Below are 72,089 nucleotides of genomic sequence, written 5' to 3' on the forward strand. Positions count from 1 at the left end.
AATAATGTTGTTGATGCCCAAGAACAGCAATCCCGTTGTCAAGACTTCAACAGTAGTGCATGCAAGGAACAAGGCAAAGATCAAGAAAAGCAGAAAGATGGTGGTGAGATGGTTGAGAAGGAGAAGAAGAAAGTTGTTGGCTGCTATCAGATTCTCATGGCCCCAAAATTGAAAAGGAATAAAGTTGGATTGAGGAATGGGGCTGCAAAAATTCATCTCAGTCCATCTGACAGTAACATCTGTGCCAAGGAAGATCAAGATCCTGCTCTGGCTTACAACAAAGCAATAGCAATTTATGCATAGTGTTATCATCAATAATATTATTGTGCAAGAATACGTTGGTTTTCTGTTATTATATTCTTTGTGCAAGTGCCTTCAATTCCTAGTTGATTCGTGAAGTGCTTATTATGGCATACATAAATATTTTGAAAATCACGAGCCACTGTGGATGAAACACTGGTTTATGTAAAAGTTTGAATAGATATATGAATCTGAAAAGGGCAAGTTCAGTGCCTTCAGTCTGCTACTTCGATATATATTCTTAGCCTATGTGGATGAAACATTGGTTTGTGTAAAAGTTTGAATAGATATGAGTCTGAATTTTGCAATGGGCATGTTCAGTGCCTTCAGTCTGCTACTTTGATAGATACTCTTAGCCACTGTGGATCACACATTGGTTTGTTTAAAAATTTGAATAGATATATAAGTCTCAAATGGGCAAGTTCAGTGCCTTCAGTCTGCTACTTTGATATATACTCTTAGCCACTGTGGATGAAATATTGGTTTGTGTAGAAATTTGAGTAGATATATGAGTGAATTGGGTAATTTCAGTGCCTTCAGTCTTTGATATATACTACTCTTAGCCACTATGGATGAAATATTGGTTTATGTAAACAATTGAATAGATATATCATATATGAGTCTGAAATGGGCAAATTCAGTGCCTTCAGTCTGTTGCTTTGATATATATAGAGTATATATATTTGTTTACAGGATGATCACTGCATTTTTAACTTATGTCCTTCATTAATCAAATCGATCTTTCAAAGACACAGTAGGCTTTCCTAATCTTGCAGAAAATGGTCCGTCCATATTAAGCCATAAGGATGAAAACCAAGCGAGATAATAATCATCTGATGCAAGTGACTATTGTTGAAAAATATTTCTAACTCTCGTTTTACTTTGACATTATTTTATAATCAAGAAAATGTGGGAAAGAAGGCTATATTACAAGCCCATTAGATGAAGTTGGGGTAGATTTTATGGTTTGAAACTAACTCAACCAAAATTTTCTACATTGTTTTTATCAATATGAAAGCCTGAGAAGATAGGTGCAAGTGAAGCAATGGAGTTTTGAAATCAATGAAGGAGATATTGCATTTTCTAGGAAAAATGCCATCATCCACAACCGATTAACCAATTCTTTCTTCCTATGTAGCATCCTTGCTTTGACATAAGTTGGACAGAGATGAGGACTTACACCGACATTCCATATTCAACAGCTCTACTTAGACATTGACATAACTCATATAGACATCTCTATGATTGGGACTCAACAACAGACAAACTCTGCTGTCAACTCAGCTGCTTATGAAATGGCCAGAGTCTTCTTAAAAATTTCAATATTTCTACAGTTGAGGATTGTAGCAAAGCTCAGGGATCAAACTTAACTCCATGCTTATGAGGCATCCGCGTTCTCACAGTTACTTGCAGCTCATTCTCAGTTTTAATGGGAAGGTGATATATGGTGTATTATTGTTGCAGTGGCAGGGGATGGATTTTAATTGCTGGTTGGACCAAAAGAAATTGATGCAAATCAATATTAACTAGTTATTGATAATTTTGCCCACTGAGTTCCCTGAGGTCGAGTATAATGCTTTCCTTGCTTATCAAAGAATATTGCTTATCAAAGAGTATTGATTCCTTTTCAATAGGAGTAGCATGTGAGTGTCAGTTTTATAAAGAAGATTCTTTTTATTATTAATAAAAATATAGATAGTTAGTTTCATTTTAAAGGGTTATAAATATGAGTTATAAATACAAGACTTAAAAGGTTGTAAATATTTCAAGGGTTGTAAATATGAGTTATTAATTGTTTTTACTCAAAACATGATAAATAGCCATTTACAATTTCTTTTTAATTGAGTGACTCAAATTCATGTTTCTTTAGGTTGACCGTAAACCCCCTAAAGTGGAAAAAATTGTGATTCCAATAATTAGAGGGATTGTCATCATGGGGTGATAAGAAATTTAATATTCCAAGAAGAGGAGGTAGTAGTAGATTCTAAATAAATTAGCAATGCAACAACATAAATGTTTGCAACAAATTTAGAGAGATCCACCTTGTTGAATAATGCACACACTACATGGATAATGGATTTCCGCGCTTTATGCCTTACGCCTTACGAAGTTTTCTTTGCAACATCTGGTGCAAATGCTAGTCTAATTCCCACCAAAACACAAAGGCCAGAACAATAGTTAGGCACGGCAATATCGATCTCCAATCTTCGCTGGAAATATATGGAAACAGGGACAGGTTAGGTCACTGGATCGATATTTAGGATATGTAGATCATTCTTGTTTTTCAAATCGACTGAATGCCTTAGCTACAGATTGTTCTACCTTTTCACACATATTTGTTTTAAGTTTTCACAGGGAATGCAGCAGTGATTCAAGGGAAGTTAGGGTTTTAGGGTTAAATTTCGATATGTTGAGGGATCTAGCGATGGAGGAGGATCTCTTCAATAGCTCACCCCACAAAACATCGATTTATTCCCACATTCATTCGCTTGTTTCCCACTGTTCCTCCCTTTACAGGGATGGAAGGGAGATGCGATGCGGTGGATGTCCTCATTCAAGGGATGGAGGAAAGGGTTTTCATCTGGTTTTCGCGTTTTGCTTGTGGTTCTCTCCAGGAAATTCTACTAGCATTTGCACCTTATGTTGCAAAGGAAACGCCGTAAGGCATAGAGTGGGGAAGAATAGCATAGAGTGGGGAAGAATAGAGACATGTATAGAGTGGGGAAGAATAGGGACATGTGAATGGACATTGTTGAAAGCAAGGGTGGATGATAATGAGTTACAATTGCAATAATTAGTTATGTGTATTCTGAAAATGAATATTTTGTAAATAATAATAGGTTGTGGAAGCATTTATAAAAAGTATGCCTTCAACTACACAATTGATATCTACAGAAATAGAAGGCTAGAAAACAAGAATTTTAATTTATAAGATCCAATTTACATGGTTGGTCAACATGTAGAAACCCTTTGTGTCATCGCTCTGTCCAAGTGGGGAATAATAATATGACAATGGAATCACTATTGTGAATATGCAGAGACATAATACTATGGCATGCTTATAGATCGTTGTTGGATGAATGACTTGCAATTGGCTTTCAAGCTTCTGGTTCACCATAAGTTGGATCTACAAAATATTAGTTGGATCTGAAGAACAAATAAAGGTAGGATAAAATGTCCAAATTTATGAAATTATTAGTTTCTTCCTTCCCCACCTTTCCATTGTTGTTATTATTATTATAATACTAATCATAATATTATTATTATTACCAGATAGCTCCCTGGATGCCGTCAAACAATTAATATTTATTTTATTAGAACAAATCAAGGTACGGATAGAAAGCTAAAATTTATGAAATTATTAGTTTCTTCCTTCCCCTCTTTTTCGCTCTTGGCATTATGACACTTCCTTTCACATCCTACAATGGATTGAACTTGCAAGAAAATTCGAGGTGAACCTTATACCTCTGCCTCTTCTGTTCATTTTTTACAGAAGGAGGTATATACATCTTTAGTTCATATTTCTAGCCATTATCAACACATAATACATGTTTTTGTATACATGGAATTAAATTTTCATCATGTTTGAACTCAACTATTTGCCTTCCAAGGCTGGCTAAAATGGTTGTTGGGCTGAGGGCCTCCACTGCAAATATTTTTATTGACAATGGCCCTTACAGAGAGTTTATTTTCAAGCATTTTCAAGTGGCTTCTGTGGATGAAGAAAGTGCAGCAGTAGTTCTAGTAAGTTGATCAGTGTATAAAAGAAATTCCCATCTGAAGCCCTGAGTAGGCTATGAGTGAGACTTTTTGCCTCTACATAAGAGTTCATTAGATAATGTGTTCTACAAACCCCTCTCACATTCAACTAGGTATTACCACCTATATTTTATCTTGATTTAAGTATATTTCCAGTAACAATTCACCAAACTGTAGTCAGCCTATGTGATGAAACAATATCACCAAAAGTTCAAACTACACATGTTACCAATAAAATTGTTGGCTAAACCTATAAACAATCTTAATCATCCACTTCTACCTGCCTTCTTAGTATTAGGCTTTTACCAACATGTGTGTGATTAAACTGTTTCTCATCTTTTATCAGCTACCAGGTTTGACAGAAAAGAAGTGCAAATTTCCTACCTCCATTATCTAACAGATCTGCTAATTTCTGAATCATTCAAAACTTGAATAGGGCCAATATATTGAAATAACACCATGAGATCCTCAGAACTTATGCCTCCATTTATAAGCTATCTTAAATAAGCCATTTATTTTGGTAATCCAAATAACAAAAAAACCATTCCATTTCTTGCCTTTAAAACAGATATTTTCATCCAACAACTTCTAGTGGCAGGCAGAGGCAAATTCATTGAATTTTACCATTCATGCCAATCTTGGTATGCAAAGGCAGATTCATTGAAATCAGATATTTCTTTCAGCAAAATATAGCAGTGTGATGAATATGTTGGCAACGATTAAATGACCCCTGGTCCACTACAACGAGGAGAACATGATTCAATAACTATTTGAAGGCTCTACATGTACAAATGTAGTACACTGTTTTCTTCTGCCCAAGCTGCATTTATGGTTGTGATTATCACAGTCTTGTTAGGCACTAAATTTTTTTCTAGATCATTCCATAAATCAAAGGCAGTTACAGATGAATTCAATTCTGAACTCTGCAAGAGATTGGCTCTTAAGTGAACCGTAATAGCCATGGAAATTTATTTATAAAAAGTATGCCATCAACTACAAAATTGATATCTACAGAAATAGAAGGCTAGAAAACAAGAATTATAATTTATAAGATCCAATTTACATGGTTGGTCAACATGTAGAAACCCCCTCCACTACAAATATTTTTATTGACAATGGCCCTTATAGAGAGTTCATTTTCAAGCATTTTCAAGTGGCTTCTGTTGATGAAGAAAGTGCAGTAGTAGTTCTAGTAAGTTGATCAGTCTATGAGTGAGACTTTTTGCCTCTACATAAGAGTTCATTAGATAATGCGTTCTACAAACCCCTCTCACATACTCAACTACATGACTACCCTATTCAAGAGCCAGCTATTCCAATAAGCATGTGAATGAAAATCACCTATACAATTTACCAATTACAACAACAACCAACCAACAAAAACAAAAAAAATGTACTCAGCAGACTAAGGCAACAAATTGGTCAAGTAATAATCCTCAAAAGGGCCAATATACTAGGACTCTCCATTCAACTAGGTATTACCACCTATATTTTATCTTGATTTAACTATATTTCCAGTAACAATTCACCAAACCGTAGTCAGCCTATGTGATGAAACAATATCACCAAAAGTTCAAACTAAGCATGTTACCAATAAACTGTTGGCTAAACCTATAAACAATCTTAATCATCCACTTCTACCTGCCTTCTTAGTATTAGGCCTTTGCCAACGTGTGTGTGATTAAGTTGTTTCTCATCTTTTATCAGCTACCAGGTTTGACAGAAAATAAGTGCAAATTTCCTGCCTCCATTATCTAATAGATCTGCTAATTTCTAAATCATTCAAAACTTGAACAGGGCCAATATATTGAAATAACATTTCCTTTGCTCGAAATTGTTTCAATCTTTGATTTTTTATATAATCGTCTTACAACTTGTATAATTTTATAGAGGAGTGTGGTTTCCTAGCATGCTTATGTATGAAATTAGGTCCAAGATAAATGGCAGGAATTTGACTGATTTTAACGTTTGAGCATTTTCAAAGCATTTCAAGTTCAGCTAAATAAAATACTTAGCTTGTTGTTTGTCTACTTTACAGTTTCCAGCAGCAAACAGAATTTACTTTTATACTGGAGCTTAGCCTTGAACTCTTAAATAGAACTCTACACATGTATCCTTTCTATTAAGAGTGCTGATTTTTGTCTATTCATTTTCTTTTTGACTGTGACTGATGCTTGTTCAAAACAATGTTGTCAGACTCTTTTCGGACTCCTGAATCTTGCCAAGTCCACTGAGTCGCCGCTGAAAAGAGTAACTCCTAGACACTCTTCTGTCATAATCCCCACTTTCCAGACTCCTTTGAAACTTGCCAACACATATTTTGAGTATTTTTTTTTTCTCTTTGCCAAGTCTGAAAGATTCTGTTGAGTCTTCCTGAGTCACAGCCAAGCCGAGTCTTAGAAGAGTCCAAGTCTGACAACATTGGTTTGAAACAATTTATTTTTCAAGTCAGGTCAACACATCTTCCTGTCCTTCCCACAATATTTATGTATGTGTCCATGTGTGTAGGATGTGTATGTGGATCTATTGCCCACTTTATTTCGTTTGAGTGAATCAATCATTGTTAAGATGAACTTTACAACAAACTAGTTTGTAAGAGAGGTGTCATGAACATACCTCTCGACAAAAAAGTTGAACTCTTGTGCAATACAAAAGTTGTTTCATCTATGGAATGAAAATTTTGTTTGATACTACCAAATTCAAACTGGATCGAGAGAAGTTTTTGTCCAATGTTTATTGAGAGTAAAATTAGTCTTTTAACTAGATGTTCTATATAGGCAATTGTTAAAAATGGTCAACTAAGGTCAAATTCCATTATGGACGGCTCCTTTGTATGAGATGATGATGGCATTGGATTCCTCTTCTCAAGAGGACCAATTTTTACCTAAAGCACGATGGATTTTGATAGGCAGAAATGTATATTTGAAGTCAAGCCCACAATGTTGGTTGTGGTCAAGGTCAGCCCCACAGTCATGTAGGCTCATGAAGCCCAAAAGACATGACCTTTGACCCACATTGAATTTTTTAAATATAAGATGAGTTCACTCCATTTTGGCATCAGCACACATGATTTTCTCTTTCCTCTCATGATGGATTCGACTTTCTTTGAGAAACTATCTCTCTCCCATACGTGCAAATTTTTGGAGGATGGATTTCCTGTGATTTTCTGTGGTTGACTTTTCTAGTACACAGAGCAGCATTGACCAGGGACTTTGACCAACTATTTGACTGCGACCTGGATGGATTATTACTCTGCCAGCTGGGATGCACTTGTTGAGCAGAGAAACCGAGCACAAACTGAGGTGTTTGACCACAACTCTGAGGCAGGTTTAACCGCAGACTGTTGACCAAGTTTTGATCAGACTTTTGAAGGTTGCCTTGACTGCATTTTGATTGCCTAGAGAGGGTGAATTTCTCTCTCCTTTTACTGAATAGATTGGGCTGATTTGACTGAGCTGTTAATCGTTGACTGCTGACTGGCTAGGATAGCTTTGACTATTGTTGACTTCTGCATATGTGACTTGACTTTTGGACATTTGATTGGGATCATCTATGGCAAGTCAATAATATTGAGTTTGACTAATGTATCATTGTACTTATGGATTTCTCTCTCTGTGAACATTTGATATTATCAAGAAGAAAAGATCTGTGGGTTTTCCCCCTTGTCAGGTTTTTCCCTGGCTTTAAGGCTAAATCATGGTGTCCTCTTGTCTTGGCTTGTCTTTTGCATTTATGTTTGATGTTTTTTCATCAGTTACTGTCATGTGATAATGTTCAACATGATTGCTAATGGATTAATGGAATTAATAATGGGCTAATGGATTAATGAAGTAACTGACCTCTGACCTAAGCAAAGAACATGTTAACTAAAAAATTAACATGGTATTAGAGCTAGCTGAGGTCAAGCCCAAGCAAGAGGAGGAATGCAATCTCAAGAGATGAAGCAGTGGACTGGTAATGTATTTGAAGTATCTTGTTGCAAGCCTTAGAAAACATGAGAGGTCTCGAAAAATAATATAAGTCTAGGTATATGCAAGAGCTAGGCTAAATAGCTCATGAAGGCCATTAATCAAATCTGAAGATGCTAAAGTCCTCCTTCAGTAGCTAAACCACGTGTCATGATAAGAAGTCAATGAAGAGTTTTGTTTTAAGAATTTGTTGATCTGAGTGCAAGATTCTCATTGGATAAAGCAGTCAACAGTATGTTTGAAGATCTGATCCCTTTGGCACCTCTGCATCAGAATTCTGAAGCTAGAAGTCCTTCCATCCAGTCACCGATGCTCACATAAATTCAACTCTTGTAAACAAAGATGTCCAACAAGCAAATTTGTTGAGGATCAAATAAGTGACTCTAGGGATACATATATTTATTTGGATTTGATCAATGAATTAAAGAGATTCCTATGGAGCAATGAAGAACCGAGTTGTTGGCCTAGTTCTCTGAACCATTAAGAAGGAGCCAAGTGTTCCTATTGTTCTGAGCATAAGGAACAATAAAGGTCTGCTATGCAATGGAGCTATCTCTCTTTTACATTCTGGGCATAAGTATGCTTTTGGATAAGTCTTTTGAAAATAACTTTATTCTCCTGAGAGGCCAAGAAAAGTGCAAGAACACAAGAATATGCCAAAGGTCATTTCATGAAGCCAACCTTGGAGAAAGGATTACTCTGTTCTCGATCTTGTGGTATGGAGGCAAAAATGTTATGGCTCGGTGAACTTTGTCTTATATTCTCTCTCGCTCTTCAATTCAGACAGTGAATCCGACCTATTCATGCCTCTTTGTTCTCTCAGTTATTGAAGAGAAAAAGTTTTGTTAATGTCGATTGTTTTATCTAAGAAGATGCCTACTTATTCCTTGTGCTTGTAATAAGGCCAAGAAGCCTATGTCACATAAAGCACTGCTATATACTATCATGCTCTGTGAATTTGGCCGACCAGTATAGGTCATTGGGGCTATGATTTCTTGATCTCCGGGTTATAAAAGAAGAAAGGTGGTGGACTTCTCATTCCACATATTTATAAGGAAGCGGAGAATCTTTTAAAGGACAGTTCTAAGGCCCTTCATAATTTAAGGAAGTCGAGATTTTGTATGCATATATTTGCAAGCCTTGAAAAGACAATCAATGGGCATCCTATGTCATCTATATTAGTAAAATCAAGGAACCTTATTTTGTGTATTGAAGAAGAGGCCAAGTCCTTATCACTGTCACAAGCGCCCATATATATATATATATATATATATATATATATATATATATATATATATATATATATATATACAAGTGTTAAAAGCCTGTTCCATTCAAGCCAACTTGCAAATCAATAAGGAATATATATTCATGTCTTTGAAACCTTCATAAGAGGTGCCCAGAAGCAAATAAAAATAGAGGATGCAGTTATGAGAAGGGATGGTCCCTTTAGACATCAATCTGAAAATGATTTTTGAAGAATAGTAAAAGCCCTCCATAATGTCATTATCTAGCAGTTGATGTGATTTTGTTGAGAAGGTTTAGTGGCAGCCCTCCATGTGATCCTATTTTTGTCTAGTAGCTGAAGCAAAGGAAGTTCATCCAAGAAAAGTATGCAACTTCTTTGTGTTGGCACCATTGGATAACGGTGACAGTACCCTTGGAAGTTTGGAAGATAGAAGAAGTGCGACGCACTTTGGAGTAGACCCTTGTCGCAGCCTGTATGAACATAAAATCAGAGTTATGGTATCTCTCAAGGTGCCTCATGAAGAACACATTGGAAGAAGGATTTGCATGGCTGATCCTATGTCTTGGCGAGCACGATGAGCAGAGGGAACTGTGAGGACCCTGATTTTGGCATCTTGATTAGGTCATTGGGCACTTTGATGCGTTGAGCCAGGATCTTATGAAAGACGGTCTTATGAATATGGATGCTTGGATGCGAAGGACCCCTCCTCATCATGGATTGGGTAATTTAATGCATATTACCCATTTAATGCAGTAATTTAATTTTTTTAGGCACTTTCGATATGCTATTTGCGGAGGTAATATTTCAATGTTCTTACAATAGGAAACATCTAAACGTTCAAGTGTGCTAATGTTTCCCAGTGTTTCGCTAGAGACGGTTAAATTATAGCGCCAACTCAAATCAAGATATTGAAGACGAATTAAATTACCAAAAGAACCTGGAAGCATCTACAACTGTAGGGAGTGAGACAGACCTATGTCTTTTAGGTTTATTAAATTACCAAAAGACTTTGGAAGCACCTGCAAATGAGAAGAGTGAGACAAATCGATGTAATCCAAGCTTATTAAGCACCCAAAGGAATCTGGCAATGACTTTAGATTTGGGCAACTTGTTAACTCCAATCGTTTCAACGACACCAAATGACAAAATTCATCCAACAAAGTTTTAAGATTAATCTTATGGAGGACAATCAGTTCGAGGTGCTTAAGGTACCCTATTGATTTTGGTAACTTTGAAAGGGAGAATAAATAACTAACTGTCACAACAACAAAGGTGCCTGCAAAATGTTTCAGGGTTTTAATCGTAAGAAAGAATTCGACGATTAGCTTCTGCAAAACCATTTAAATTAGTTGCAGATCCTACTGTGCGAAATCAATAACGAATAAACACATACTTTAAATTGCCAAAATTTTATTTACCTGATATCCGGATTGCCACAATGATTTCAATTTCTTCCCCCGCACTTCTAAAACCCTAAGGTTCTTCATAGGTATCCAAGAAGGCAGAGAAAACCAGAGGCATTTATTCCAGCGAAGCCATCTAAGGTTTGGTAATCGCACCCTCCTCAAAAATCGCTCCACCAAACCACCTTTACTATCAAGAAGTTGCAACTTCTTCATAGCAATGCCACGATAAGCTGTATTGTGGCAAAGCTTCTTCACGCAGTGCTGAAGTAGCTGGTGACTCCAGCTTTTGTAGCATGCTATTTGAGAGCTCTTGTCATCGCTATCTGGGTTATCAACATTAACCTATGTATATCTAATCAGTGTGAAGTACTACAAAACTGAGAGGGGAGGGTTGAGATCTCACCCATTATATGCGTCTAGATCGAAACCCCTTATTTCTGCAACACGAGAAACGACATCTCTCCAGGTTTGAACGCTAGTGGAGTCGTATCGCGGTTTCCTTTCACCAGTTTGCGCGATTTCTATCCCAATTTCAGTGTCAGAAGGGTTTTGGGGGCATGAGGATACGGGGGATGCCATTGCCAATGCCGATTCGACTATACAAACAGAAATTGGAGCCCGTAAACTGAAACAAGCATAAACTCCACGAAACTATAAACGGAAACAACCATAAACTCCATGAACTCTCCCGGAAGCTCAACGCACAGATGTCAAGTGGAAAGTGAAACGTTTTTTAAGGTTTTTTAATGTTTTAAAACATTTTTTATTAAATAAGACGGCGGATTTTTGTTCAATCGTCTAACAAAAGATCTAATGGCTACGATTAGGACAGAAAGGCATTTGGGGGAGTTCATTTCAGAGGGAAATGCCTTACGGCGTAATAAACAAAAGATACAAAGCATTGTGAAAGAAATCTCTAAAAATGTTGCAGTCTAAATACCTCCAAGAAGTGGCGAGGAGCAGATAGAAATTATAAATCCCTATTGAACTTTATTAACTACATCAGATAGCCCCTTAACGACATTAGACAGTTCATGTATTTTTTGCTTATCGGAAGAATTATTTGAATTGTGGAGAATTTTGCATTTCAGCAAATGCTGAAGTTTGTTGAGAAACTTTCTCACTACTAATCCCTTCAAATAATTGTTTTCTAACTATTTCGTGCAACTACCCTACAAACTGTTTCTTTAAAGCATCGAAAGCCATTTCCAATCTCTCCTACTATTATGTTGCATTGTTATTATACATAAATAAACCATAATAAAGATCAAAGCTATTTCCACAAGTGTTGTCAACAATTTTGAGCAATGCTTCATAGCTTTTAATATTAATTGGAGTAGATTCTAAGTTCGACTTGGATAACATCCTTCCCGCAGTTTAGGTTTTAAATTGACTTTCAGCAGCATGGCGATCATGTTCAGCACATGACATCTCAACCATCTTGCATCTTTATTTTGCAAATATATCGAAAAACTTATAACAACATTCTACTCTTTCTTCTTGGCCAACTCTAACCTTAGTCACAAACAAAAGGAAGGCCACTCCACCCAAACTTCCCACTCTCGAGCCCAAACATAGGATGGATGCACAATATATGAAATTCTAGAGGTAATACCTGTAGTTTTTAAATTAACTTTCAGCAGCATGGCGATCATGTTCAGCACATGACATCTCAACCATCCTACATCCTTATTTTGCAAATATATCCAAAAACTTACAACAACGTTCTACTCTTTCTCCTTGGCCAACTCTAACCTTGTCATAAACAAAAGGAAGGCCATTCCACCCAACTTTCCTGCTCTCAAGCTCAAACATAGGATGGATGCACAATATACAAAATTCTGGAGGTAATACTTATAAAAATAGATTGCGGCAAACTCTTTGACAGAAATTACATCTGCAAAAAATGTGTTTCTCTTCTGTCTTTGAGTTGGAAATGACCTCAACACAGACTGTGTCGCTAGAATAGATGAACATAGATATATCACCTCAGGAACACTGCAAATCCTCTAAGAAGGTTCATGTAATGATAATTATGTCTGAGATGAAAATGATGGACTACGTTTATCAGGCTTTGGTTCAATGCAGATAATAGAACGCTAGATTTATGCCTGCAAAAGGGGGGTGTTGGTACAGTGTCCAGCATCCAAAGGCCCTTTAATAGCACTTGCTTCTCCAATCAAGTCTTTCTTTGTCCATCCAAAGTGGGTACCTAAGTCCCATACATCCAAAACATCACCCAAGAGAGCTTCCCCAGGGCCCAAACCATCTTCAAGCGCAAAGTGGACTCTCCAACTATCCTTCAAATGAAACCCAATGACAAGCAAAACCCCGCAAACAGGGGATAACTTATCAAATTGCTTCCATCACTTCAAAGTAGACACTTCCAACCTTTAAAGGCTATTCTAAATGTGTTTGCCCCACAGGTCATACAAATGTCTAAGTATGAATATGTGGGGGCTCAAAAGTGGGTATTTAGCGTCCAAATAAATAAACCATGCCATCAAAACCTCAAGTTTTCATTTAAGTGTGTATATATGGACCACAACGCTGCTCCTACACCTTTCATCATGTGAATTTATTGACAAATCAACCCTGACTTGACATTGGCTCAATTTCTTCTAGGGTTTGGATCAATATTTTCTTTATTTTAGAACTACCCCAACAGGTTAACCACATAAATTTTAAATTAACTTATCATATTTCTTCTGTCTAGCTCCAAACTTTTATTAAATTTAATTGAATATCTCCCAATCTGAGGTCAGCTTCAAGTATCATTGCATACGTATATATATAGGCATGACAAGATTGATCTTGCATTTAAGTTTCAAACCAGATTAGTTCCTTCTGAGTTTTCTGAGTAAGCATAAACATAGTGCACCCTTTATTCTGTTTGAAGATGGATGATTTATCTCCCAACAACAGTGGACAGGTTAATACCTTTCCTTTTCTGAGTTTATGGAAGATCTTGATTCTTAACTGATATGAACCTGTTTAGGAGCATTGCCAACCAATATTCTGCCTAAGGAAAACTTATCAGCAAAACTGTCATGCTTCTCGGTATTATATAAGTTAGCTGGGATCTCTTCGTGCTTGAGCTGTCTGCTTGTTCTATAAGTTACAATATGTCAATCAGCAGATTGCACAATAGTTTCTCCACTTGTTGCAACTTCAACTACCTCTGAAACTTCTAATGAACTTCAATGTTTCTTTCCTTCTTTACATATAAACTGTAAAAGTAGTAAAACTGCACGCAGCTCATTGGGATTGAGATGTTGATACCAAGTTGCTTGCTGGATTTGTACCAACAGGTTCATTGCACTGTCAAAAGTTGGAGTTTCCCAGTCTGATCTCTCTTAGAATCCTAACATATGGAAGATATAAACCTGGAAACTCAAGGGCAAATGGGGCCAAATCTAATCCAAGCTGCACATAAAGAACACTTACTGTAGTAATCCTGGTGTCATTTGCAACCGGTATAAATGATTCCTTTTGTAGTTCCAAGATATCTGAACTTGAAAGTGTTCCCCAGATATTGTCCAAGTAGTTTGACATCACCAAGTGCCTATAGACTTTGTACCTATAATTGTAGGCCATTGTGCAAGTGTCTTTTCCTTTCTTGTACATTCTAACAGCATCTCTGGTTCTGAAGCCGTTCATAATCATACTTTGCATAAAATGCAAAGCCATCCATCTCATCCACACCTCGTTGACAAACTTCGTGCCCTTCAAAGAAGCAACTAATGTGTTTTCAAACTATAAGTTTTTCCCAGATAAGACATAGATATTAGGATCAGAATGCATTTGTGATCATGTTCATTCTTTTGTTCAAACTAAGGCAAACCAAACTTAAACCAGTAACTCTTCATTCTGCGGCCCTGGTACACCAATTTTATAAACATAATGAATACCTTAATATGGGGTTTTTTTATTACCCCAATTTTATATAAGACAAAATCGTGGGTAACAGGATACTACCATGATTTTCTGTGACAATAAGAGTTGAAAACTCTCTTGGAATCTAGTGTTTCATTATTTGTCCAAACATATTGAGATCAAGTACCACTTCATCAGAGACAGTTCAAAAGAAGGCAGTGGTGTATCAGCAAGTTGCTGACATTTTGACTAATACCCTAAAAAAGGGGAAGTTTGAAATGAAAGAGCAGCATGGTGTGGGGGATAACACTTTTCTTGCTAAGAAGGAGTGTTAGTTTACCTGTGTAGCTCGAACAGTGCTCCAGCGAAAGTACTCATTCCTTCAGCAGACTAGCCCAGACAGCTTTTTATATAGCAGAACTTCTGCAGCAGCAATGCACCTCTCTTCAACAATCTGTAGAATAAAGTGAATATGCACTAATACTAACGGAAGAGACAAAGAGATAGGGGCACCACCTTCATTCTATTTCAGTCTTAATTGCTTTCCTAAAGTAACAGTGAATCCTATTCTGTTTTTGTTTTATGTAGTTTAGCATGCTCTAAGATACAGGATGCAGTTCCCTAGGTAGGCAAGGGCACTCCTGCATGAGGAGATCCCAGGCTTAGTGAAGGGCACAGATCCCTAGGAAGGCCGTCCTCTATTTTTGCTCAGTTATCCCTCCAGATAAGTGCACTAGGGTTAGGGTTCTCTTCTGCCAACGAAGGTCCTGTTGTGCATGCATCCAGGTTCATTGTATCCCTCTTCTTTCATAGTACATAAAGAAGACACAAGGCACACGATTTGATGGTTAGAGAGTTTGAGATTTTAGTTGTATTTTCATCTTTTGTTTTCCAGATTTAATAGAAATTACGTATGCTGTTTTATGTGATATGAAATAAAAGTTTGCTATTTTATTTTATAGTAGCATGTGTTTGTAGGTTAGAGTACTACGTAGCAAAAATTCTCATAGGTGTTTTCCAGCATTAACGATTTATAGGCTGGAGGTTAGTTTTAGAGTACAAAATCTACTCACCGTGATCTGATTCTTGACAACCTTCTTGTTCACCCTTATCAATTCAGGCAACACTATACAAGTTATGTGTTCATCCCAAGCTTTTGATCAGAGAATATTAAGCCTGGACACTCATCCAAAGGTGATTTTTCCATGCGTAACTGATAATGTTTAGGATGAAATTGTTCTTCGTCTGCCCATTGGCCAGATCGTGTACTTTTATCCTCAATGCATACTCTAGTTTGAAATTAATGGTATCCTGTGGCAACCTAAATGAAAAACAAAGCCCTAAATAATTCTTCCAAATATATCCTAGTTATTTCAGCTTTACTCGAGAAGAACTAGTATTTTATTTACTTCTGAAAACTGGGTTTACAACCTAGGCAGTACAGAGCCTGATTTCCCAAACTAGAATGAAGATATGAATGGCATGTGTGGGGCCCTTGCCCATGACAACAGAACAGGGAAATCTGTTAAGCTTATCTGTCCATCTTTATCACTTATACTTAGAGGCTAGGAAGGTACAGGTCATCCGATATAATACATTTCTGCTACCCCTGTATTGCAGATTATGTGCATAAGCAAAAAGCATCATTCAGCAATAATATACACACTCTACACATATAAGAATCCCTCGAAAATATCGGAAATGATATATCATTAGATGTTAAAAGATTGTAAATCCCCATATTTGGTACAAAATATCAGAAAATTGCAGTATCTTTCATGAATTTTCTTGGATGCTTCCATTTCACATATCTACCACGCATAAACGTTAAATGAGGATACCTGAGTCTGATGTTGTACTTGGGAAGCAAGGTTGTTCTTCTCAAATAGATTCTGAAAGTTATGCAGAGCTGTCCAGATAGGAATTGGTTGGTAGATTTTGTACTACTTAAGAGTTTACATAGTTCTAGATTAGCGTGTTGAGAATTTGGTGGTGGAATTATTTTGCCCACAACTGATTCAAACAAGACTTGGAGAAGTGATGCCATTACAAAGCCGATACATAGAATTAAAGTGTCTAAAAATTGCTCCTTTTTTCAGTTGGGGACCAGCTCTTTCAGAACCCAGTATATTGAAATCAGGCCTTTCGTATACTCTGTTCAGATTTTAGAGGGGGGTTTATTTTGCCCATAATTGATTCAAACCAGATACAATTAAGTCAATGCGATGGTGTGTATTAACCCGTTCAGAAAATAATGCCCATTATCAAATAGATACAATAAATTGGTGTCTTGTCATCAGAAAATGCATTACGCTGTTTAGCTACCACTTCTATGTTTTCATCACTGTTGTTATCATAAAGAAACCACCTCTGGACACCTACATAGCATGGTACATGATCCATTCTTTAAGAAATGGAGCTTGGTTCCAAAGCATTGTGCAAGCACAGACCTGATGGAGAGGCCTAAACATCTGCACAGGTTTTGAGATCATCATGGATTTAACTTCAACCCTATCTACAGATGGAAGTAAACCACTTCTGGATCTCCATATGAAAGCCTTCATCCCTTCAATTTCATGTATTCTAAGCCATTAGGCTTCTCACATCTGATCACTTGAGCAGCCATCAAAACCTTGGTTGTTCGTCAATAGACCTATTACTCGCGGAAGTTCTCAATGACAACAACATATTTTTTGGACAAACAGAATGCTTGCTTATTGAGGCATTAAAACCAAAATACTGTAAAAAGTTTTCTGCAAAGCCTGTCAATGTTTCCAGCATTGAAGAAGATTGGACCATGTAAATGAAACAAGTTCAGCTCAATTAGGCACCTATGCCATAGACTGCTTCATATGAATGAATACGACAATGTTAACAAAGAATCACCGCCATGTTCAAATTCAGACAGAATAGACACAATAAGATGATTATGGAAGGATCCAGCAATCTGCTACTGAAACAGAAACATCTGAAAATGACTTTTTGTGGATACCAAGACTCCAATACATGTAAAATTGATTTTCACCGGCAAACATCTTGGCGAGGTGCCAGATGCAACAAGGCTAACAACATAGGCACAAGGCCTCGTGTTCTGTATTAAACATTAACAAAAATTACAGGAAATTCATATGCTTGCCTTTCCATAATCGAAAAATATAACCATTTAAAGCAATCGGCCTAAAAATTGCCGAGTACAATGATATAGCCCAAGGCCTTCCATGGGGCTGGGCTATTTGCCCCTCCTTTCATTGCGGGATTGAATCCTCTGTAACATGAGCTGCTGCTTGAAATTATGAATGAAATTTTCAGCCATTGCATTCAGTTCGTCCGTGGATAGGCCATCTGGGTTTGTGCCATCTTCAGTCCAAACACAGTTGGTCATATCTTCATTATCAGGAACTTCCAAGACGTTGGATGCGGCCACTTTAGATTTGTTCATTCCCACATGAGAAAAGCTTTGGGTTGGCTCAAGTTTCAACCAGAGGAGAAAAATCATGGGATTTTCCTGAAAACTGAGGCGGAAATGGAGGATCAATCGGAGGAGAAAATTGATGGGTTTTTCTCAGAAACTCTGGAGAATTTGAAGACTCAACCTGCGGAGAAAAACGATGGGTTTTTTTGTGAAAAACCTGGTGGGTTTGGAGCCTTACCCTCAGGAAATTTATGTTTTTTCAGCCTTGAAATTTATGTTTTTTCAGCCTTGAAGGCTCAACCAGTGGAGGCCTAAATTGCAGCTCCTCTTCTTCTTCTTCAAAATTCTGTCCATAAAATTCTGTCCATGTTTATCAAATGTAGTCCTACGCATATTGCCAGCTTTCTTATTATTATTGCCATTGGCGGAGGACCTCTGCTGGAGGTGACTGCAATAGTCCCAATGACCAGATTCAATAACACAAAAAGCATTGAAGGGGTGAGCCAAGTGTGCATCACATTGCATACCTCTGGCAGGGACTCCTTGAGTGGCACCATGACAAACCTTGAAATTTCTATGGAAGGAAGCACGAACCTAATGCAAATGGGAAGGAGAACAAGACCCACAGCAACAATTGCAGGCTTGCTGGGCTCGTAGTAGCGCTCCATCAAAGGGACCAACAACCCGTAAACTTAAACAGCCATAAACTCCAAGAACTCTCCACAGATGTCAAGTGGAAAGTGAAACGTTTTTTAGGGTTTTTAAATGTTTTAAAACATTTTTTATTAAATCAGACGGCTGATTTTTGTTCAATCGTCTAACAAAAGATCTAACGGCTACGATTAGGACAGAAAGGCATTTGAGGGAGTTCATTTCAGAGGGAAACGCCTTACGGCGTAAAAATAGAGTTACTTCTTGGTATTTTTCCTCGCAGGATACGAAGGCGTAAGTTTTTTCATCAACGGTGCTCTCTGTATTCAATACCTTTTATTGTTCCTACCATCTTATTTTTCTATATTGGTAATCTATATCCTTAATTTCTATATATATATATTTTTCTTTTCTTTTCTTTCTGTTCCCACTTTCACATATTCTAATACCTTAATATATTATATCTGGTTAGGTTGAGATTTGAACCAAGGAAGGGATTGTGGGTTGGGGATGGGTTCTCCATATGTCTGGACATGGCAAGCGATACGTTTCAATTTACTGTTCAGAAGTTTCATTCTCTAAATGATATGGCTGGAGATAAATTTTAATTTACTAGCGTATTCCTTTAGGTATTTTTTTGAAGTTTCATTCTCTAAGTGTTATAGCTGGAGATACATTTTAATTTACTGCTTAGAAATATAGGGTATTCTTTCAGGGATTTTTGTGAAGTTTCACTCTGTAAGTGATCAGTTTAATTTTTTTTGTTTGTTTTAATCCTGTCGCGGTTTGAGGATCAAAATAGATCAGTGGAAGCTTCACTCTGTGAGTAATTAAGTATATTATATGTTCTAAGGTAGTGGGTTGTGTATGCTCTATAACCATATGCGCTTTCTTTGTAAAGGAGCGCAACCTTTTAGTCGTTGATAACAGGAACGTATGATCCTATGCTTTTCTCTTCACCGAAGAGGATCTGCTTCTGGTTGATTAGATCTGAAGATGGGATGTTAGACGCCACAAGTCCGTTCACACCATTGGAAATTGTAATTGAAAGTATTATCTGAATCATTTCCCCTCCTTCAACGTTATTGCTTCGCTTGTTTAGATGGTTTACATATTCAGTTGTAGGGCTCAGTGGCTGCATAATCAATATAAAGGGGTTGTGGTTGAGTATTTGTTAGTGTCATTTTTATTAGTTGTGAGTATTTAGCATTGGCGCTATTGGTCCTTGACATGCTTGATTTGAGAGATGATTGATCCTTGGGCTGCAGGGCATTTCATCTGAATTTAGAATTCGACCATAGAAAGCGGAATGATTCTTGGAAACTTCTTCAGGACGACTTAATTAGGGATCTGTTACAGTGTCTACATAAGGGTGTTTGGTGTAGAGTATTTGTTGTGTTGTTTGGCATTAACGTTGTCTTTAATCATTGCAGAATCCTTCGGCTGCAGGGTAAATATATTTTTCTACATTTGCTAGTTGGCCATAGATAGCAGAATATTCTCTTGAAATTTCATCAATACACAGACATCCGAGAAAGTATCTCAGGTCTATAGATCTAAAACTCCTTTTGCGTGCGTACTTTCTAATGTGAGTGTGCAGTTTATACTGGTGCGTCTATTTATATTTTGGTGACATTACATGATTGCTCCACAATCTGCAGTCCTAGCATAAATTGTGCAGGTCAGTGGATTGGAAGGTGGGTTAGAAGGCATTTTTGGGTCGAAAAAGGTTTTCTATTGAGCTCTGATGAGTGGTTTATAGTCACAGTTATATGTTCATGCTCTTTGTTAGTTGGAGATGCAATATTATATGATCCATTCATGTGAAAGTACTCCACTATCTACAGCCCTGGGCATAAATTGTGCAGAATAGTGGATTGAAGGTGCGTTAGAAAGCATTTTTGGTTTGAAAACATCATCCAAGAGGTTTGCTATTCAACTCCGATGAATGGTTTTTAGTTACCGTTATATGTCCATGTTCTCTGGTTGTTAGAGGTGAAATATCATATGAGAAGACGATAAGTAGGGCATAATACGTCGGGGTTAGTCCTTCAGAAGTTTTAACTGTGTTGTTTTAATACTTCTTTTATCATCGTATAGTGATGTGTGGTTTGACGGTAAGTCACATGGGTTATGCCTAGGCAGACCGAAGTTCAAATGTCATTGAGTACATTGACCTGCTGTGGTGGCGGCTAGAGGGGCGGATTCCCCTTTCCCGTGAGTCTGCTCTTGCTAAAATCATAGAGACTTAGTATACCCGACTTGCAGGTGGTTGGTTATGCTCTTGGTGTTAGAGTGGCAGCGTTGAGGTTTGATCCTGGGTCTCCCTTAGATTAGGCCAGACAATTACCGATTCACCATGTTGTATTAAAAAAAAAAATACTTCTTTTATCACCAGCCCTCCAACAATCTTAAGATAATCTGTCAATTGACGCACTTGGAAAACCCTAACGTCTGTCTCCTGACAGTTCTTGCAGGCACACGAGTTGAATATAATACTGTTTACTCCCTCTTCTGATTCCCTGCCCTTTGCCTTTGGGTTGATGGCGTCATTTCTTAATTGGAAAATGGGGTCTTTCTTCAAATATGGGCGATAACCGTATTGATGTAGTTCAGATAAAATCTCACTGCACCCAGAAAGCACCTGGTACTCCCTGGGTAACATACCGGTTAGTCTCTCCCTCATCCATAATTCTGACTCCATCCACGTCAGTTCTGTCAGAATGAGTAAGTGGCAAAATAAATAGAAACTAATTACATTCTGCATTGATTGAATCGAATTTAATCATATTTATAACGGAACTGAATCAAATTGCCGAATATTCGAATTTTTCAGCCTGATTCGACCGAATTTGGTAACTAAGGAGGATCTGGCAAGATTTTGCCGTCAATTGCATCACCTACTCACATTGTTGCATGTTCACAAGTTTAATGAGGATTCATTGTGCTTGTTTGCTTTTGTTCTGTTTCACTGGTGTGCATGTGAAATAAATGGCTGAGAGAGAAAGCAAGAGCTGGAGCATACTAAAAAATGTTTCTGAGGAGCCACGAGGGAAGGAGAAATATCTTGAGGCAGATGTGTTTCTGGGTTGTTTGATGGTGGAACCAAACCAGCCAACAGACTTTGATTCCTCTTCTAGTTTGATGGATGAGGTGAGGAGATCTGGGTTTATTTGTTGAATTTAATTTAATTTATTTATATTTTTGTTGAATTTAATTTAATTTATTTATATCAATACCAATTAGCATAGTTAATTTTCTTGTTTTTGTTTTAATAAAAGTTAAATATTTCTAGACATTTTTGGTTAAGGTTATTCATTTATTTCTTGTTTAATGCTTTTCTGCAACTATATAGAAATTACATAGCGAGTGCAAATGGAAAAAAAAAATTTGTTGGCTGAAAGTGCTTTGTTTGCTTATTTCTGTCTGCTTCGAGCTTCTCCATTAGGATACAAAGAATAGTTCTAAGGGCGAAGTGAACATGGTTGCTGTGGAACAATATTCCTAAGGTAACCTACAACAATATCTTCTCTCTTGTGTCTTGTGTGGTAGTAATATTGTTTATTGTATTATTTTGTTTTTAGATTTAAAAATTTGGGGATAAATATACAAAAACTATTCTAAAGTTCTAGCTAAGTGATTATATGATGAATATTACTTTAGCATGTGATTAATGACAGATGACATATACAGATTCAAAAGAGACCTTTGACAAGCAAACATGTAGGCATGTTTCATCTTATGGTGTTTATAACTTGCCTTAATGACTCGTTGATTAGTTCCACATATTGCAACTACAATGAAACATAGACTCAAAAGAATCTCAAGACTTAAAAGAAATTCGAGGAAAACAAGCAGTTTGACCTTTTATATACTACAATGAAACATGGATTCAAAAGAGACTCGAGGCAAACAAGCTATTTGACCTATTTTTATTTTAGGGTGGTTGTATAATCTTGAAATTCAAGAAACAATCCCAACAATTTTGGTTGAATCTAGTCCCACATGTTGCATATTGGGTTTCCTCCAATAAAATCTATTCATGTAAATTGGGGCTATATGTAACACAATGGAGTGAAGTTGAGTTTGTTCCAGATTACATTCTTTTACACTTAGTCTTACTCCCCAAGAAGTCATTTCCTCTAGTAAATTAGTGAATTAAATAATGAAGGGTGAAGCATTAGAATGAGAAATATTTTGATAGTTTCTGGTCCCATCTGTAATCAGAGTATTTAGGTAGTATTGTATTTATGTAGTATTTTTTTTTGTAGTGTGCCTCCTCTTAACACAAAATGTTGAGATCAATGAATAAATTAGAGTTTATTCTTTAACACAAAATGTTGATATCAATGAATAAATTAGAGTTTATTCTTTTGTATTTATTGATCTTTATTTTCGGTGGCTGCATTGGTCTGACATTTACATTTCTCCCCTAATTAATATCCCTTTCATTTCCACTGTATTTTTCTGTTGAACATTTGCAATTTTAATTCTGGGTTCTTCAGCCATAGTCGCACATTATTCTATGCAGATTTAGTGCAATATTATTTACTCCCTATATTAGAGGCACCAGGAGTTAAACATGAAACCTCGTCCTCTCTAAAAACTACCCCATGTTTGTCAAAACTATTTTAATTTTAATTTTCAATTCTAGTAATAAAATGCCTTAGAATTCTAGTAGTAATTAATAATGCCCAAAAAAAACAAAAAAAATGATAGTTAGCCAATTTATTATGAATGTATTTCTATAATAAACAAACAATATTTATTTGAAAAATATTATACATGTTTCGCAAGGTAAAAATAAATATTAAAGTTCATGTGAAGGTCAATTTAAAAATAAAACCGTCATAAAACAATTCCTTGATGGACAGGGGACAGGGTTACCCGTTAAATTTAACCCCTACCTGTTAGCATTCCGATAGCTTGACAAAGTGAATGAAAGAGATCCCTATTGATAAGGCATATTAGATTCCTTATCTTTCCGCATGGACTATAATACGGAGTAAGCCCTGGGCTACCATTTTGTATAGATAGCTTATCGCCTCGGGATCCTTTCCCAACCCCAAAATAAATGTTGATTGGGATGAAGAAAGCCCTTTTTGGTGAGTCAATCTATGACCCTATCTATAGGGACTTCTATCTTTATGGCACCCTCGTTTTTCTCCCCAAAAGGTAAGACCAAGTTTTCTCCTAAGATACACCCGAATTTCTTTATCAGTTTGACTTGAAAATAAAGTCCGCCTAACTCAGTTTGAAGAAATTGGATAAACTGGGTTAGTGTATCTCGCACAAGACAATACAAATTCACTCTAACGCCAATTGTGTAGTCATCAACATAACACCCATATGTAAGCCCTCTCTGTTTACAGATAGACAGGGCGAAACCATCCATTTCGTGAAGCACCACATTCATAAGGAGCGGAGAAAATACCACTCCCTAGGGAATACCTCTATTCGTAGAGGTATAATTTTGTCCTTTATCATCCAAAATAGGAGTAGATAGGAACTTCATTATTAGTTCTAAGAATAGGTTGTCCGATATGTGTTTCTCCAGTAAGCGAATTAATGTCAAGTGTTCTATTTGATCAAAACACTTTCTGACATCTGCATGCATGATTCGTTTTATCCCGGTCCACCTTTGTACTTCTGCAAAGGAGTGAGTGCTCATGGATGGGCAAAACCCGTATGAAACTGGAAGAAAGATGCGTTCGCATATTGCTTCCAACACATTGGTGATAGACCTGTGCACAACCCTATCAATTGGTGAAGAGATCGTTATTGGCCTTTTTTCCATCGATTTGGGCTTCAGAATAAATATTCTATGCATTGGAGAAAATTCGAACGTGCCTTTCAGTAATGCACAAGATATATCAGCCAAGCGCTCCTTTGAGATACCCGAAATGGTTTCATGGGTGATTGCGGGAGCCATCAATCCCGGGTGAGCTTGTATCTCTTCGTAAGCTCTAACTAGATTATCTAGGTGTAAAAACACTGCATAACAGATGGGTCCACCATCCTTGAGAGTCTTGTCATAACAAATGACACGACAAAGTACTCAAATACGAGGGGGTACAACTTAATTGATTCATCAATTCACTTAATATGGTTACAACCATGAATCAAACAATTAGAGACCACCTTGAAGCTTATAAGGGAAGGAATGGATCACGAATGATATCTCGTCATGGCCTTTCGCCTTTGGAAGCGTCCTTACCCTAGAAAGTTATCACTTACTTTCCTTCTAGCGGGCGGGATACCCTAACCTTCGCTATTGGTATTACCTGAGCATAGCAATTTTAGGTACTGTGACTCTTAGAGGTAGAAGGGCGAGTGACTTTGTACCTCTCCATTCTAAAAAGAAATAAAATATCTAATAAGAATAGGAATACAACAATTTTTGGATAATGAAAGATCTCTCTAATATGACAAAATAGGCCTTCCCATCAAACCAGCAACACCGACAAACCCGCTTTACAAAAAACATCAATCAGACATCTTACTTATCCTGTGAATTTAAAACTCACAGTTCTTACAATGGATCTGAAAAGCCTCTACAAAATACCACCATTTGGTACCAAAAGACCAGTTAAATACAAATTTCTTTTTGTAGCTGAAACAAGGGTGCCTCCTCTGAATTCAAGTTAAGTTAAGAAACCCTCTTGCAAGAGAGAACCTTCATTAGACAACTTATCCGCTTGTGCCTTGAATTCATGGTATACATGTGAAAATGAAGTAATTTCAAAAGAGGCTTATATTTCTTGGACAATCTTCATAATTGGGAGCAGAATGAAATTACCAATGTTCCATCTCCATAGGCTTGAATTTTTTTCAATCCTCTTTCCTCTGCAATTTTCAACAAAAGCCAAGGGGTACAAAATTCAGGTCGATTGTTTGAACCTTGGCCAACAACATAGATCAACTTAAGGTAGCTCATAGAGTCAAAACAACCCCTGCTCCACATATACCAGGGTTTCCTTGACTTGCTCTATTGAAGAAGCCTCAAGGCCTTTCATGGTCAATACATGGCATTAAAAAGATTCTAGGAGAAATATATTTGAGAATTACTTCATTATCAACTCAAGCCATTGTAACCTTTCACGCTACCTCTGCAAATGTGATAACCAAATCCTGAAGGGTCATCTGATTTCGGGTTCCCCAAATCCCATAAGAAAACAGGTAGGCGAGAACCTTATATGCTACTGTTGCCTTATCATATAACCAGTCAAAAATCCAATTAACCAAAGCCATCTTTTCCCATTTAGATTTTCCCACTATGGCTTGAGTAACCTCATTCCAGACTTCTCTAGAAAAAGGATAAGTCACATATAACTGATCCATAGTTTTCTCACTACTCTTGTAAAATATACATCTGCCTGTCCCTACTTAGTTCCTCTTCTATTCATTATCCAAGGTGAACAGTTTATTGGCTAGGGCTAACCACAAGAGAATGATGCAGATTAGATCTAGTGAATAAATCTTGGAGGAGAAGAGTTTAAAAGAAAGAGCCAAAAGAATAAAAATCCTATTCAACCCAGCCACACTAGAATAGGTGCAGAAATTATATAAGCGCAGAATTTTCCATAAAAGATAGGAAGTACCTAATCTATTGGAAGGAAGAGGAAAACATAATGAAAGGAGAAATGCATCAAAAATAAATTCGGTGCTAAAAAATCTCAAAGAGGACATTGACATGTATGACCCAAGGTCCACTAGAGAAAGTGGGAGAGGTGGGGGAAAGGGGAGGTATTCTCTCGACCATGAGTCGTTGGGTGAGAATGATTTGATCCAATCTTCTTCTCATTGAAATATGCAAGGAGGCTACTTGTTCTTGGGGATCAAGTCCTGATGATGAGTCTTGCTCTAGACTCGAAACGTCGACAAGAAAAAGATGAACACTGTGGATTATCCGAATTCTATCTCTCAAAAACCACTCCACAGAAACCTGCAATCCAAAATTATTGTGGATTCTTTGGGTTGATTACGTTGGTTCTTGTTAAAGTTGTAGCACTCTTGAACATTAAAGTTAGGAGCCATTAATGTTTAAGTCACATTATATGGTGAATATGTGATCAATGCAAATACAATATCAATACTCATGTTAGAGGTTAAGTGGTTAAACTACCTAACAAGGAGGGGTGATATAAAGAAGTTAGATATGATGAACAATGTGTGTGTTGGATATGTAAGGATGAAACTTTATCATCAAATATTTTATATTCTCTGTCCATAATTGTCTTACGTCTATGTGTGTGCCTTGACCATATGGCCCTGATCTTGGTTGAAGATTATTCCCTTGAGATTTTTTGTTTTTGTTTGGATCACTATTTTTTTTGATGATCGTGAGATTTTTTCTGACCTCTAGAAAACACCTCTCAGTTTAAGTACTACTTGTGTCTCTAAACTTCCATGATGGATTAGTGTACTGCTATGTTTGTTGTCATTAATGATTTTCCTGAGCAAATAGATACATTTCTGTAATAAATATCCAACTTACAAATGTTTTTGCATGTTTAGATAGATACATGATGGATTTGGCTAAACTGATAAAGAATCTTGGCACAATAATGAAAGAGATTTACACTAATGATTGACCTCATCAGTGGAGAGGAACTTGTTGTAATAAAATATTGAAAAACTAAACATTGTCTTTCTTATATTATTGATGGTGAATACTATATAGGATATACAAATATAGTTCACCGTCCAATTGTTTTTTTGGCATTGTTTCCATTTGTGTTAGATATGAAGTGCTTTTCCCTATTTATTGCTTGATGCAAAACCAAACTTGTATGCAGTTTTTTTTCCTTCAGCAATGGCCTCAATTCATTACTGCATCTCTTCATTAGTTGCTACTAGTTATCACAGTTGAGGTAATCCATCTCAAGAATTGTAAAATCTCTCTAGTGAAATTTTTTTAAACCAATGGTTGAATTACTTGTGTCTGGTGTCGAGGAATGAATATGCATTATGTAGGTCCATGTAGGAGATATGAAATGCAAATCTTTGCACATAGGTTGGTTTGTTTGACAATTTACCATATCTTTAATGTTTTGGGAATTCTATAGAGAATTTTGTCCTCGCAATACAAGGTTCCATGTGCAATTTTGAAGCTATAGTTGTTTAGTGAAATCTTTAGAAATTTTGATATATCTCGTAAATTTTTAATTCAGTTGGGAAAACAACATTTAATTTATAACCTAGAAGCACCACTTGAACTGAAAAATTGTATCAACTTCAGGTTCAAATGGGCATGCCATACACATAATGCGGTGGGGTTTTTATCAACCACTGAATGGCCACACAATTGTGATTTGTTAATGGCCTACCATAATCTCCACGTAGAAATAGACAACTTTTTTTATTAACTAAACACAAAGTTTATTAACTTCAAACATGCTTATTTGATTGAAATATTATGTTACCGGCAACAAATGCTAGGGCCTGAGGAGGAATTATGTTAGAATGAGCAACCTCAATTATCTATTAGTAGTTTGGGACTTTAGAAAGGTATGTGATTTAAGATTTATTTGAGACGATTTAAGAGGGTCCATGAAAGAAAAAAAAATATTTTTGGATTTAAAACTACTTCCAAATTTTTGTGATGCTTGTTTTCTTGAAGTAGATCCTCAAGCGTGTGATTTGTTGTTTTTTAAAGAGAGTGTAATTAAAATCTCACATTTGAGAACTTAACGAAAGCATTGAAGACTTTCAAATAAAATATTACACATTTTTTATCAGTGGACTTTTGTGTCTAGAAGATATTGTCTTCAGTTGTGAGAGTTTGCATTCTACATAACCATTTCAAGAAGATGACCGATAACCATTTCAAGAAGATGATCGATATTTTGATGTTTTCATTTGGGTTATTGCTTATTAGAAGTCTAAGCTTGAAGGTTTGCAAGATTCCATTGCTAAGGAAGTGGATTTGAAATTCGATGAAAGTTTGGACAATGATGTGTGGAAAATGGCATTGTTCACATCTTTTGAGAGGAAACAAAAAGAAGAATAAGAAAATAATCTTAGAGGTGATGAAAATAGGTTCAGAAAAATTTGACAATCATGAACTCAAACAATTTTTGTGGGACTTGTAGTTCAATACTACTGTAATCCACTAGGAAAGTCTTCTGCAACATTTGGAAATGAAGTGTTGACTTCATGTGTTGTGAATATTGGTGCTAAAGTTGCATTTGTTTTGTGTATTGAGGATGGAGTCGCTATGCTAGCAATAGGTACGAATCTTTGATCTGGTGGGGAAGATATATCAAGGTCTCCTTGATCACAATTCTATCATGATGACCCTTAAGCAGGTCTGGTGTTATTTCTTATGTTGTTGGTGAAATAATCAATGACCCACATTATCACGTGCCAAAAAAATATAATGCGTTGTATTTGATAAAACAAGTACCCTCACAAAAGGAAAACCCTTTGTTACTAGTGCTAAAGTTCTATCATATATGCAATTGGGGGAATTTCTCAAATTTCTCAAAATATTTTAGAAATGAGTTTTCTTTCTATTTGCAGTGGATCTTATCATTCTTGTCCATTGTCTCTATAGATTTTGAAGCAACAATTCTTAATCCATCTACTTCTATGGACAATACAGATTAGATAGACCTTTGACTACTTATGAATCACTATAAACTCCACAATATTCACTTTGGGAACTTATATCTTGGACAATATGTTTATTGCTTGACAACCAAGAATCTTCCTATAAGCCAATATTATCACATAATAAGGCAACAAAAAATTATTTTTCTTTTTACTTCTGAAGTAGAATCATATCTTATTGAAATTTATGAAGTTTCTTTATCCTTAGGTTCATTAACTTTGTCACAATTGATGCAATGATAACACACTACAAAGCATGAGTGAAAGCTTCCATACCCAAAATTTTCACTGGGACGAAGTTAGAGAGCATATATTCTAGCCTCTAATGAATCCCAACACAATATAGGAGCATTGTTTCTGAATCCATGAAGGGATTTTCTCCACATTCCTTGGTAAACTTGTTGATCTACGACCTTCCCTCAAACATAAAATACCAACACTGGGTCCCTTCAACTACCATACAATATTCATAAAAATTTGGGTGAAGTTTGAAAATTGAGGATTATTAAGGTCATGCTGTGGTTAGTACAATTCAACTCCACTTTTTCATTCTTAACAAATATGTATGTGTTGATCCATGATTGCATGTGCACGAGAAGCATAGATTTTTTGTTTTGTTCGCTAGAATGCCTCAGCTAAGTTTGATATAACATCAATACAAGACTATTGTGTGAAGTGAATTCCATAGGTATTTTACACAAATTACAAAGTATATGAACTTTAGATAAGAAATCATTAATGTTTAGACAGTAAAGAAATGTATTTTTTCACATATTACAAATTATATGAACTTTAGATTGGAAATCATTAGTGTTTAGATAGAAGTTAGAGAAATATTATAGATATATAGTTAAATATTGATCAAAGCTCTTTTATTCCAAAATATCTACATAGGTGCATGGGAGGGTAGATCGATGAGGAATCCCCTCCAAGCTTTCTTATGGACCATTCTTAACTCCTTTCACACTCTTGTATTCTCCTGTTATGAAGGAGGATCTACACAGGTGTGGCTTTTCCTTTTGGGGTTGGGCCAAGATCTCTGATAGATCACAAATTGAACCCTTTTGTTTTGGTTGTGGCACAAGAATTGATATAGTTTTTCTAAATAGTAAGGTTCCTACACTGCATGAAATTCATTGGATTTTATTATTTAGGGAAATCCAAATGATACATCAAGCACTTCCATCCCCAGTCCACGTAGTTGTGAAGTATTCAATCACTGCCACAAAGAGCAACAAACTGATCATGATATCCACTACCAAGAGAGATGCCAACTTGCTTGCAAAGTGCTCACTGTATTTGGAATGATTTTTCAATGAAATTTTCTTCCTTAGAAATAAATCACCATCTCCATATTTCCAGGACTTAAAATGTTAGGAATAAATTATGTTTAAATAGTAGGGTAAACAACAACTTGTATTCATTCAATTTGAAAACTTTTCATGCTCTATCCAACAAACTTTAAATCATTCCCTTACAAATTGGAATATCAAAACCCCAAGCAACATTTTTGGCATATCTGCAAATATCTTGATGTCTTGTGTAGTTTTCCCTGTTTTAATTGATACAATCGAGATGCTACTAAACTTTGAGGATGGACAATCCTTATTAAAAGAAATTATCAAGAAATTATTATTGCTCTTGAAATAGATAGATTCAACATTATTTTTTGAAAATATGACTAGTCAATCCTATTCCTTGGCATTAGTAAACTTGTGTGAGGATTGGTTTTAGCAAGTCACTTAAAGTGGAAATTGTTCAACTTAGAGTCTGCAGTAATACATGAAAGAACTCAATAAAAATCCTCAACAATTGATTAATTAATTAATTGTCTAATTAACTATATTCCAGTAACACATACATTTCAAGAACCAACCAGGAGACCTACTCGAAGCTTTTTTATTGACTCTTCCTAACTCCTTTCTCACTCTAATCCAGGTGGATATTGGTGGCCACCTGCCAAGTCCACCTAGACCCCCACCATTGTTTCTCTCAACATTTTCAGTTTCCTTAATTGTAGCACAACTTACTATTTTTAGCAGTTTTTCGGGTACTGAACTTCCGGAGCCGTTTTGAGGCCCTAAATGACGTTTTTTGCCCTTCCCAAAGTGGTTGTGCTCGGATAGATCTTTCTAACAAGCTAATATACGCGTCAAACGAAGATCGTATGCCAAAGTTACGACCCTGGGAAGTTGATGTACCAAATTACCCAAACGGGGCCCACAGTTTGGCGTTTCATCTTCTAGGGTTAGGTTTTGGAATGTTAAGGGTTTTCCATTGTTTCTCAACAATAAATAGGCCTTCGAGCCTCATTGTAACACAGTCCAGAGGCATGTAGCCACCACATCTCTTCTCAGAGATAAGCTACCATCGCCCTAGCTGGTTTATTTCCATTTCTGGTTGTAAGCATATTTCAGTATTTTCCATTAATGAAATGAAGTATTATTTCCGCTGCATCTTTGTGTATATGGTTATCTTTGTATTTCGTTGCTTTCCTGTTTAAATTTGGATCAGTGGTATCAGAGCGGTCTACTTTTTCTCTGTTTTTCTTTGCATGTCCCCAATGAGGTCGGGATATAAGGAGTTAGGGCTTGAACTGGTCGAACTTTTGCAAGGCCAGCTTCGAAAATCCCGACGGCCTCCCATGGCGGATGAGAAGAAAGATGAGGGGGCAGGAGATCCTATCAAAATCTTGCTCGAAGAAGCCCTCGAGCGACAACGGAACGCGATGATGGACAACTTTGCCCAGATCCTTCAGCGGCTACCCAGAAGCGACGCATCGGCTTCCAGTAGCTACTCTGGAAACGCCATGCCCTTTAAGGTACAAGTTAATTTTGAAATCCCCATATTCGAGGGTTAGATAGACGTAGATGCTGTAGATAAATGGTTAAATCTACTAGAGGGTTATTTTTCTGTTCTTGAATTTTCGAGTCGGGAAAAGATTGTTTTCGCTCTTCTCAAAGCAGCCCCCCACGTTAAGGACTGGTGGGAAACCTACTGCGAGCAGAAGGATGAAAGTACCGGCTCACTATTTTCAGCCGCACCCACCTAGAATTCATTCCGGGATGCCATCAAGGAGCAGTACTACCCTGTCGGAAGCTATGAGGATGAATACATAAAGTGGACCACGCTACGGCAGGGAAGGGGCCAAGACGTGCTGGAGTTCACCAATCTTTTCCATACCCTTCTCACAAAGTTGGGTATCAAGGATTCGGAGCAACATTGATACTCAAATACCGCGGCTGCCTGCACAAGTACATCCAGGAAGAAATACAATTCCTGAACATCCCCTCGCTCGGCACAACATACCGATATGCCGTCAAGGTCGAGCAAAAGTTTAAGCAAAAGAAGCGAGACTTTGGATCTGCGAATCCAAAGCAAGGGAAAGGTGCCCCTAAACCACAGAACAAAGGACAAAGCCAAGGCAGGGCAGCCCAAGACAACCCACCGAAGCTGCAAGCAAAGAACAGCCCCGCGAAGTCGAAAAAGGACACGGGAAAATGGTGTGAGTTCCATAAGAGCTCCACTCACAACACAAGTGAGTGTTAGGCCTGGTGGTTGAGCTAAAGGTTTCAAAATCAGATGCATGTTCCGACTCTGAATCAGAACCCGACAAGGGGAATGACAAAGGGAAGCAGATCATTGATGCGGATCCCAACGCCACTGTTGCTACCGCCAAGATCCAGAAAAGTGAACCCGAAGATCCAGAGGAGGAGGAGCGTCTCTTCCACTCCCAGATGTGGGTAAAGGGCTCCCCGCTACAGTTCATTGTTGATAGTGGGAGCCAAAAGAACCTCATTTCGGTAGAGGTCGTGAAGCGGTTGGGCTTACCGACCACAGCACATCTACAATCATACACCATCAGGTGGCTTCACCAAGGACGGGATATTCGCGTGAGCTAGCAGTGTCGCCTTCCATACAACATCAAGCCCTTCACAGATGAGGTATTGTGTGACATTGCTCCCCTTGAAGTTTGTGATGTATTATTAGGACAACCATACTTGTGGAAGTGACATGCTGTGTATGAATCAAGGCCCCGTGCTGTTATTATTACATTGGGAAATAAGTTGTACAGGATATCAGAGGTAGCACCGCCTACCGCTATCTCTTTGATTACTGCAAAACAATGCAGTAAGCTAATTTCCAAAACCGGGAAATTTGTGTTCCTGATGATACGCCCTCAAGGAAAGAAGAAGATGGTGGCCGCGACCTCCAGACAGGGCCCCTCCGCACGACAACTACAGATGAACAAGGTCGTGGAGGAGTACGAGGATATCTTCACCTCCCCCGCAGGGGTTCCTCTGCACTGTCAGGTCAAGCACTCCATCGATCTGACCCCAGGTGAGCCGTTACCCAATCGACCAATTTATCGGCGCTTCGTTCTGGAGAACAATGAAATCAAGAGGCAGATTCAGGAGCTCCTACAGAAAGGTCACATCCGTCCGAGTTCATCACCTTGTGGGGGCCCGATCGTGTTGGTACAGAAGAATGATGGGACTTGGAGACTCTGTATTGACTATCGGGCGCTTAACAAGATCACTGTCCATAATAGGTACCCGATCCTGCGGATTGATGACCTCCTGGACCAACTAAAGGGGGAAAAATATTTCAACAAGATCAATCTGAAGTCAGGATATCACCGGGTACTAATCGAACCCTTTGATGTGTGGAAGACTGCCTTCAAAGCCAAGGAGGGCCTTTTCGAATGGTTGGTTATGCCTTTCGGATTGACGAATGCTCCTGCGACCTTCATGAGGCTAATGGATGACATCTTGCGGCCATTCACCAACTCATTTGTAGTGGTATACTTGGATGACATTCTAATCTTCAACCAGAGTTGGGAAGAGCAACTCCACCATATCCGACAGATTCTCCAAACACTGCGGCAACACAAGCTATGTGCCAATTTGGAGAAATGCACTTTTGGCATAACCCAAGTTCAGTATCTGGGGTACATTATTGATGAACAGGGGGTGCGTGTGGATCCAGCCAAGATCCAAGTCATTCGAGATTGGCCATCTCCAATCACTTTGATAGAGCTCCGCAGCTTTCTAGGTCTTGCAAACTTCTACCGCAGGTTTGTGTTGGGGTTTTCTCATATCACTTGGCCCTTGAGTCAAGTCACCAAGGGAGGAGCCAAAGCAAAATTCTTTTGGTCTGAATCTCAACAGAATACATTCATAGAGTTGAAAGATCGCCTCTGCACGACACCAGTGCTCGTGTTACTAGATTTACAACAACCATTTGAGGTCGAGATAGATGCCTCTGACTATGCTATTGGGGCAGTCCTTACTCAACACGGGCATCCAGTGGCATATCACAGTGAAACACTTTCAGACATAGTTCAGAAGTATCCCACTTATGATAAAGAGATGTATTCCATTGTGCAGGCCTGTTGACAATGGAAGCATTACATTTTGGGGAAGGAAACGGTCATCCACACAGACCACTGACCCTTGCAGTTCATACAGACCCAAGGGAAATTGCAGAATGATCGCCATCAGAAGTGGTCTACATACCTACAATAGTTCCATTTGAATATCAAGTATAAGAAGGGCAGCACCAATAATGTTGTAGATTGCCTTAGTCGACCACCGATCATGGCGTTAACCACCGTGCTCAACTCTTGTGGGCATGAGACTTCTATTGGCCACTTCTCTACAAAAGCGACCCAGAATTCGGCCACACATACCAGACACTCTTGGAGGGTCGGCATGTTCCAAATTTTCACCTCCAGGATGCCCTGTTATGCCACCTAGGTCACCTTTGTGTTCTTTCAAGTGAGCATGCCAAGATGATTTGGGAAGCACACTACAGTCGTGCTGTTGGGCATTTCGGGGTCGAGAAAATGGTGGTATCACTGCAAAAGTATTTCTATTGGCCAAATCTTCGACAAGATGTTGGGAAGTACATCAGATCATGTACTGCCTGTGCCATTGCCAAACCGACCATCAAGAAGCAAGGCCTCTATGCCCCACTGCCTACCCCTAGTCGACCTTGGGAATCCATCTCCATGGATTACATGTCAGGCCTTCCTTCCACTAAGCATGGAAATGATTGTGTTTTTGTGGTCGTCGACAGGTTCTCGAAGATGGCTATTATGGCGGCCTGCAAGAAGAATATCACAGCAGAAGCCACTGCTAAACTCTTCTTTGAACGAGTGTGGGTGCACTTTGGGATCCCACAGTCTATCATCTCAGATCGGGACAGTCGGTTCCTCAGTACATTTTGGTCCAGTCTCTGGTCAATGCTGGACACCAAACTCACTAAGTCCACAGCTTTCCATCCTCAAACTGATGGCCAGACAGAGGTTGTCAATAGGATGATTGTGCACATTCTGCACATGTACAACTCAAAGCATCTACACACATGGGACGAGAGCCTCCCCTATGTTCAACACAACTACAACCGAGCTCTTCACAACTCTACTAGCCACAACCCTTTTCAGGTGGGCTTGGGATTCCAGCCACTATGCCCCATTGACGTGGCCATGCCACTTGTAGCTACTCACATAGATTCAGCTCATGTCCAGTCTGAAACAGATAAGGCAACCATCTTCATTGAGCACATCCAACATATTCGCCAGAAGGTCCATGACATTGTGGAGAAATCAAATGCCAAGTACAAGCAGCGACATGATCAACATCGGGTGCCACACCAGTTTCAGGTGGGCGACAAAGTTTGGTTGCATTTGCAAAAGGAACGCCTTACTGGAGCCTATCGGAAACTGAGACCACTCCGATATGGTCCTTACACCATTACTAAGGCTGTGGGAGACAATGCATTTGAGCTCAACATTCCCCCATTCCTTGGCCTACACCCAGTGTTCAATGTGGACCGCCTTTTGCCATACTTTCCACCATTGCTAGACACATCCGACATTGCAGAACAACTCACACCCACAGAATTAAATCCAGATTGCATGGAACAAGCTGCAACTGATCGGATCATGGACACACAGATCAAGAACACTCCCCAACAGAATATCCAATTGTATCGAGTTGTCAAAGTAGGCCAACTCCTTCACCAAGGCAAGTGGCTCACTAGGGACCAAGTTCAGCAAAAGTTTCCTCATCTCATGGAGGAACTCAACGCAATGGGGACCATTGCTTCTTAAGGGGGGAGGAATGATCCAGGTGGATATTGGTGGCCACCTGCCAAGTCCACCTAGAACCCCACCATTGTTTCTCTCAGTCTTTTCAGTTTCCTTAATTGTAGCACAACTTACTATTTTTAGCAGTTTTTCAGGTCCTGAACTTCCGGAGCCATTTTGAGGCCCTAAACGACGTTTTTTGGGAAATCCGGGGGCAACATGGGTCCATAGACTAATGTTTCCCTCCCCAAAGTGGTTGTGCTCGGATAGATCTTTCTAACGAGCTATTGTACACGTCAAACGGAGATCGTATGCCAAAGTTACGGCCTCGGGAAGTTGATGTACCAAATTACCCAAACGGGGCCCACAATTTGGCATTTCATCTTCTAGGGTTAGGTTTTGGAATGTTAAGGGTTTTCCATTGTTTCTCAACAATAAATAGGCCTTCGAGCTTCATTGTAACACAGTTCAGAGGCATGTAACCACCACATCTCTTCTTAGAGATAAGCTACCATCGCCCTAGCTGGTTTATTTCCATTTCTGGTTGTAAGCATATTTCAGTATTTTCCATTAATGAAATGAAGTATTATTTCCACTGCATCTTTGAGTATATGGTTATCTTTGTATTTTGCTGCGTTCCTGTTTAAATCTGGATCACACTCACCTACTCCCATAATATGATGGAGCATCTACTCTTTGAAGTGTGCCTTCACCCCCCGTGATTGGGCCAAAATATCTACTATATCTTCAACATTCCTCTTAAATAGCTACGATTTTCTCAATAAACCAAACTATTCCATGAATATTAATCAAGTAGAAATCCCCCCTTGTATCTTCCCTTAGGAAAATCCAACTTGAAAAATTATTGCTTCTAAAATAAACATGTTCAATTTCCTATCATTCAGTTGGTTGTAGCCGCAAATTAAGTATGCCAAAGTTACTGGAATATGTGGTTTAACATAGTTTTCTAACTGGCTGAGGAAGCATTAACCCTCTTCACCCATACTGGCATAGACAATATAGTTATCTAACCAAACTTTGGTTCAAGATTAGATGGGAACAAATAGCAATAAATATGAACAAGAAAATGCAAAATGGAATTTTGTACTAATAAGCAACCTAGGAAATACAAACCCCATTAAGTATATGTGTGTAGGGCAGACAATTTTTACTCTTTGTAGAATATGAAAACACTATGACATATGCTATGAGTGAAAATTCATTGATATTTAGGGCTGAAGCAATAACCTGAGCATTGGTATCACAAGACTATGAGTAGAACTACGTCTTTTTGCCTTGAGGTTACATCCAAGGGATGAATCCAACTTTGTTAACAGATAATGATATCATTATTGAATAGTAATGTGTTATGAAGCCAGCTCAAGAAAAGATAGAAAAGATAGATCAACGCCTTAGAATTCAGCCTCTTCGAGGGGGCAACCTCCTTTACATTACATAAATGAGCAATTCTTGGATGATACAAATGAAAAGACCTCCTTTATATATATATGAGTCTAGGGGGTCATAACATAATCAGAGCCGACATAACAATAATAATGTAATGGCACAATAATAACAATAGTGGGCTTCTATGGGGCACATTAGTAACAATATGGGCACTACATTGGTACATCAATATAATAAGTGGGTTGTACTAATAACAATAAGGGGTTACACTAGTAGTATAGGGGCCTAACATGCCCCTCTCTTTCAAAAAGCATTGTCCTCAACGCTTGAGTAGTTCTTGATGCTTCTGTATAAAATTCTTGTCCTCCCATGTGGAATCTTCAACGGGTAAGTTCTTCCACTTGATGAGATACTCTGAAATTAATCAATTTCGTAGCTGTCGGGTTCTTGTTTCTGTGACTGCTCCAGGTTCCAATATGATTTTTCCTTCCTTTTCAATATCTGGCAATATTTTTTGAATTGGGATCTTTTGCAACTTTTGAATAAGTGGCCATACTTATTTGTCCTTTTTCCATTCATCCCTTGCTTCGTTTATCCAATTTGGTTGGATAATAGAAATAGCACAAAACAATGCTTCCACATCCTCATCCTTGAAGAGTCTTCCCATTCGGTAAGGTCGCCATTTTTTAAGTGCATGTAGTATTGCCAACATTTCCTTCTCATAAATAACTTGCTTTAGATGTAGTAGTAAAAATACCCAGTCGCCTACATCAAAACATTTTTCACTATGATGTTGATCTACCTGTTGTTTCATTTGATTTTGCACCAAAGTGGTGTTATCCTTTAAAAGTTGGAGAACTTGTTGTTGATGCTCAATGTGATCTTTCACTGCTTGAACCTTTTTCTTCTTGATATGTCCTTCTATCTTTAGAGTTTGAGGAGTGGTAATTTCTTCCAATCCTTTACAAGATATGGTCGGATTCATTTCTTGACACTCGATGTGATCTTTCACTTCTTGAACATTTTTCTTTTTGATATGTCCTTCTATCTTGATAGTTTGAGGAGTGGTAATTCCGACCAGTGAATTACAAGATATGGCTGGATTCATTTCTTCTTTCTTGATGTGATCTTTCACTTCTTGCACCTTTTTCTTCTTGATATGTCCTTCTATCTTGAGAGTTTGCGGAGTGGTCATTCTTGCCAATAGTTTACAAGATATGTTCTGATTCATTTCTTCTTTCTCTGGGGTTGGGTCCTGGCATATATCTTCTTCTTTTGATGTTTCTTGATCCTTTTCTTCCTCCTCTTCATACTCTATGTAAAATAATTTCTTCTCAGCACACTTATGACCTTTATTGCATTTGCTGTCACAATTGTAACAAAGCCCTTTTTCTCTTTTTTCTTCCAATTGTTGTGGTCTAACCCTTGTAGGTTGTGGAAGGCTAGGAGAAACAACACATCCATCTTTAAAGTTGTGGGGGGTAGACTTCCTTGTTGCCATAATTTTACTTTCAAATATGTCACAAAGCCCTTTTACTCTTTCCAATTTTTGTGGTGTTGCTCTAAAGAAGGTGTTGCTCTTTGTATCCTCATAATGTGCTATCATTTCCTCCGTGAGAATTGACCATGTAACAAGTTGTTTACGAGAACAAAGCCCTTTATACCATAAAAATTGATCCGGTTCTAAATATGAAGATGCAATACATACCTTTTGTAACAGTGGTACACCATGTAGATCAAAATATTGCTCCATCTGAAGTATCCAATTTACCGGATCCTTGCCATCAAACTTCCTCATCTTGCTTTTTCTTGATTTTAGGACCTCGATCTTGAAACGACTGTAACTCTGTACTTGCAGATATTTAAGTTCTGAAATTGCTACCTGTAGTAGCCCTCTGTGTCCTCTTTCCAATGCCACCAGTCTGATCCAAATTGGATTCTCCAAAAAATAGTTATGCACAATCTCCCAAGATGACCTGATTATAGACCTTTCCAAAAGAGCGAACTTGTATGAAGTGCCACGTGTCAATTTTTCAACTTTTGGCTCTGAAAAAGATATACAAGAAACTACAGTCCGTCCTCTTTCTGTACCTTCTTATGAAATTTCAATCCAATGCTCAGAGAGAAAGTTATGACTATTTTCCCCAGGTCACCTGTTTTGAATGTAATTCAGGAGTATGCAAAAAGACCAAATTCCTCAGATCATATCTCCGTAAATATTGCGCGAAAAGCTTTGAAATTCGGACCCCAGGTTCAGAACGATTTCTTCTCAAATGGGTTTTTTTTGTGTCTTCTGAAACGTCACAGGAAAAAAGTTATAGCGAAAATGCCACGATGACCTGTTTGGAGCAGCGAAACCCTAGAATCCAAAGCTCTGATACCAAAGGTTATGAAACCAGCTCAAGAAAAGATAGAAAAGATAGATCAACGCCTTAGAATTCAACCTCTTCGAGGGGGCAACCTCCTTTACATTACATAAATGAGCAATTCTTGGATGATACAAATGAAAAGACCTCCTTTCTATATATAGGAGTCTAGGGGGTCATAACATAATCAGAGCCGACATAACAATAATAATGTAAGGGCACAATAATAACAATAGTGGGCTTCTATGGGGCACATTAGTAACAATATGGGCACTACATGGGTACATCAATATAATAAGTGGATTGTACTAATAACAATAAGGGGTTACACTAGTAGTATAGGGGCCTAACATAATGCTAGAAAATATATGCAATTTTCCAAGACTCTGAATGCTTAAACCATACAAGGAAACCCTTTATCTCTTCTTCCACAATGATATGGACAATATTCTAGGTTTTTGAGCTCTTTTTGAATCTAGGACTTAATCCTGTCGTTTTCATTCATGTTTCTTTTTGGCAAATGAAATATTTTCTTTATGAATGTTTTTGGAATCTAACAATTTACAATTTAAATTTCTCAGGTCAATTTTCTCCATCTTAAACTCATTTATTTTGATCTTTGGCATGTGATAACCGAGACTCACTCGTTTATATTTTCACAAGTTTATTTATTTGTATATAAACAAATTATGTTGCTTAACTTTATTGGATTATGTACCCTTTCTTTTCCTCTTTACTTGTCCCCTACCTGTTAGTTTCTAATTTCATAGCTTTTCCACCATTCATCTCAGGCCATGTTTTCTTCTCCCTTCATTTGTCCCCTTCTTGGCTAGTTGATTTCCATACTATTACCATCCTTTCTTTCCACGATTTGATCCATTGCACCCTTTCTTTGCATCCTTACAACTACACAATTACATGAACAATGAGAGGAGCATGACATTGATGAAAGTCCAAAGTCTTAGTAAAGTAGCCATGCACCACTGTAATATATTCAATTACATTGATGGTAAGTAGTGTGGTGTAGCATACCTACTCTACTTTGTGCAGATGAATGATATTCCTTTTAATAGAGTCAAAGGAAACAAATTGTTGTGAGCTCCCTAAACTTTAGCATTGCCTATCCCTTTGATAGAATATTTATTTCCTAACTACTAAGAAAATCATCCTATAATTGAGTGTTCTCACATGAAAAATATACATTTTGTATGTGTTATGCTCTTAACCTGCAAAAAGATACCGAAATACAGAATATGCGAAGAAAGATACCCATAACATAGAATAGTGAGAGACAACAACAAATATTTTATTATTCAGAAAGCAATGTTCACTGGCCTCTTTGAGGGGGCAACCTCCGATAGAGCAGAGCTTGATACAAAAATAAGACACGATACTCCTCGCAGGGAGTCTCTATCCTTTATATATGACTCATACATGCAATACCATGGATCAATACCATGGGTTTTATTAATACCATCTATCTAATACCATGGCCCATTTGCAACTAACTGTGGTCCCGTCATTAATTGCGGGCTAACCACTTACAATTATTAATATGGGCTTTATTGACTCTTTACTATGACTCGATCCCACTGCATAAATAAGGGGGTTAGGGTGGGACCCTAACATGCCCTCCCCCTTAAGAATAGCCTTGTCCTCAAGGCTGAAACTGCGGAAACTGCTGAAGAATAGTGGCTGGTTCCCAAGTTGCATCTTCCAGAGAGGTGTCTTTCCACTTGACGAGAACTTCCCTAATCATGCGGCCATGCAGGTGCCTTTCTCGTGTGTCTAGGACCTGTTCAAGTTGGAGCTAGATTGACCCTTCCTCGTCCAATTCAGGTAGACTGGTTTGAATTCTGCAATTGTTCCCAATCACTTTCTTGAGGCATGAGACATGGAAAACTAGATGGATTTTTGCAGTAGGCGGCAAAGCCAGCTTGTAGGCTACTTCTCCAATGCGCAGAAGTACTTGATATGGTCCGTAAAATTTTGGAGATAGTTTCTGACAACCCTTGTCTTTGAGTGATGTTTACTTATATTGTTGCAGCCTCAAAAAGACCTGATCCCCTTCTTGAAATTGGCGCTCTGAGCGATGCTGGTCTCCCTGTTGCTTCATGTGGTTTTGAGCTTGATGAAGATTCTCTCTAAGATGGGCGAGCATGGTTGCGCGGTTTTGTAGGAGTTGATCCACTGCTTGTACCTTTGAGCACCCCTTGATATAAGAAGTAGGAGAAGGAGGGAGTTGACCATATACTGCTTCATAGGGAGTCATTTTGGTGGTGGCATGATAGTTGGTGTTATACCACCATTCAGCCAGAGGTAAGCACTGTACCCAAAGATGTTGCTTTTCTGAAGTGGAACACCTAGGGTAGGTTTCCAGACATTTGTTGACGGCTTCAGTTTGACCATCTGTTTGTGGATGATAAGAAGTGTTGAGTTTAAGTTGGGTGCCTTGTAGCCTGAAGAGTTCTTGCCAAAAATTACTGGTGAAGATCGGGTCGCGATCGGACACAATAGAATGGGCATGCCATGCAATTTGAAGATCTGATATGAAAGATTGAGCAACCAAAGTCGGTGTAAACGGGTGGGGTAGGGCGCAGAAATGAGCATACTTCGAAAGTCTGTCCACAACCACCATGATGACTGACTTGTTTCCTGACTTTGGAAGACCTGTAATGAAATCCATAGAAACCTCCATCCATATTGCTGCCGGGATAGGCAACAGTTGTAATGTGCCTGGTGCTTTGACGGTCTCCCCTTTGTGGCGTTGACAGACATTGCATTCTGCTACAAAAGTAAGGATGTCCTTTTTTATGCCTGTCCAAAAAAATGATCTTCTGGTGCGAGCATATGTCTTCTGAAAGCCTGAATGTACTGCAATGGGGGATGAGTGCAATTCTGCCAAAATGCGACTTTTGAGGGTGGATGTTGGTGATATTGCAACTCTGTCCCTGTAGCGAAGAATATCATCCTGCCACGAGTAGCCCTTGGTGGAATTTGGATCCGCCTGCAATTGAGAAATGAGTTGGGAGAGCCCGGGATGTGAAAACCATTCCCTGCAAGCCTCTTCAATCCATTCTGGAATGGGAAGGGAAATTGCTAACAGGGTACTTCCCTCCTCAAATTGGCGAGATAATGCATCTGCTACACTATTTTCTTGTCCTTTCTTGTAAATGATCTCACAATCATATCCCAGCATTTTGGCGAGCCATTTATTTTGTTGTGGGGAAGATAGGCGTTGCTCCAAAAAATATTTAAGACTGTGATGGTTTGTGCGGATTTGGAAACGTCGCCCCAATAAGTAAGGTCGCCAGGTCTCTACTGCATGTAAAATGGCCATCATTTCCTTCTCATAGGTAGATTGGCCCAGATTCTTCCCACTTATTTGTTGGCTTGTGAAGGCCAAAGGTCACCCTTCCTGCATTAAGACCTCCCCAATACCCGTACCCGAAGCATCACATTCAATGACAAAATTGGCGAAGTCAGGGAGTGCTAAGACTGGAGTGGAACACATGGAATTTTTGAGAGTTGTAAATGCCTGTTGTGCGTCCTCATTCCAGAAGAATGAATTTTTCTTCAGGAGTTGAGTGAGGGGCTTCGCTATGCGACCATAATTGCGGACAAATTTGCGATAATAGCCTGTGAGACCCAAAAATCCTCTCAGGCTCTTCAAGGTCTTAGGTTGAGGCCAATCCTGCATTGCCTGGATCTTTTTGGGGTCCACCTTGACACCTTCACGCCCCACAATGTGGCCCAAATACTCAACTTCTTCCATGCCAAACAAACACTTGGACATCTTAATGAATAATTTATGCTTGCGGAGCAGTTGCAATAGTAGATCTACATGCTGAAGATGTGCGGCCCAAGTGCAACTACAGATGAGGATGTCATCGAAGAAGACAAGGACAAATTTCCTGAGATATGGTTTGAGAAGGTGGTTCATAAGGCTTTGAAAGGTAGATGGGGAATTTCAAAGACCGAATGGCATGACCAGGAACTCATAATGGCCTTCATGAGTTCGGAAAGCAGTCTTTGGAATGTCGACTTCCTTCATGCGAATTTGGTGGTAGCCTGAGCGAAGATCCAGCTTAGTGAAGAATTGAGCTCCATTGAGTTCATCCAGCAAATCATCAACCACCGGGATGGGAAATTTATCTTTGACTGTCAACTTATTGAGGGCCCTGAAGTCTGGACACATCTACCACTCCCCATCTTTCTTGAGCACCATGACCACCAGTGATGAATAAGGACTAACGCTGGGACGAATGACACTTGCTTCCAAAAGTTCCTTGATTATTTTTTCTATTTCATTCTTTTGGGTGAACAAATATCTGTATGGGCGCACATTTGGGGGTTGGGCCCCTGGAACCAAGGTGAGGCTATGATCATGTTCCCCTCTCGAGGGTGGAAGCTCATGAGGCTTGTCAAAGACCGACAAATGGTTATTTAAAATCTGTTGCATCTCAGGATGAATCAACAGAGACTTGGTTTCGACTGCCTGGATGGCATTAAATTGAGCTATAACTCCATGATGGCCCTTTTTTAGCAATTTTTCCATCCTATGCGAGCTGATGATAGAGGGAGCTCCTGCCTGGAGTCCACGGAGGGTATGTGTGGAGTTGTTCTGCTTAAATCTCACATATAACTCCTGGAAATCCATTGTGATTGGCCCAAGGGTGTGAAGCCATTCAGCACCGAGGACAATGTCGCACCCTCCCATGTGTATGGCAAACATGTGGGTCTTCAACTGATAATCCCCCACTTGAAGTTTGACATTTTCACAGCAGCCTTCACATTTCATTGTGCCCCTATCCGCAATTTGGGCTTGGAAGTTAGAAACTGCTCGTACAAAACAATGCACTGCTTCCGCGACTTTTTGATGGATGAAATTATGTGTACTTCCACTATCAATCAAGACTACTACTGGGCGATGTTTAATAAAACCTCTGATTTTGAGAGTTTGAGGTGAAGAAATCTCGGCCAAAGCATGCAACGAAATAACGGGTTCGTCAGGGACATTGTCCTTTTGGTTGTCCTCTTCTACCGCCTCATGTTCCTCCAATGGTGGGTCTTCCTCTGATGAGCTGTAATCAGTGGCATCAATTTGAAAAAATTTGGGCTCCTTGAATTTATGACGTGGGGAGTATTTTTCATCACAGTAGTAACATAATCCTTGCTTTCTTCTTTCGGCCATTTCTGCAGGTGACACCTTTTGAACCTTAAGTGTTTGAGTCGTGCTGTGAGCCTGTGGGGGGCGACCCTTAGCTGTGAAATTTGGGCGACTGTACTGGGCTGCTAACGCACGTTCCACGTTATGAGCTACCTTGCAAGCCTCCGTCCATGTGGGAGGGTGGTGCAGTATGATGTGGGCTTTTATGGCTTCTTTAAGACCGCTGATAAAACATTCCGTGTAGAACACATCTGAGAGACCCCTAGTACGGAAGGCTAACGCTTCAAAGGCTGTAACATATTCAGCCACTGTGCCAGTCTGTCAGAGCTTAGTAAGACGACCCAGAAAAGAAGATTCTTGGTCAAAGTGGTCTGTAAGAGCTTTTTTGAAGGTGGTCCAAGTCACAAAAGGTCCATTTCAACGTTGATGCCATTCCCACCATTGCCACCTTTCAGTGTCCAAGTACATGCTCCCCACCATAAGCTGAGTCTCATTATCTAAGGTGTTATTCAGATTGAAATAATACTCCATTTGTGCTATCCATGCTGCCGGGTGAGAACCATCAAATTTATGCATATCCAACTTGGGAGGTCGCGGACGAGATTGTTGGTGGGAGCCCCAGAGGTGAAGAGAGTGGCTAGACTCACCCTCATTGTGTCCATTGCCAATATACGCCTCCTCGTGGGCTTCCTCCTTGCCCTTCGGGATTATGCTAGTTAGTCTGTCAAGCTGAAGTTGGAGGGATTACAAGGTTTGTTCTAGTTTGTCCATCCTCTCATTGGCCATAGCTTGAGCTCTAGTTTCTACCATGCACCGACCTAATGTTCTTGAAATTTGGGACCGCCCAAAAAAATTTTCACTAAGAATTGAATGGTACCACCTTGCTCAGCTCGTCATCCTGATTCTGATGGGCTAGATCACCAATAAGTGCCCCGGAAGATCTCAAACTTTTTTTTTTCTCTCTGAAAACTCCTAACGGAGTTTTACTCCTTCCTTAGGAATACTGCAATAACCGAATCCTCAAAATGTCAATGCTGCCAAAAGTCCTGCAAAAATCATGCCCTGGTATAAGAACCCCACACAACTACTCAGATTCGGTGGATCTGAGAGATCTGAATGGCGGATCAGATAGCTCTGAGCGGCGGAACTGATTGCTGCTAAGGATCTGATGGATCTAATAGATTGGAATGGCTGGTCGGAACTGCGGGACTGATGTCTGCTGCTGCTTCTACACCCCTTTGCGCGAGCGGATCTGGTAGAGATGATGCGTGATCCCAAGATAGAAAAGGGAACTATGGTCTTGAGGAGTGTCAGGTGCTACAGATCGCAATATACATAAGGGTCTGACAGTAGTACTCGGCCCAATGTTTTAGGGCTCTAACTAAGGAGGATCAACTGTACCCTTAGTCGTACAACCCGACTACCCTATCGTACGGGCGAGTAATCTCTCCGAGTGCTGTTCTCGGTGTACTGTAGCAGCAAGATGGTCGACAGTTTATCTATGGCGAGGTTGCAGAGGAGCTAAGGGGCTTCCGATATACCCAGAAGGTACTTGGAAGACAGTCCGTACGCGGTTCTGTCTAATGCGCTACTACTCGAAGGGGTACCCACAGGGGTTACAAGGGAGTCCAACAAGCGTGACCACCTCTTGTATTTCCTACGTGCATGCCTCCCCAAATCCGCAGGTTTATGCGCTCAATGACAGATCCCGTGGTTTAAAGACGCCGGAACACGTCTCTAGCCAAAAAAAAAAAATTGCTAAGAAATGGAGATCCCACTGGCCCTGGAAAGTGCTCTGATACCACTTGTTATGCTCTTAACCTGCAAAAAGATACCCAAATACAGAATATGCGAAGAAAGATACCCAGAACATAGAATAGTGAGAGACAACAACAAATATTTTATTATTCAGAAAGCAATGTTCACTAGCCTCTTCGAGGGGGCAACCTCCAATAGAGCAGAGCTCGATACAAAAATAAGACACCATACTCCTCGCAGGGAGTCTCTATCCTTTATATATGACTCATACATGCAATACCATGGATCAATACCATGGGTTTTGTTAATACCATCTATCTAATACCATGGCCCATTTGCAACTAACTGTGGTCCTGTCATTAATTGCGGGTTAACCACTTACAATTATTAATATGGGCTTTATTGACTCTTTACTATGACTCGATCCCACTACATAAATAAGGGGGTTAGGGTGGGACCCTAATTTTAATAGAGTCAAAGGAAACAAATTGTTGTGAGCTCCCTAAACTTTAGCATTGCCTATCCCTTTGATAGAATATTTATTTCCTAACTACTAAGAAAATCATCTTATAATCGAGTGTTCTCACATGAAGAATATACATTTTGTATGGATGTCTTCAAACTAACTGTGTAGAAATTTATAATTCAAATTTAGCCATTTTTTCCATCTTAAACTCACTTTTCTCATCTGTTTTCATCATTAGCATGTGATTGAAAGTCAAGAAAGTCTTCTTCATATCTATGCAATCTTATTATCTTTGCATATAAACAAATAAATAAATTCCTCATTTTATCATCCCATTTACCTTCCAGGCATAGTTGAATTAGTTTATTCTACTAAAGCAATTCATGTGAAGTAGTTTCCAAGAATGAATTTCTCTTGTTGTTTCTCCTTAGAAAATTGAGATTGAATAAGAAATTGCCTCAAGAATAAAACAAGTGAAGGTTTTTTTCACATGTCACCTCTTCTCAAACTCAATGTCTCTTCTTTATATGAGTTTCTTCTCTTGAGGATAATTCCTGTAGTGGCAATTACAATCAGTCTACGACCTAAGACAACCAAGTTGAGCAAGATTATAGACACAACTTGTGAAGAACATAAAACAATATCTGACCCAATTGAGTTAAAGATATTGCACATTGGAGCTAAGTTCAAGAGTAGTGGTAAATTATATGGAAAGACACCCTCACTAACACTAATCGATGAAGAGATTTTAAATTTAAATATTAGGTGTAATATTTCTTGAATAAAGCTAATAACTTTCAGAGTAGTCATTTAAGTAACTACCCATAGATAAGGCTCTAGAATCTTGCAGGCCAGTAAAAGACAAATAATTTACTCATTGAAAATTGCAAGAGAGAAATATGAAGCTTAAACTCAGCTTGGACTTTGTACGCATCCAACCTGGAACAAATGTATCAAGTCAGGTTGCAATTGAGAGCCTTGATAGATCATGCTATGTCCTTGTATAATTAATCCAATGGAGAAATGTTTCTTTGGTCTCCCCATGATGCAAAAGTTGGATGCTATCATCAAATAGTTGCTAATTATCTTTAATATTTGGTAGGTTTTAGCGAGTCTGTAACAGACAAGGTTTGTATACTCACAAATATTCAGAATATCTAGAATATAGTAATATCCATAATAGGACAAGGAATATTTACATATAAGTAATATTTATATATAAGAATGTTGAATGTACAATTCATATTATTGGTTCCAAATGAGCGTTGAAATTCGATTGCAAGTTGAATTTCTGATCTTGGTAATTACTTGTGAGAGAATTATTATTCTATGAGCATTCTTTATTCTTCGTCAAACAATTATACGTTAACAATTTAAATTGTAAGAGATTACTAATTCCTATGGTTTGTAGAAAATATGATTGAGTATTAGGATCCTACGATATTGGGGTTGTCTTGGTTTTTGAAATGGATATCTTTTAGGATGTAAATACATATGAAAGAAGAAATTCAAGTGGGTACATTTGGCTAGATAAATTGGAAAGGTGTGTAAATGACATAGTTTTAGAAACAATTCCAAAATGCCATTTGTTTGGCATATTTTATACTTTTGGTGGGTATGTGAAGATAACATGCGAAAAGGATACTATGGGGTACAACTAGTTAAGAATGGACCAATAATAGAAATGATAATAACCTGGATTTCTATATTGCTTTTAACACAAAATTTACATCACGATAAAAGTATGAATATCCCATTAAGTATGACCTAAAGATGATTCAAGGAATCTCACCTTTAGGCTATGTACATGGAAGAGTAATTTCAAAGGTCTAAAGTTTTATTTGAGGCACTGTTTGTTTGTTTTAGTTAGAAAAAGGTTTTCTCTTGGTTTTATGTGACTTTCAATTTATCATTTGTAGCATGTTGAGAAATGGGAAAGAATAACGTGTGACATTTATTTTGCAGAAATTGATGTTGAATGAAAGGATACAGAGTTTAACCAAGCTACAATCTAATTTGGTAAAGGCAGAGGAACATCTTAAAAATCTGACTAAGAATACACCATATATAAAGTTTGAACACAAGTAATATATGGTTTTTTCTTTTTCATATATTTTCTTTTTCCTACCTCATTAAGGTTGATTTTTCTGTTGTCCTACTTGATTGATACCTTCTCATGACATAAAGACTTTAAATATGAATTAATATGTTCCTGAAACAAATCAGATTCAAAGTTTATAGATGTAAAAGAAAAAAAAGAATGTCAATGCCTTCATTTGATTTTTACTTGACTCTTATATGGACATGTTATAGGAAATGAGATTGCAAAAAGGATGGGGAGACAATGTAGAACATGTCTTGGATATGATTCATTTGTTGTTGGAGATTATTCAGGCACCTGCGCCATCAACTTTGGAAATGTTTCTAGTAGGGATTCCTATGATTTTTAATGTTGTGATTCTTTCACCTTATGGTTATTTTGGGAAAAAAAAGTTTTAGGAATGTTAGACAAGACACAGGTGGATATGTAAAAAAATATTTTATAATTGCAATGTCTATTCCTTGATATCCTGTCTTTATTGTTTGGTTGTATTTTGAATGTTTCCTTTGAGTTTGTTTTGTTTTTTAACCATGAAATTGAAAATAATTGGTATCATGTCCATTTAAACATCCAAAGCTTGAATACGAGATTAGTATTACATGATATTAATTGAAATTCTTTTAGCTATTTTGTGTTAAGAAAATTTCATGACTATTAGAAAAGTTTACTTTCATGTTGTTATTTGCTTGACCAAGTTCATGTGTTAGAGAATGAAATGTGTTGTGAATTAATGACAAGGATTAAACATCACACCTTAGATAATTTGTTTTCACAAGTTATTTACAGTTTGAGTTTTTTAGCATGTAACTTAGTTGGCTTGATTGTGTGTAAGATTTCTCTAAAGGTTGAATACTAAGTTACTAAGTTGTTTTTTCTATGGTGATGTTTTATTTTAATTGTTTATATAGGTCATTTAACCACATAGTGTCCACTATCCGACCCAACTGAAGAAAAAATATTCGCATTTCTTACTTTTATGGAGAAAAATTGCATTGTCATTGCTGATGTTGATGTATATTTCGTATAAATATTTTAATTCTACTTTAGTTTATATTCCAATATTCATCGTATTTCATGTCTTATACTCTACATTGTATCTTCTTTCGTTTTCAGGAGAGGAACTCAATATTAATGGTAAGAAGCAAGAATTGAAGAAAGAGGAGAACAATAACATTGGAACAACGAATGCAAAAAGAGAAAGAAGAGAACTAGTTTAGTGATACCCTTAGAGCCAATATATCGCATAAGACACACAGATAGAGATTGATGGTTAAGTCTTCAAAGTTGGTGAATTCACTTGCAATGTCTTGGAAATACGGTGATAATGTTTTGAAGTGATGAAACAATATTTCATGTCTAAATTGCAGTCCATTAATATTAAGTTGGAAACTCATGTTGTCATACTTGATATTTTATATAATATAATTTATGGTTGAAATTATTTATATTTGCACGTGATATTATTTAGTATTGTAATTAACATATGTAACTTTGCGTTTTCATATTAGATGAATATGCACATTGTATGACAATCTTTTTTTTTTTTTAGTCTCAAAATCATACAAATTAATTTGTGTTGATTAATAATGAACACATAAAATCAATCTAAAACCACTGAATTAGTAGTTCATATTGAGTAATGATGAATAAAAATAAAATTAATATAAAACTAAATTAGTCGTTTATAATACTTATTAATGAAAGTAAATGAAATGAATATTAACTACCGAATTAGTCGTTTATATAATGAATATGAAACTACCAAAAAAATATAGAAATGACTACTGCAAATAATAATTTTGTGATTACAAATGATGACTAAATTTCGCATTAATATGACTATTAGTAGTTAATTTACAATACCTTATAACATGACCAAAATTTAGTCATATTTCTTTAGTCATTAACTGGTTTCAAATGGTGACTCAAATTTACATATATATGACTATTACTAGCTAATTTACACTATCTTATAACACGACCAACATTTTGGTCATATTTCTTTGGTAATTAATTGGTTTTTTAAGGTGATCATATAGTAATACATTTTTTTGTATATTTGGTCATTAATCGTGGCAATTAATGACTAAATCAATGACTAAGTTAATGACCAAATTTATGACTAAGTATACTATTAGACGATAAAATTGAGACAACTAATTAATGACTAAGCTAAAAACGACTAAAAATTGGTCGCGTTATAAGATACTGTAAATTAGCTAATATTGGTCACCGATTAAAAAATGGTTGTTTATATGCAAATTTTAGTCGTTTTTTAAGCAACTAATTAGCCATTTTCTACTAATGGTGGTTTTACTCTTGTGAAATGCCTGAGCAGTCTAACATGGTATTTGTACAATCTAGAAAATCTTCCCTCACATGTAAAGTACTTCATAATAACCCTCATCAGTGGAGCAAGTTTTTCAAGGAGATGTCTAAAAGGAAAAACCTTCTTAATGCTGTGTTTATAGTGACCTTTGATGAAAGGTTAATAGTTTTGTAGGTCCAAGTCCAGACTCTTAAACCATTTTTCTCCACTGTTGGGTATCCCTGTGGTTTCTACTATGACTTCAGTTGAAATAGTGAAACTAACACCTGCAACAATGACCTTATCTCTCCTAAGATGAGTGGCAAACAAACTGGTCAACTTGGCATGGTATTTGACCCTTTGAACTAGCTCACAAAACCCTAAACACCCTACATTTTGAAAGCATTGTTTGGACAGTGGGGAAGACATCATCTCATCAATGTTTAGTGGTTCAAACCTTGAAATTTGGCCTCCCTTATTATAGGATTTCCTTTCCTCCATTTTGACAGTGTGCAAGAGAAAACCCTAATTAGGAAAATAGGGGAATTGGATGAGGGGATAGGATGAAGGGTTTAGGGAAGGGAAAAGAGGGTAGGAAAATTTAGGGAAGTAGGTAGGGGTTTTAGGAATGTTTGGGAAGTGAAATGGAATGAAATGGGTGTGAGGTATGATCTAGGGAATTTATACACAATCCAACTAGGAAAACTGTGAAAAATGCAGTGTATGGGCAAATTTGAGGATATGCACCATGAAATCAAGGAAAATAGACTTATGGAGGGGTCAAATAGACTTGAACTTACTTGTAGAAAGCTGTTGAGGATTTAAATTACACTTTGGAAACCTTTGAAAACTGTTTTATGACTGTAGGATAGAAAACACAACGAAATTCCGTGTAGGAGAGAAAACACAACAAAATTCTAGAAAATGCAACATAGGTCCTGGAAAACGCAGTGTGGGTGTTTGAATTGCCTTTTGGAGTATTTATGCCTACTAAAATGTTGAGGAGATGATTTGTTGGTGAATGAGATCTCTCTACTAATGAATATGAGAGAGAGAAATGAAATGAGATGGTCTTTATAGCTTGTTAAAGTCAATTTCATAATGGTAGGGTGGCCCACCATATGTTTTCACTTTGCTTTTGAAAGCTATGTAACTTTGGAACTTTCAAATGCAAATTTAGAACATTGAACTTATTACATCATTTTGAAATAAATTACACTTTGGAACATAACCTTTTCAGCAAAACCCTACTACTACTCCATCATTTGCCGGATTTATTAATGACATGGCAGATTTTGATGACTTTAACCCTAATGACTTAATGGTGACACTGAGCTGAATGAAGACCATGGTGATGTGACTGAGAAGATGATGATGATCTTTTAGTGATGGTACATCCAATTAAGTGATGGCAGTGACCAGAACATGAAAATTTTGAAGGAGCAACAATAGACCTAGACACACTAGCTAGTGACCAAATTTTATTCTGAAAACCTAATGAAATGATTAAAGTTTGACTTTGAGACTCCTAAAAAAACCTTGTAAGAGCATATTTGATCATTGGTGATAGGAATAACTGACTGAACTAACAAGTCCCATGAATGATCTTACCTCATCCATGTTGCTAGGAGCTGTCCACTCCATGATAACCCTTATCTTTTTTGGATCCACTACTATACCTTCCTTGGAAACAACATACCCCAAGTAATGTACCTCTATATAAAAGAAACTGCATTTACTGAGCTTAGCATACAACTGATGCTCTCTCAGCAATATCAATATTGCTACTAAGTGCTCGGCATTCTCTTCTTCATTCTTAGAATATATCAATATATCATCATTGAATACAATAACAAAATTTTCTAGATAAGGATGTAACACACTATTCGTCAAGCATATAAAAGTAGTGTCTAGTTAATTTAACGTCTTAAATTGCTCTACATAAATTATCAATCCGGGTATCATAAACTGATGAAGTGTGGTGCACCATATGTGCTTAGTTAACATTTTTCTTACTTCGTTGTTTTATAGATTTTATTTTGTTTTGGGGTTTTGTTCTTGTTGATCTCCTAAAGTATCTAATGCAAATGGAAAACCTATTCTAAGGTCTTAAGAATACTTTTAAATGTCAAGTATGGATGTAGATTTCAAGACAAGGTCTATGTCCCTAATGGTAACTTCCAAAACTTAGCACTTCAAAAGATCTTAAAACATGTTATTGATGGAATTAGTACTTAAACAAAAGTGTAAGTATACAGCTATTTCAATCAAGCAAAAGATGAAATACTGATCATGAAATCACTGTCTCTGCTGCTTGTCTAAATACGGAAATAAAAGTTAAGCTATTGCACTCAAACAAATCAAAAATTACAAGGAAAGTAAAACTAAAATCAAATTACACATTCATAATTCGATCCCTCACCATTAGTCCCACTATGGCTTTCGGAGGTAACCATCAATGATATGAGCAATTTAATATCTAATTGCAGAAAAGTAAAACTAAAATCAGATCACATCAATTCATAGTCTGACTCCTCGCCAGTTAGTCTCGCTATGGCTTTCAGAGGTAATTATCAACAACTTGAGCAATCTGATATCTAGTTGCATAAAAGTAAACTTAAAATCAAATCACATCAATTCATAGTCTGACCCCTCGCCAGTTAGTTTCGCTATGGCTTTTGGAGGTAATCATCAACAACTTGAGCAATCTGATATCTAAACTAACTAACAAAGCAAATGAATAAGAATGAAATCAAAGCATAACTGAAATTGAAAAGCTAAAAAAAAAAACAAAGTCAGCAAAGAGGTAAATCTCATGTCACTATTTGATGCAAAAACATGTAAAGAAAAACTAATCTACAATCAACCGGTTGAACACACTTACATGAATTAAAATTGTATGAATGGAAAATCTAATCTATCAAACTTGAAAGCAATCAAATGACATAATGAAATCAAAGAAAAATTACAAAATGAAATCTACTCTACCTTACATTCTAATATGTTCCATGACATCTACTTCACATCTCCTTCCATGTTGAGAACATCAAAGCCTTATTCAAATTCTTTAAAATTACAAAGTACAACAAAGCTCTCCAAAGATTTCAAAAGCCATCAAGGAAGAACTACAAACTCCAAGCTAAATAACTAAAAGTCAAGCCAAGCTAACAAATAAAGGAGAGAGATCTCCTATTTATACAAAAAGATGAAAAACCATCTCATTAATGAGAGTCCATGAATCTCTCCCTCTACCTCTAGAGTCCTAATCAAAATAGAAACTGATAAGACACATGTCTTCTTAGAGTTACAATACAATTAGGAGATGTGACACATATCTTCATGATCCCATGATTCTTTCCACTCAAATTCGAATTTGGCCTTAGAGTGCCACATAAGGGTCTTCTAGAAGTCTCCTTTCAACCTACACATGTCAACAATCTCAACCCATTTGTTAGGTATAAGCATATGCACATTATTTTCTAATTTTTAACCACAAATTCACTTAAAAGGCTTAGAATTAATAAAGATTGGAAAAACATAAATGTGGCCCAATGATAATGAAAGTGGGATGAATGTGGTGACATAGTAGTGAAATGGAGGTGATATAATGGACATAATAGGGAAAGTGTAATGGAAATGAATGACATTTTCAAGAGCCAACATACCCCCCAACTGAAGTTATTGCATGTCCTCATGCAATATATATTACATCAACTCTTTTGATCCTTGAGCTTTGGCTTAACTTTGCATAATATCATTTTATAACTTCATATTTTTGCAAAGTGTTTTACTTGAATAGCAACATGGCTGGTTCTTGTGTTACAACCAATTTTTTGTTGTTGTTGTTGTTGTATTCTATTTTGATCTTTGAACTTTGCATAATAATATTTTGATTATTGTTTCAAAGTATATCTTTATTGGATTGCATGATGGTTTGTTTTTGTGTGACAACCATGATTTTGTTTGTATCCAATTTATCCTTTAAGCACTTTTTGAAAAGCCATTGTATGTTCATAATAACAATGTAATAGTTAATATATGTTGGAAGTATGTGGGCTCCTGAATATGATATGGATATGGCATATGAAGATGAATGTATTCCCCCCCAACTGATGGTATTGACAATTTTATGAAATGAGGAAGAGAAATGTTTTTCCAACAATTATTATTCTAGCTTTTTATGGAATTCTATGGTCAAAAGTTAGAAAATGACGTACCTTCACTTACCCTTTGGAATGGATGAGTTGTATGTGTGGTGGCTGAAAAATTCTGATCATATTCTTCTTCAAGTGGCTGAACAAGAGGAGTCATGGATAGAGAGATAAGATGACTTTTTATTGTTTCTACTAAAACTTGCTGAATCTGCTCCAAAATGCTGAAAATAATAGTCTTCATGTCTTCAAAACTCATTGGCACAATTCCTACTATGTGAAAAAATGTTCTGATGTCGAACATCGTAGGAAATTGTTGACTTAGTGGCCATTAATGGATGCCACTAGTTAACATGAGAACTCTCATCATTGATGACAATGAGAGTCAAGATGCCCAAACACATATTGCTAGGTACGAATGATTTTGATGATGTCGAGTCACCTAGAAGATCTAACGAACAAGGGACATTAATGTATTCCCATTGTTTGTCAGCATGAGGACTTTCCATTAAGGCATGAAAGCCTCAAGGTGTTTTTACAAAGAACTTAGACTCAAAGGACTATGGACTCAATAATTTGCATTGAAGCAGAGCTTATTTGCGGAATGAAAATGACAAGGAATGGAAGATGAAAATGGAAGATGGCAATGGAGAGTAGAAATGGCAATGGGCAATAAGCATGTGAATGAGCCTCTTGCTTTTATTTGTGGGTTATGAATGGACAAAAAGAGATGGAAAGTATATGTGAATGTAAATGGAAAATATGGAGTGAAATGGGGTGAATGGTTTATTATGAAGTATGGATGTGACGGAGACAATAGTATTTGAAAGTTTTTCAAGTGTTTGGATCTGATTTTGCATCAGCATATTTCATCTTTGTTGCTGATCATCCTCTTATGAAACAAATTGGTCTCTTAGAGAGACACCATCCTCTTGTAGTCATTTGTCCTTCCTCCTGGAACCTGCACAAAAACTAATACTTCTTCTGCAATGGAATGTAAGGTTATCAAAGGAGAGAAGTGATCAATCTCTCTAGTTATGATATTTACAGACAAGACTAAGAATTTGGATTAATGAAACAAGTTCTCAAAGGAAAAATCAAAAGAATTTATACCTATTTTGGAATTGGACTTTAGCTACAGAATGTCGACGGTTTCTGTAGCTAAAAATCTTGAATAAAAAGTTAGCCATTCATCTTTCATCATCAGTCCAAAATTAATCAATACCTTCAGAAAAGTGAGAAAATAACTTATTCATTTCATTGATTCAATTTTTTTTTATTTTTTTTTGACATGCAGCGACTTAGTGTGGCGACTCAGTGATAATACACAACTTGACTTCCCTTTGACCGGGGTCTTTTTCATCGAATTGGATCAATTGAATAGGACACTATCCATGTACTGACATTTCCCCAGCTACCCATGTGGCTTGTTTTACTTGATGACACCTGCAACCTACAGTTTAACAAAAACAGCTTCAGAAAGTTGAACCAGCTGCGGAAAGTGGCTGAAACAGTCAACCATCAGACACATATCCCTGACTGCCCCTTTTATCTAGCTAAAGAAAGTCCAAGTCTAAGTGTGTTCAACTGATTTAGCTCTTCCAATGAGCCCCATCATTTTTATTTTTATTTTTATTTTTAATTTTTTTACCCAAAGTGTCACTTCCCTACTGCCTTCTGAATCATAAATCTTGAAGATGAATTTAGTCTTTTGGTTACTTAGCAATTAGGCACGGGAAATTTTTTAGAGCACTTCGACTATCAAAAAGATGCTTATGCAAGAGCTAGTATGTAGAAATGATAGATTATTTTCAAGATCAAATGAAAACCAATGATTTCAAAAATACCATTATAATGCACCAGACTTTGATATGATTCAGATCAGCCGACAATTAGTGTGCAAACAGTCCCAAAATATCACTTGAAAAACAAACAAGATAATACTTATTGGGCCTTTAAGTGTATTAGGATTGTCATAACTTATTTTCAGGACCAAACTTCGAAGATTACACTGTTGTAGCAGTTATATCAGACTTCTGAAATACACCAAACTGCTAAGGAAAATGAGCAACAAAGCTTCAACTTATAGTTTGATAAACAACTGAAGGCACATCATGATAAAACCTCCACTCCTTCCAGTTTTTAAATCATAAAACAACCCATTTCCCTTTGCTGTCATGCTTCTATTTTCTATTGTCTGTGCCCTGTTCATTATAAAATATGGATGATCATCTGGATTGGCCAATTTTGTCTACCTCATTCACATTTTCACCAACGAGAATTTGAAAGTACCACGCTACCCATTACCGTAATCACCAATTGAAAACAGAGTTATGCTGAATGAATAATCCACTAATTATCTTCTTCACCACTCATTCGTTTATAAAGTTCATGTGAATGGTTTTTTTAAGAGTAGAAAATGAGTAAATAAATATGATAATGATTTCATTCATGTCTTTGAAATGCACTCACATTCTCCTCTTTAATGCATTATAAAATCAAATTTCAGTGCATTATACCATACAGTGCTACCACCGAGAGCGATCACTCCTCCAGACAGAATAATTATGCACTCAAACTCCACTATCATAGTCCAAGCAATATGGATGTAAAAGAGTCGTATTCACTTGGTCAAGTTATCCAATTTAGCTATTAAACAGTTGGAGTGGAGAAGTTCGGTTGAAGATGACAAAGGTGTACTCAACTGGTTCACGTAATGGAATTAATTCAAAAGCAAAGCCGTCTTCAATTGGGATTACAAGTGTCAACAGGTGGCAATAAAAGGCAGGAGACGTGGTGGCAAAGGGTGGAAGACGTATAGTTAATTATCAGTATGCCATTGATTTCAAATCAGAAGCAGCCAAAAATCAATTGTCAGTTAATTAATTCAAATCCCGTTTTTTTTCCTCGCGGCCTGCAAAAATGGGCTCCAAAGAACTAAGAATTTCTCCCAAACCGCCACGAATCTCTTAAAATGGTTTTTGGGTTATCTAATTGACCCTACTGGCGAAAAAACCCATGTTTTCTTTTTTCAGATTCGTCTCCGTTTGGCCAAATCGTGCTCTCAAAGTTTGACATTTTTCTCTGTTTACGTTTTTCCTGAGTTGTTGCATTCGGCCTGTAAAGTTTCGAATCAGTACCAATACAGTGAAGATGACCCTAGCACTGAAGATGACTCTAAGAGTGAAGGATATGAACGTCCAGGAGGTGTGAAGTCAGCTCTACAAAGGGCAACATCAGCGTAGTCAACCTTTCTTGGCACATAAGGCCTGTTAATCTCATTGAGATAATTCTGCTCTTAAAACACATTCTCTTATTCTCTGCTGGTGTAAATATTCAAACCCTGGATCTATCCCACGATAATTACAACCCATTTCTCACAGTAAGGCTTGCCTCTATTACACAGAAGCATACGGATCTGATGCTTACAAAGCATAAGCATCAAGCAATGGTGCATACTGTGTCAGGTCGATATAATGGGACTTGGGGAATCTGATCAACAAATGGCACACGTTTTGGTGCCTTAGTATTATCACGAACAAGTTTCCTAGGTCTATTTTTTTTTTGGATCACAAGAGTTCTGAGCAGGTATTGGTCAAAACAGCTGGAACAATTTTATTTATTATTATTATTATTATTTTTTAATGTTTTTGCAGGTTCGTTTTAAGGTCAAAACTTGAACAGGGAGGCAGATTTTCTTGTTGAAGCCACAGTGAAAGCTAGGATTCAAGATAGCCATAGATTATTTGTCTTCTTTTTTTTCCTTTGAAATTGTAAATTTTTATAATAAGGATTAACGATTTTCAATTTCAGACAACAAAGATTCAAGAAAAACATGCTGAAAACAGGACTTTGATTGCGGTCTTAGGCTAGTTTTTTTATTGATCTGAGCTGGGTGAGTAGGATAGGACTCATGTCAGGACAATTCTGGAGATGCCCATGTGGTCGGTTTCTTCATTGGACGCCTGCAACCTGCTAAACCTTGAAATCAGCTGCAGAATTCTCAACTAGCTGTGGAATCAGGCCACATTCCGCAGCGAAGTTGCAAAACCTTATTAAAACATGATACAATGCTTTGAGGACCACTATAGACCATAACCAATCAATCTTGGACAGCTGAACCTATCAAAGCAGTTGGGTTTCATTTTTTCATTTTTTTATTTTTATTTTTGTTTTTATTGAGTCAATTGAAATGATGAAGTTTATTTTGTCTCATTTTTTTTTCTTTTTTCTTTATTTATTTTATTTTTTATTGACATAACAATTCTTTTTCTAATCCTCCAGATCACACAAAGTGCAGGAGGAGAGCATACCCAAGAATTATTATTATTATTTTTTACATAACAATCCTTTTTCTGATCCTCCAGATCACACAAAGTGCAGGAGGAGAGCATACTCAAGAATTTTTATTTTTATTTTTTTTAGATGTAAGAAATAAGGTCTCCTAATTACACTTCCCCGGAAACGACGCCAAAATGTCTAGTCAATTTAACATCTTAAATTGCTCTACATAAATTATTAATCCGGGTATCATAAACTGATGAAGTGTGGTGCACCATATGTGCTTAGTTAACCTTTTTCTTACTTCGTTGTTTTATAGATTTTATTTTGTTTTGTGGTTTTGTTATTTTTGATCTCCTAAAGTATCTAATGCAAATGGAAATCCTATTCTAAGGTCTTAAGAATACTTTTAAATGTAAAGTATGGATGTAGATTTCAAGACAAGGTCTATGTCCCTAATGTTAACTTCCAAAACTTAGCACTTCAAAAGATCTTAAAACATGTTATTGATGGAATTAGTACTTAAACAAAAGTTTAAGTACGCAGCTACTTCAATCAAGCAAAAGATGAAATACTGATCATGAAATCACTGTCTCTGTTGCTTGTCTAAATACGGAAATAAAAGTTAAGCTATTGCACTCAAACAAATAAAAAATTAAAAGGAAAGTAAAACTAAAATCAAATTACACATTCATAATTCGATCCCTCGCCATTAGTCCCGCTATGGCTTTCGGAGGTAACCGTCAATGATATGAGCAATTTAATATCTAATTGCAGAAAAGTAAAACTAAAATCAGATCACATCAATTCATCGTCTGACCCCTCGCTAGTTAGTCTTTCTATGGCTTTCAGAGGTAATTATCAACAACTTGAGCAATCTGATATCTAATTGCAGAAAAGTAAACTTAAAATCAAATCACATCAATTCATAGTCTGACCCCTCGCCAGTTAGTCTCGCTATGGCTTTTGGAGGTAATCATCAACAACTTGAGCAATCTGATATCTAAACTAACTAACAAAGCAAATGAATAAGACTGAAATCAAAGCATAACTGAAATTGAAAAACTAAAAAAAAAACAAAGTCAGTAGAGAGGTAAATCTCATGTCACTATTTGATGCAAAAACATGTAAAGAAAAACTAATCTACAATCAACCGGTTGAACACACTTACATGAATTAAAATTGCATGAATGGAAAATCTAATCTATCAAACTTGAAAGCAATCAAATGACATAATGAAATCAAAGCAAAATTACAAAATGAAATCTACTCTACCTTACATTCTAATATGCTCCATGACATCTACTTCACATCTCCTTCCATGTTGAGAACATCAAATCTTTATTCAAAATTACAAAGTACAACAAAGCTCTCCAAAGCTTTCAAAAGCCATCAAGGAAGAACTACAAACTCCAAGCTAAATAACTAAAAGCCAAGCCAAGCTAACAAATGAAGGAGAGAGATCTCCTATTTATACAAAAAGATGAGAAGCCATCTCATTAATGAGAGTCCATGAATCTCTCCCTCTACCTCTAGAGTCCTAATCAAAATAGGAACTGATAAGACACATGTCTTCTTAGAGTTACAATACAATTAGGAGATGTGACACATATCCTCATGATCCTATGATTCTTTCCACTCAAATTCGAATTTGGCCTTAGAGTGCCACATAAGGGTCTTCTAGAAGTCTCCTTTCAACCTACACATGTCAACAATCTCAACCCATTTGTTAGGTATAAGCATATACACATTATTTTCTAATTTTTAACCACAAATTCACTTAAAAGGCTTAGAATTAATAAAGATTGGAAAAACATAAATGTGGCCCGATGATAATGAAAGTGGGATGAATGTGGTGACATAGTAGTGAAATGGAGGTGATATAATGGACACAATAGTGAAAGTGTAATGGAAATGAATGACATTTTCAAGACCCAACAGGTAGCTGGAGAATTAGTCAAACCAAATTGAACTACAACAAACTCATAATGCCCATACATGGTCCAGAAAGTTGTCTTGTAAATGTCATCTTCCTTAATACATACCTAATGATATCTTGATCTCATATCAATCTTCGAGAACACTACTGTTCCCTTCAAATAATCGAACAAGTCATCAATCCTCGACAAAATATACCTTTTCTTAATGCTTATCTTGTTAAACTACCTATGATAAATGCATAAATTGAGAGTACCATCCTTCTTCTTTACAAACAACACTGATGCACCTTAAGGCGATACACTTGGCCTAATGTATCATTTTTCAAGCATTTCCTTTAACTGCAACTTCAACTCTACTAATTCTGGAGTGCTCGTCTTATATGATGCCTTTGATGCTGGTGCTTCCCATGATATAAACACAATAGAAAAATCCACTTCCCTGTGAGGTGGAACCTCTAAAATATCTTCGGGAAATACATCTTGAAACTCTTGTAGAACTGGGTACCTACTCAATACCTCGCATCCTCAACATCCTTACCTTTATCACTGGAAATATGTACTACAAATAACCCACACCCTTTCTTGCGACTGCGCTTTTCCTGCATAGTTGTCACCATTCTAACCAATGTTGCCTTCTTCTTACCCTGCAAGATTCTCTGTTGCCCATTGTCATCCAAGCACTCAATTGCCTTATCATAACAATCCACCTTGGTCCTGTGAAGATATAACCATTCCATGCTCAATAACATACTATATGATCTCACTGACAATACATTCAAATGCACTGATGTAAGCATGCCATTCAATTCAAATGTACAAGCTCTTACCCAATGATGAACTCTCTTCTTTGTGCCTATAGCCAACTAGACTAATCAAGATTCTGCATGCACTTCTTTATTCAAACCACACTTATCCACCAAGTCAAGGTTAACATAACTATAATTATATATAGGGTCAATCAAAATAGAAACAACTTGATCACAAAGATTTAATACCATCCATCACAATAATAGACGCCTAGTGATCCACCTGCCTAATATCCAATATTGCATAGATCCGAGGAATTCTCTTCCCAACATTCCCATCCATTTGCGCTTCCCGTGCATTGTAGATTTGAGGCCTACTACCCCGATTCTACAAAAAATCCCTCTTCAGATGCTCCATACCACATGTCCAACACTACAATCGTCTTGTACCATCACCTCTATTCTTCTTCCCTCCAGATTGTGACCCATATCCCTGTCTAACTACGTCGAAATTCTTATAAGGTGCAAAATTTTCTTTCTCTTCTGCATTATGAGGTCTTATTATTTTCAGATTCCATTTACCCTTAGCTGAGATTCTGTCTTACGCTTTGACTTCTTATAACAATGCTTCAATTTCCCAATAACTTCCTCAAGGGACTGAGACTCATCATAATCAATCCAATCTTTAAATGCTAATGGAAATCTGTAGACAAATCTATGAAATTTGGCCTTCTCATCTTTAAGATATGGTACATACCTCAATAACTCCAGAAAATTGGTTGTATACTCCTCATCTGTCATCGATCCCATCTTTAGCTCATAGAATTCCTTGGATTTGCTGTCGTGGTACCTCTTTGACAAGTATTTCTTTCTGAAAAGTCCCTTGAATTCATCCCAACTCAAATCTTTTGTCCTGACGTCTCTAACGTGCTTCACATCTTCCCACCATATGTCTTCTTTCCCTTTAAGGCTGAAGATAGCAATTATGGCCTTCATATTCTCTATGTACTCATGTGGCTCAAATAACTTCTTCATCCCAAGTAACCATGCATCTGCATCTTCCGACTTCTTCAACTCTCCATCAAAGGTAGGTGACTTTTCTTTATTAAACTCATCTGGAAAATATCCCCTGTCACTCCTCCTGTAAGTATGATAATGATGACGATCATATTTCTTGTCAGAATCAAAACTAGAATAGAACCTGTGTCCATCGCCTCTCTTAGTAGAAGTATCCAAGAGCTTTCCATCTCTGATAATGTCATCTCCATATGACCTGTGCCCACCATGAGATCTACTATCATATGCCCCATTAATACTATCTTCTTGTCCATGACTGATCTGAAGTGGTCCTTGTCTCTGCAATTCTAACAATCTCTGAAGGATTACTACATTGACTTCTACTTATTTCTCTCGTGCCTGAATGATTATGCCATTATATTCTTTTAACTCTTATTTCCACCTTCAAACTTCTCGATGTGTTTGATAAGTCAAAAGTATGCCCAACACCATGCTTCTCATCTGATCCATTAGGAGAGTCTCGTGAACTGTAGTCTACCATTTTGCTAGTCATCTTTGATATTCTTCCTACAAGTATACCATGTCAGCTAAGCTAAAGCATAACATAATCAACATACCTTAATATAGTTCCGGGGAGGATATATCGCCTGCAAGATCAACCATATTAGTACAAGACATGTATAACCACAATCATAGCACTATATAATCATCATTTCAACCATTATCCAATTAATATCAATTCATGACCATAATGACCACATATCATGATCTCATGCACGACAAATATCACCATATCAATATATGCATAATCAACATATAAACATTAACATACATAACCAACGCATAATTGACATACACTCAGGACAACCACATCCAATCAACTACATCATAAACTTTCACATGACGACACAACTGCAACCATGACCATCACCATGCATACACAACAAACAAATATACCACAAGCATAAAAAACACATATGCAATTGACATGTATGCATGACCAATACACTGCCCATTAAGTCCAAGGGGTGAACCATGCTTTGATACCACTCTATAACACCCAACTTGACATTTACCCAAGCTAACCGGTCCACTAGGGTAAACATGTGACAAGAGGCTACTATGATGTCATTCAACTCCCCATGTACAGTTAAGGAAGTGAAACCGACAAAACCAAACGAATCTAACCTTTCACACATGCTACAAAACCTTCAAGAGCCAACCAACCCTTCCAGGTGACCAACCCCTGAGGTAACTTGACAATTTACTGATCTAGACCCTCAACCACTCCCATGACAAGCCATGCATGCAACCGAGGCCTTCCAGTCACTCCCATAGTAAGGCATGTCAATGACTGTGGACTTTTCCCAACATTTCTGAAGCAACGGCCCCAGATTTTGAGCCACTTTTTCAGGGCAAGGTCTTAGGTTACTGCCTAGAACTTCATGAACCTTTCAGAAATGAATAATAACAAGGGAACAAAGCTACTAATGCCATCATTGGAACAAGTAATTGACCTGACCCCTACTATCCATGACATGAATTTTATCAAACATATCACAAATATGCAATCTATAGGTCATAAAAAAAAATATGAGCATAGGGGTGAAGCAGGAGGTTGATCAAAATAAGGTGGTCATCTAGAAAATATACTATTGGTTAATTTATAACCAATCAGATGTGTTCAAGTGGATTCTATACGTGGCTTATTTTATGTTGAGGGTCCCGTTTTTTTCTCTAAACACATTGGTCCCACGCTTGCTTTCCCTTTTTAAACAGGTGCTTCACTCTACACTGTTGATCTCCTCTCTCCAGATCTAACGGTCATCACTCACCCCGATCACTAACTAGCCCGTTCTTTTTCTACCATTGATCTATCTATCCGATCCAATGGTTGTCATGTGATTTTGTGTAGATTTAAGCACGGTCGTTATTACTTGTCGTGTCGAGTGCTCAGGCTAATCACGCGGACTTGGAATATTACCGCTTACCACTTGAAAGGCACGCGATATACCGCTTCCTGCTTTTCCAATACAACCCATGTGCATTAAATCAAACTTTAATAAAGCACTTAATAAATGTTTAGCGCTTAATTCCAAGATTACCCATTAACACTAAATGACCGTGATTAATGATAAACACATAAACACTGAGATTTACAATTAAAGCGTGAAAACAAAGGAAATACCCAGTTAAGTTTCAGAACGTAGATACACAGATGTAAACGAGATTCTGCACCAAGATTAACACACAGTGGCACACTGAATCAATTTATTCAATATAATAGAATTTATAGAGTCTTGGCCCTCTCAGCTCAATTACAACAATTTATTTAACCTCTGCTTCAATCTCAAAACCCTATCTATCACTCAGACTCTCACTTCTCACTCAATTCTCAATCATCCTAGCCAATCCTTTTTCATTACATTTTCTTCTCTTTTATGAGTCAAATCCTATTCTAACTGCACTAACAACTTGATCTCTATTTTAATCAATCTATCAAATATCTATTCTTAAGCTCTGTTACACACCTATGCTAACAACTTATCCCTTAGTCTAAAATAATACAATTTTCTAATTATTACAATAATGAAGTAAAGATCATTTTTGAGAGAACCAACCTTCTCTACCAAAACTGACTTTTGAAAACTCAGGTCAATGAAATTTAACTTATTTAGCCACAACATGTGAACAAACAATCACATTGCTGGCTAAGTCCAGATGCTCTTGCATCAGACTCCCAGGGAAGAAAAGAATCATTTCTCAGGCTTTCACGGTTTACTCCATACTTCTGCAACTCTGATTTTGTCAACCAACTAGCATCCTCCACTAGCTGTCCTTTCCATTTGACTAGATATTGAAAATAAACCTGTCCTTTGGTTCTTTTGGATACTCTTTTCTCCAAAACAGCTTCCACCTCTTTCTTAACTGTCTTTGGCATTTGTTCTTCCCAGTTCAAAGTTTGAACTTCATATTCTGTAGTTTCCTTCTGTAGCTCTATCTCTGTCTCTTTGTATGGATACAAATCTGCAACATTGAAAATAGGTGATATTCCAATTCCTCCTGATAATTCAATTTCATAAGCATTAGTTGAAAACTTTCTTACAATTCTACATGGTCCTATCTTTTTCATTTTTAGTTTATTGTAAATCTTAGCAGGAAATATTTCTTTTCTCAAATACACCATCACTAAATCTCCCACTTGGAATTCTTTCTCTCTTCTTTTCATATCAACTCTTTGTCTGTATTTGCTACTGCTTTCCTGCAATCTACCTTTGAAATCTTCTTGTAGTCTCTGCATTTGCTCTGCAAACTCTTCAAATTTTGCACTTCTTGTCTCTTGTTTACCCAAATTTCTGAGCTCATACACACCTCTTGGATTCATCCCAAAAACAATCTGAAATGGACTCATTCCAGTACTTTGATTTGGAGTGTTATTATAAGCAAACTCAGCCTGAGCTAGTGCTAAATCCCACTGCTTAGGATTTTGATACACTAAACTTCTCAATATGTTCCCCAAGCTTATTTTTACCACTTCGGTCTGTCCATTTTTTTGAGGATGGTACGCTGAACTGAATCTAAGGTTAGCACCTAGTTTCTTCCAAAGAGTTCTCTAGAAATGCCCTACAAACTTTGTATCTCTATTAGACACAATACTTACAGGAAATCCATGTAATCTTACAATTTATTAAAAAAATAGATTAGCAATATGTGTTGCATCACTAGTATTATTACATTCAAGGAAATGTGCCATCTTGGAAAATCTACCTACCACAACATAAATGGAATCATTCCCCCTTTGAGTTTTAGGTAACCCCAAAACAAAATCCATTCTAACTGCATCCCATGTTCGGTCTGGTATTGGCAGTGGCTGGTACAATCATGTATTCTAACTTCTCCCTTTAGCATGCTGAGATATCCTTCACTTCTCAACCAATCTCTTAACATCAGTCTGCATATAGTAAAAATAATTTACTTGAGCAAAGGTTTTGTCTTGTTCAAAGTGACCAGATAATCCTCCACTGTGTTTCTCCTTTATTATGTTTTACCTCATAAAACATTTGGGAATGCACAACTTGTTGCCTTTAAACAATAAACCTCCTTGGATAAGATAATCTAACCACTGACTTCTGTTATGAACTATTGGATTTTGTATTGCTGTATAAATATCTTTGAAATCTACATCATCTTTATACATTCCAACCATTTCTTCAAATCCTACAACACTAACTTTTAATTCTTGCACAATGAAATTTACCTTGCTTAAAGCATCAACAACTTTGTTCAACTTACCACTTGTGTATTTTATCACAAAAGTAAAGCTCTGCAAAAACTCTACCCACTTGGCATGTTTTTGGTTCAATTTTGGCTGGTTGTTTATGAATTGTAATGCATGATTGTTAGAATACAATATAAACTCCTTTGGTAGCAAATAATGTCTCCATTTTTTTAAGGCTTTTACAATAGCATAAAATTCTTTATCATAAGAAGAATACTTCTTCTTAGCTTCATTTAATTTATCACTAAAGTATACTATTGGTCTTTGTTCTTAACTCAAAACTGCTCTGATTGCAACTCCACTAGCGTCTGTTTCAACTTGAAATACTTTTTTAAAATCAGGTAAAGCTAAAATTGGTTTCTCTGTGATTTTCCACTTTAGCAACTTAAAATTCCTGTCTGCTGCTTCTATCCACTTGAATGGTTGATTAGTCTCCTTGATTGTTTCAAGAATTGGTGCATGAATCTGACTAAAACCTCTGATAAATTTCCTATAAAAACTTGCAAGACCATGAAAACTTCTTACCTCAAATATATTCCTTGGAATAGGCAAGTTCCAAATTGCTTGGACTTTCTCTGGATCCATTTTCAACCCTTCTTTTAAAACTACAAATCCCAAGTAAATTAATTATTCTTTCATGAAACTACATTTCTTCATATTTATCAATTGTTTCTGTTTCTGCAGAGTTCTTAAAACCAACTTAAGATGCTCTAAATGTTCTTCTTTAGTTCTACTAAAAACTAGAATATCATCAAGATAAACAATAACAAACTTTCCTGCATATTCCTTCAAGACTTCATTCATCAATCTCATGAATGTGCTAGGTGCATTTGTGAGTCCAAAAGGCATCACTAACCACTCATACAACCCACCATTTGTTTTAAATGCAGTCTTCCATTCATCTCCTTCTCTAATCCTTATTTGATGATATCCACTCTTCAGATCTATTTTAGTAAAATACTTTGATCCACTCAAACAATCCATCAAATCATCCATGCGTGGTAAAGGAAACCTATACCTGATAGTGATATTGTTTATGGCTTTGGAACATGTACACATACGCCATTCACCTCCTTTCTTTGGACTGAGTACTGTTGGTACAACACATGGACTAAGACTCTCTCTGATTAGTCCCTTATCCATCATTTCTTGCACTTGTTTTCCAACTTTTGCATTCTCTTCAGGAGTTAATCTATATGCTGCTTTGTTTGGCAAACTTGCTCCTAGTATTAGATCAATATGATGACTAATACTCCTGATTGGTGGCAATGCATTTGGCAACTCATCCACAATAATATTAGCAAAATCATTCAACAGAGTTTTGATTTCTTCAGGTAAATCATCTAAGTTTGTGGAAGTCAAAATTACCTTAGGTCTCCCTATGACAACAAAATGCATTTCTTCACCTTTTCCAACCTCTTGCAATAGCTCCTTTCCACTCATTAGCATAACATTGTTTCTAGGTGCTCCTTTGTCAGCTTCATCCTTCAATGGTAGCAGTGTATGTTTATTTCCATCCTTCTCCAGAGTATAAGTATTTTTCCTCCCATCATGAATAACTTTCCAATCAAACTGCCAAGGTCTTCCCAGCAATACATGGCATACATCCATTGGCATTACATCACACAATATCACATCTTTATAAGTACCAATCTGTATCTCTACCTTGCATTGTTCTATCACAATAATCTGATGTCCTTTCTGCAACCATGACACTTTGTAAGGAGTATGGTGTACTGTCTTCACTAATCCTAGCTTGTCCACCATCTCTATAGAAACAAGGTTATCAGTGCTTCCACTATCAATTATCACTTTACAACATTTACCTTTGGATTTGCATGTAGTTCTGAATAAACTCTTCCTCTGAGCTGGTTCTCCAGTCTCTTTCTCTGCCTTAAGCAATACCCTTTTCAACAACAGGGATTCTCCTACTTCAGGGGATTCTTCCTTTTCTATAATTTGAGGTGTTTCTTCCCTTGCCTTAGCCACATTCAAATTCCTCTGACTTGTTGTTCTATTATGAGGATAGTCCCATGATTCATGTCCCCATTCTCCACATGTGTAACATCGAATATCTCTTCCGCGACCTCTTCCTCTGGGTGAAATTCTTCCTCTATTAAAATCTCCCCTTTGTGGTGGTCTACTACTTGAACTTCCTGCTCCACTCTGATGTTGCTGAAACCTTAGTCTGGTAGTTCCTCTACCTCTTACTGAACTTTTCCCTCTATTCCTCTGATTTTATCTCCTCAACATCTCCTCTTCTACCTTCAAACTTGCTTGATAGGCATCTTCAATGGTCTTCAGACTCAACAAGCTGATCTCATCCTTATGTCATATCTTAAGCCATTGATATATTTGGCTACCTTCTCCATGTCATCCTCTGCATGTCCTACTCTAATAATCAATCTATAAAACTCTTCTGTATATTCTTTAACAAACATTCCTTTTTGCCTTAAATTCTGTAAATGTTTGAAAATATTTAACTGATAATCTTCTGGCATAAATTTAGCTTTCATTCTACTCACCATTTGTCCCATTGCTTGATCTTGGACTTTACTTTTCTTGTTTTGGATGTTTGTTGTTCATTCCACCAAATAGCTGCATGACCCTTCAATCTGGTAACTGCAAATTTCACCTTCTTTTTGTCATCAACCGTATCATAGTCAAAATATTTGTTCAATGAACTGATCCAATCCATCAACTTTTTTGCATTGAAACTCCCTTCATACACAGGAATTTCCACCTTTGGTTCCACCTACTTTAGCCAACATCTTGATAACTTTGGTAGTTTCATTTTCCTCCTCTTCTTCTTCCTCAGAAGATTCTTCTGCAAGCACTGACAACTCCTTCATCGGGTGTTCTCCTCTGAGCAATCTCTATTGTGTCCATCCTTGTACGCAGACTCCAGATCTCTTCTAGCAAAACTGCATTTGCTTCATGTCTTCCTCGACCTATGCCAGCTCCCCTCCTCGGTGGCATGTTTACTGCAGTAAAACTCAATCTCTGTGCTCTGATACGAAAAATGATGCAGGAGGTTGATCAAAATAAGCTGATCGTCTAGAAAATAGACTATTGGTTAATTTATAACCAATCAAATGTGTTCAAGCGTATACGTGGCTTACTTTATCTTGAGGGTCTCGTTTTTTTTCTCTAAACACATCGGTCCTACGCTGACTTTCCCTTTTTAATCAGTCGCTTCACTCTACACCGTTGATCTCCTCTCTCCAGATCTAACGGTCATCACTCACCCCGATCACTAACTAGCCGGTTCTTTTTCTATCGTTGATCTGTCCATCCGATCCAATGGTCGTCACGTGATTTCGTGTGGATTTAAGCACGATATTTATTACTTCGGAGGCACGCGAAAAAATGATTTTTCTCTCTCCTCCGGTTGCGACGTGTCAAGTGCTCAGGCTAATCGTGCGGACTCAGAATATTACTGCTTACCACTTGAAAGGCACGCGATATACCACTTCCCGCTTTTCCAATACAACCCATGTGCATTAAATCAAACTTTAATAAAGTGCTTAATAAATGTTTAGTGCTTAATTCCAAGATTACCCATTAACACTAAATGACCGTGATTAATGATAAACACATAAACGCTGAGATTTACAATTAAAGTGTGAAAACAGAGGAAATACCCGGTTAAGTTTCAGAACGCAGATACACAGATGTAAACGAGATTATGCACCAGGATTAACACATAGTTGCACATTGAATCAATTTATTCAATATAATAGAAGTTACAGAGTCTTGGCCCTCTTAGCT

General features: G+C 37.3%; 1 long non-coding RNA gene and 2 pseudogenes across 2 annotated transcripts; 1 reads left to right on the top strand and 2 right to left on the bottom strand.

Annotated features, from left to right (window-relative positions):
- Nucleotides 1–11,741: 11,741 nt before the first annotated feature.
- Nucleotides 11,742–14,372, bottom strand: LOC149219059 (arogenate dehydrogenase 2, chloroplastic pseudogene; annotated as a pseudogene).
- Nucleotides 14,373–17,028: 2,656 nt separating this feature from the next.
- Nucleotides 17,029–18,662, bottom strand: LOC149219060 (uncharacterized; annotated as a pseudogene).
- Nucleotides 18,663–18,869: 207 nt separating this feature from the next.
- LOC149219061 (uncharacterized) lies at nucleotides 18,870–51,037 on the top strand. Of its 2 annotated transcripts, none has more exons than XR_016249207.1 (4): nucleotides 18,870–18,915; nucleotides 19,094–21,774; nucleotides 22,070–22,130; nucleotides 50,710–51,037. It is a non-coding gene; the product is annotated as an uncharacterized LOC149219061 (long non-coding RNA). The 2 variants fall into 2 exon arrangements; XR_016249208.1 differs by lacking the exon at nucleotides 50,710–51,037 and adding an exon at nucleotides 49,461–50,673.
- The last annotated feature ends 21,052 nt before the right edge of the window (nucleotides 51,038–72,089 follow it).

This window comes from Pinus tabuliformis, chromosome Q (assembly GCF_031772625.1).
Source record: "Pinus tabuliformis cultivar Carrire ecotype Pingquan chromosome Q, CPIR1, whole genome shotgun sequence".
Taxonomy (NCBI): Eukaryota; Viridiplantae; Streptophyta; class Pinopsida; order Pinales; family Pinaceae; genus Pinus; species Pinus tabuliformis.